The sequence below is a fragment of the Cannabis sativa genome, chromosome 6 (genome assembly GCF_029168945.1).
Source record: "Cannabis sativa cultivar Pink pepper isolate KNU-18-1 chromosome 6, ASM2916894v1, whole genome shotgun sequence".
NCBI classification, from domain to species: Eukaryota; Viridiplantae; Streptophyta; class Magnoliopsida; order Rosales; family Cannabaceae; genus Cannabis; species Cannabis sativa.
Genome location: NC_083606.1, coordinates 38,265,016 through 38,337,104, shown reverse-complemented (window position 1 = coordinate 38,337,104; position 72,089 = coordinate 38,265,016). Strand labels below are relative to the sequence as shown.

At 33.3% G+C, this 72,089-nt stretch overlaps 2 protein-coding genes across 3 annotated transcripts; both read left to right on the top strand.

The window, feature by feature from the left end:
- Positions 1-57,860: 57,860 nt before the first annotated feature.
- Positions 57,861-60,744, top strand: LOC133038842 (uncharacterized). The gene is made up of 3 exons (XM_061117239.1): positions 57,861-58,121; positions 58,324-58,403; positions 60,127-60,744. Exons 1-3 carry the CDS (start codon positions 58,013-58,015, stop codon positions 60,460-60,462), a joined length of 525 nt encoding a protein of 174 aa, XP_060973222.1. The 5' UTR covers positions 57,861-58,012; the 3' UTR covers positions 60,463-60,744.
- Positions 60,745-62,882: 2,138 nt separating this feature from the next.
- Positions 62,883-65,838, top strand: LOC115724434 (uncharacterized). 2 transcript variants are annotated; one of them, XM_030653719.2, is made up of 5 exons: positions 62,883-63,525; positions 64,126-64,756; positions 64,851-65,307; positions 65,482-65,544; positions 65,618-65,838. In XM_030653719.2, exons 1-5 carry the CDS (start codon positions 63,192-63,194, stop codon positions 65,678-65,680), a joined length of 1,548 nt encoding a protein of 515 aa, XP_030509579.1. In that variant the 5' UTR covers positions 62,883-63,191; the 3' UTR covers positions 65,681-65,838. The 2 variants fall into 2 exon arrangements, with proteins under 2 accessions (XP_030509579.1, XP_030509580.1); XM_030653720.2 differs by having other exon boundaries at positions 63,010-63,525; positions 64,129-64,756.
- The last annotated feature ends 6,251 nt before the right edge of the window (positions 65,839-72,089 follow it).

Below are 72,089 nucleotides of genomic sequence, written 5' to 3'. Positions count from 1 at the left end.
AAATTTAAATTTAATTAAATATCAAAAATTAAGTTGTAACCACTTAATTTGAAAATATTCCATTTTAAGTTAATATTCGAAAAGATATTAACTTAAAAAATATCTAAAGAATCTTAATAACCAATGCCTAAAATTCCTCAACTTAATTTTGAAATTTGAAATTCAAAAGATATTCAGATTTAAGTTGGTTAGTTGTAGATAACTAAATATCAACTTAAATAAGAATATTTAATGAAAAATTTAAATTAAGTTCCAGAAAGAATCTAGATGGTTATAATTCTATATTTAATTAAATACAAGAAAATACATATAGTTTAGCTTAGAATAAAGAATTCTTTAAACTATAATTTTCTTAAATTAATTTCAAAATAAATGAAATTAATTATGTTGCTAATCAATTTTATTAGGTTAAACTAGTGTAATTAACCTAGTACAGTTGTTCAAATCAGGCAAATGGGCCTTCACAATTGGGGTGGTTCATGTGAGGGGGTGCTGGGTTCAGTATGTCGTACCCAATTCTATGGCTCCCAACTCTCACACAAGGCCCAAAAGAGAGGAATTTAACCTTAATAAGAACAACTGTTATTAATTGAATAAGCCCAATAACTAAATGGGCCTAAATAAATTCTATCAAGAACTATGATAATTTATTTTAGCAACAACAACCTATATGTATCTATAATCAAATTAAACACATAGGCTCACACAGGCACACTTTGGATGGGTCCTATCATGTTGCTAGGTCATACATAGATGAAAGAAGATTGTAAATATACCTATTACAAATTATTAACTTGACCAAGGGAGCCATCAGATCATTAGATCTGGCAAAAAGTAACCATGGCTATTTGCAATCAAGTAATAATAGGTTTTGAAAACTTACAAACAAGCTAAAACACATACTCCTGCAACAAGGTTAGCTGGATAGTTGGATGTAGGATTTATTTAATTTTAAATTAAATAATTAATTTCGAAATAATTAATTAATTAAAAAATAATTTTTCGAAAATTTTAAAAAAATTTGAATCATTCAAAATTTTAAAAAAAAAATTAAATTTAAAATTAAACCTACAATTTTGAAAAATTAGGTTTCAACCAACCTAAATATCATTTCAAAATTTGCTAACTACTTTTAAAATTTAAATGTTATTTTATAAATAAAAATTAAATAAAAATTAGAAAAGATAAGTTAAATATCTTTTTCAGATTTTAAATTTAATTTAAATAAATAAAATAACAAAATTTAAAAGTTAACAAAATATCTTATATCTATTTAAAATTACATGATTATAATTATCTTATTTTAAATTTAAATAAGGTCAAAATATCTAAAAAAGATTTAATTTAAAAAATATATATAAAATCTGACCTTAAATTTAAAATTAAGATAAGATATAATCAAATTTAAAAATAAGATAGATTTTTAAGCAAGAAGATAGATACTAATTCTATTCAAATTCAAATTACACTAATATCTTAAATTAAATTTAAAAAATATTAAATTAATTCAAAATGATAATTAGAATTGAGTTAGGAATAGTAATAGTATAAATACAAAACTATACAAAAATCGGAAGTTAATTCCATGAAAAAGCATGAAAAATCGAAGAAAAACGAAAAAATTGTGAGCTGTACGGACAGTTTTCGCGATCGCAGGAAAATTTCAGCACAGCTCCCATTTTTCCAAATCTTCAAAAATTCATAACTAATTCAAATAAAATCGAAATTGAGTTCTGTAAAAGGCTAACTTGCTTAATTTTTTCCATACTATCCAATAAAAATAATTCCAGAAACAGAATCGCAATTATTTTTCACAAAAATTTACAAACATCAATCAATCATCAAATAACACTCAATACAACATGATACCATCCAAAAACATACAAACAATCGTTTTAAAGTCCAAATTTCTTGCAAGTAAATCAATTACCATGGCTCTAAGGCCAGTTGTTGGAAATTATTTTACCAGGATCTTAGATCTACTCACAAGTATGTTTATTAACATCCTAAATAAGAACTTTCTAAAACGATAAAATAAACACATATAAAGTTTAAGAAACCTTACATTGGGTGCAGCGGAATAATATGACTCCTTCCGTTCAGATATCTAGCCCTTGATTCCTTTCTATAGCAGAGCATTATCAATATCTGAACCTGGATCTCTTTCTGTGAATCTTTGATGCTGAAACTCCTTTGCTGATGATCTTTCTTCACGATCTTCCTCACTATGATTGAGGTATCACTTGATGTGTGTGGGCACTACTCAGACACTAAGGTAGTTCGAAATTCAAAGGAAGAGAAAGAAGAAGTGGCAGCTAAAGATAGGGAGAGAGAAAGACTCAGGTTTTTCTCTGAAGGAAAAATAGAAAATTTAAGTGTAATTTTCCTGAAGCCTTCACTATCTATTTATAGCATTCCACTAGGGTTAAGTTTGAATTATTTGGCATTAAAATAATAAAAAAATCAGTTTAAATTCCTACAAAAGTGGCTGGCCCTATACAAGTGGATTTGGGCCTCACTTTTTGCAATTTTGCAGTTTTATCTTTTCTGCATCTGATTTTCTCAAAAACGCCAATTTTCTAATTCAACCATTTAAATGCCAATTCTAACTATTTAATAACTATAAATAATTATTAAATAATATTGTCATTTATCATATTTATTAATTTAACCATACAAAGTATCATAATTAACAAATATGCCCCTATAAACTCTTTCTTTACAATTTCGCCCTTACTTAGTGAAAAATTCACAAATAGACATAGTCTAATTTGAGAATTATAATTGATTAACATATATTCCGCTGCAATCACTGTAAGATTTCTGATACTCTTATGTGTTTAATTTCATATCGTTTTAGAAGTTCATATTTAGGTTGTTAAATCAACATACTTGTGAGTAGATCTAAGATCCTGGTAAAATAACTTCCAACAGGTATTATCAAATTCTTCTATCCTTAAGAGGCTTAAAGGAATGCTTCTTGGTCCTGCTAAAGCATTGGAGACCAAGATACTTTTCCAGGGAATTAGTGGAGGGGATGTACATATAATATGAAATGAGAGCTTGGTATGTAAGAGAAGTGTTTGGGGAAAAGAAAATGGAAGATTCTCGAAATTGACAAGCTGGCCAGAAACTTTCTCATATTATAATATAAAAGTGTTTCCTTGACGACGTTGCAAGCTTGAATGTTAGATTTGTAGAAGAGAATACTATCATCCACAAATAAAAGATGAGAGAGTTTGGGAGTAGATCTAGTGAGTTTGTAATGACCACATGATTAAAATATGGATTAGTAGAATAATAAATATAATTATATTTATTTTATAACTAAATACGAATAATTATATTATGGGCTCTAATTTCAGAAATAAATATTAGATTTATAATTTTTTAATTTTGAAGATTTTATTAAATTCTAAGTGTATTATTCTTGATATGTGTGCAATTGATAATTTTTATAATTTTTGCTCGGTGACGACGGAAAATGCGATGGATGGTCATTAGAGTCACATGTGATAGTTTAAAACCTTTTATTTAGGGGGACAATCGTACGTTGTTATTAGAATATCAAGTTTAGGCTAGACTATGGTGTTAGACAATTTTATCCCTAAGTCATTTTATTATTTAAGCACTAAAGTTAGGTTAAATTGGTATTTTTATCTTAGTAGCAAGTGGATTATTCCACTAATCCTACAGCTAGCCATTTCTTGGTGAGAAGATAAACTTAATGTTATCTTTAATCACCAAAATCAACTAAGTAAATAGAAAACCCTAGCATGAGACAAAAAGAAAACTTTTCTAGCCCTTTCTCTCTTTCTTTCCTACAACTGAAGCAAACTAGGGGAGAATCAAAGATTTTGATCATTCAATCTCAGAGGTTTAGCAGGTTTTAGGGGGAATTGGAAGCTAGAAACCAAAGGTAAGCTTTATTACTCTCTTTGTTTGAGTTTTGAAAGTTTTGGTTAGGTTTGATCATGCATATATGGAATTTAGTTTTTGTCTAATCTAGGCCTTGTTCTGGTTTGATTTCTGAGTTATATTTAAGATGAATTTAGTTTATTTGGGTGAGTTTTGCTGGTTTGTGGAGTGGTTGAGCAAGTTCAAGTTTGAAAACTTGGCTCAACAATGGTGTTTTGAGTTTATGTAAAAAATTGCTACTGCTTTTGCTTGAAATCTATTCTAGGATGGTATTACAGGTGTTCTGGAAAATTTGGTTGAGTTTTGGATTGATTTGAGTGAGATTTGGGATTTTTAGGGTTTTCTGCAGAGAATCGATTAACAAGTTCTGTAGAACAAGTTAACTAGTTCTCCAGGCAGGACCCTAAAAACTGGTTTGCCGTTTGGGAATCTGGTTTAACTATTTAGGCAATTTCTTGAGCCTTAGTTTTGATATTTAGGGTATTGGCATGCTATTTATCGATAGGAAAACTTATAGTTTTGAATTTAGGTCCCCAAAAATGGTTTTAGCAATTTTTTTACCCATTTTTGTGATTGTGACAAGGGGGTCCGTTCAACTTGTGATTTTCCATTCAAGTCAACCGACACACTTAAATTTGAAAATAAGGTAAGATTAGCATAGAATATATATATGTATATGTGTATGTGAATTATATGCATATTTTTATGTGATTCATATAATACTAACACTAGTACGGTAATGGTACTGAGTGCATTGGTACAGTATACGATGTTTAAAGGGTACGATCTGGTGTTGCCAACTCTAGTACGGTTAAGTACATAGTATAGGGATTTTATCTCCTAAATAAAACCCATTTCAATGTAATCTGATTTGTTATCTCAAGAAATATTATCTCAACTAGTGGGAGAACCATGGGTCTATATAACCGAGCTTCCAATAAGTAGATCAAGAATTTAGCACTAAAATTCACTAACTTATTAATTCTTTGTTGAATCCACGCATAGAACTTAGAATTGCACTCTCAGTATATAGAATGCTCTATATGTTCCACCATATAGACACATCATTAGTTATCCATTGTTATAATCCTAATGTGATCAATTATCCTCTATATGAATGATCTACACAGTAAAGGGATTAGATTACCGTAACACCCTACTATGTATTTTATCCTTAAAACACTTGACCCCGTATAAATGATATTTCAGCTTATGTGAAATGAGATGTCCACCATTTATTTTCGTTTGGTCAAGCTCGAAGGAGATCATCCTTTGCTTACTATTCGCCAGATAGAAGCTATAGATTCCATGTTTATGCTAGCGCTCCCACTCAATTGCACTACCGTGTTCCCAAAATGTACATATCACCCTGACCTAAAAGTAGACTTTACTAGCAAATCAAAGAACACGAATAGCCTTTCAAGATTGAGCCTAATCATAACAGGATTAAGAACATTTGATCTAGGATCAACTAGGCGATATTGACTTGAATAGATTTTACGGTAAGTTTAATAAATCTAAGTCAAAGTTCAATATCGGTCCCTTCCGATGCATACTCCATGCATCCAACCTGAGCTTTACTTTAACTAATGCTCTGGAAAGAACATAGCACTTCTCCAAATGCAAGTAAACTCTGTTGTAGATTATCATATCAGTAAAACCCTATGTCTGATAAATCTAGGAAACTTTATTCACATAGTCATGTTTACTTTCCAATGTGTTGACGGCACAATAAACAGGATCAAGTATGTGAAAAGGGTTTCAGATGAATCTATACATTATGTACATATAATCATGAAATAAATCATGTGAACCATGCAACATTAGATGTTATTTCTGATCTATATTAATAAGTAAATCTGATTATATTGAAATAAGTTTTATTTAGGGCATAAAACCCAACATTAATTTCATTATTTTAGAATTCATATTAGGTTGTTAATCCAACATACATGATAGTAAAAAGATCCTGGTAAAATAATTTCTAACAGATACGTACATTTTGGGAACACGGTACTGCAATTGAGTGGGAGCGCTAACATAAATATAGAATCTATAGCTTCTATTTGGCAAATAGAAAGTAAAGGATGATTTCCTTCGAGCTTAACCAAGCGAAGATAAATGGTGGAGTACTCATTTCACTTAGCTAAAATATCATTTATACAGGGTTAATTGTTTTAAGGATAAAATACATTGTAGGGTGTTATGGTAATTTAATCCGTTTACAGTGTAAATCATCTATATAGAGGATCATTGATCACATTAGGATTATAACATTGGATAACTAATCACATGTCTATATCATGGAACATATAGAGCGTTCTATATGACTGAGAGTGCAATTCGAAGTTCTAAGAGTGGATTCAATAAGGAATTAATAAGTTAGGGAATTTACTTAGTAAATTCGGTTCAACTTATTGGAAGCTCGGTTATATAGACCCATGGTCCCCATACTAGTTGAGACCATACTGCTTGTAAGACTCAGTTAATTGATTTTAATTAATCAATTATAATTCTAAAAGTTAGACTATGTCTACTTTATGAATTTTCACTAAGCAAGGCTGAAATTGTAAAGAAAAGAGATTCTGGGTTTATTAAGATACTTTATATGTCTAAATTAATAAATATATTAAATGGAAATATTATTTTATTAATTATGATTAAGTTATTAAATAATTAGAATTGGCATTTGAATGGTTAAATTGGAAAATTGGCATTTTTGAGAAAATGGGAATGAAAAATAACAAAATGGGAAAGTTGCAAAGTGAGGCCCAATTTCCTTATATGGGCCTCCCACTATGCAAGAGGTTTACCATTTTATTTTTTCCATTATTTTAATGCCACACAATTCTAACCTAAACCTAGAGGGCATTCTATAAATAGAAAGTGTTGGCTTCAGGAACTCATAAATTTGCACATTGTTTCCTTCAGAGAAAAGCCAAGCCACCCCCTCTCTCTCTTTTCCTCTCTAAACTTTCGAAATTCCCTTGAGTGAATGAGTAGTGCCCACACACATCAAGTGGTACCTCAATCATAGTATGTAAGACTATGGAAAATCAACTATCAAAGAAGGAGAGAAAGAGATCCAGATTCAGATCTTGATAATGCTCTGCTACAGAAAGGAATCAAGGGCAAGAGATCTGAATGGAAGGAGTCATAATATTCCGCGGCACCCACTGTAAGGTTTCTTAAACTCTTATGTGTTTATTTCATAGTTTTAGAATTCATATTAGGATGTTGATCAAACATATTTGTTAGTAAATCTAGATCCTAGTAAAATATTTCCAACAACTGGCACCAGAGCCATGGTAATGATTTACTTTCATGTAATTGAATTAAAACGATGTTTTATATGTTTTGTGTTGATTTGGATGGTTTCATGTTGGTTTATGTGCTTATGTGATGAATATATGTGTTGTACGAAATTTTTCCATAAAAAATAATTTTCTATTTTTGAAAATATTTTATTTGGATTCCTTGTGAAAAATTAAGCAATTTTTTGTTTTTACGGAACTCGATTCCGATAAAAATTGAAAGAGTTGTGATTTTTGGAAAATCGGGGTTCAATGGTGTCCCCCACAAATTGCGATTTTTTTTGTGGTTTTTCCTCAAAAATCCAATTTTTCATGGGATTGTTTCCCAAAATTCATTTTTCCAATTTTAAATATTTCTAATTTTAAAATATTTTCAATTTGGAATTTTTCCAATTTTAAATATTTCCATTTTGGAATATTTCCAAGTTTAAATGTTTCCTATTATGGTCAGATTTAAAAATTTGTTAACTTCTTTTAATATTTATATATTATCTAATTATAAGATTAGATATGTTGATATTTAACATATTTTAAATTAAAAGATAACTTTGTCTTTTTCTTTAAAATATTACATTAAAATTATCTTATATGACAATTAAATAATTAATAAATTTGAAACTAACATAGATATTTTATAGATATACTTACCATAATATTTTCAAATTCAAAATTTATTATTTTGTTAAATATTTAATTATTTATAAATTATAAGCTTAAAAAATGATATTTTTCTATATATATATATCATTTTTTTCCTTATTGGAAATTTTTAAATCATATCTTAAATATTTAAGTAACTTAGATATTTTGTAGAAATTTGAATATTGCTTAATTTTAGATATTTTGGCATATGATTATGGTAATTATTATTTATTTATTATTTTATTCCTAAAATAATAATTATCTAACCAAATCTATTTTAAAATTGGTTTATTTTATTACTTTATTTTATTAAATTATAAGATTTGAAAGTGATATTGAAGATTCTTTCTATCAAATCATTGATCTTATTAGATATTTAATTTGATTCAAATAAACCTAGATATTTTAAAATTAGTTTCTTTATTATGAGATTTTAGAGTTTGTTTTAACAACCCTAAACTTTCAAAATCTAGTTGGTTAGTTCAAGAATAATAATTTAATTATATTAATATCTTATTTCAAATCTGTTACATGGACAATGTTTGTTTATTTATTTATATTGTTTATTCAAATTTTTTTTAAACAAACCTATTATTCATTTGATCTAAATTGCTATGATTAACTTGTTGACAGATCCAATGATCTGATTTTAATCATAGTCCAATTGTCAATAGATCTTATGAATAATTTGTAATAGGTAATTTTTGTACTTCTTTCATCTGTGTAAACCTAGTAACATGATAGGGCTCATTTAAATCATTTGACCTGTGTGAGCCTATATGTTTGTTATTGGGCTTAGATGCATATAGGAAGCCCATTTAAGTTTTACTAAGTAAATGGACTAGGTTGCTAAAATAAAATTTGACATAAGTAATTTTATTTAGGCCCAATTAGATTTGGGCTTATTCAATGAATAACAATTGTTTATTTAAAGGTTAAATTCCTCTCTTTTGGGCCTTATGTGAGAGTTGGGGGCCATTAGAAGTGGGTACGACATACTGAACCCAGCTCCCCCTCACATGAACTACCCCAATTGTGAAGGCCGATTTGCCTTATTTAAATAATTGTATTAGGTTAATTATATTAGTCTAACCTAATTAAAATTGAATTAGCAACATAATTAAATTTTAAAATAGATGAAATTTATTTTTCATTTTAATATTTAAAGTTAATTTTAGAAAAACACTTAGTTAATGATATATATTCTAGATAGTTATTTCTAGTACTAATTATTATTTCTAATATTAAATAGGAAAATATCATTGATTGTGAAATTAATTGTTTAATAATTAATTTTGGTACAATCTAAGTTTAATATATTTTCCTAGTATTAAGCTAGAATTAATAATTAAGTTTCCTCTATACTCAATTATTTATTTCTTGAATGTAATACATTTAATTAAATTGAAAATTTCAATATCTAAGTTGATTTTCATCATGATATTTAAATATTGTTATTTTCATGTTATTTAATTAAAGTGGAAAATTCTTTTAAGTTTGGAATTTTATCTCAAAATAACTTAAATCTGAATAATTTTCAAAATATATTTTATTTTATTAATCTTTTTCCCACAATTTTGAAATTGCATTTATTTAATGCAGAAATTTCGAATTTTATTTGAAAAATAGATTAAAGTTGAAAATTATTTATTTTAATTTTAGACAAACTTAAATCAATGATTTTTTTCATTTAATGATTAATTAAAATAAATGAACTAAAATATATTATAATTAGAAATTGAATTAATTAGTCAAGATAGTCTAGATAGTTATTATCTGTTTTGCTTGAAGTATTTTTCTAGTGTATTGAATTAAATAGAAAATTAATATTTAAGTTGATATTCATCATGATACTTAAATATTTGAAATTTTTCTTAAATATTTAATTAAATACGAAAATTATATTTTGTTGTATATTAATTTTTATTAATTTTTGGGCCAACATAAAATTAAGATAATTTTTCGAGGATTTATTTTATTTTATTTTAAAGCATTTTCAAAAGTAGTATTCTTATACACTTCATTTTTTGAAATGCAATATATATTTATAGAAAATTAAATTTGAGTTGTAAATTAATTTAAATTAATTTTGAAACAACTTAAATTGAATAATTTTCTAAAAATTTATTGGAAATCATTACTAAGATGGAAATAACTCATGTATTTTTCATATCCATCTAAGTATAATTTATAAATATTAAATTAAAATTTATATTTAGAATTTTTATTCTAAATTTGAAATTTTAATTAAATAAATATATATATTTAAAATAAATAAATTAAAATAAATTTCAGAAGAAAATACAACTTTCATTAAATAATGAGCTTTATTATTAGGATATTCGATCTCCATTGTGTGTTTTACATAGCTATTGTTTTAGTGAGTAATCCTCCCTAATGGAGGAACGTTCATTAGCAAGTTAGCACCGTTTCCATTGTTTGTTTTACATATCTATTGTTTTAGTGAGTAATCCTCCCTAATGGAGGAACGTTCATTAGCAAGTTAGCACCGTTTAATCTCAAAAGATAAGTAATCTTGTAAGTTTTTTATATAGTATTGATCACCCTAATGGTGGAGACTGTATAAGACTTGCAAGAATATGAAACAATGGTGGAAGCTCATAAGATAGAATAGCCTTGACTCTCGCCTAAACGGGACAACGCCGATTCCAATCTTGATCGAATAAAAGGTTGCTAGAATGTTTATCATTTTAGATGAGCTGACAACTCTATTCAATGGATGGTAGCTTTGACTCTCGCCTAAACGAGACACTGATATCAGTTTGTTGAAGACCTTGGAAATTATTTAGGATTGTATGTTTTAGTATTTTCACTTGTCATTCCTACTTGCTATGTGATTAATAATTTCTGAATTATGTATGAATTTATATTGAAACTTGTTATGTTCTGTTATTAAATTGTAGTTTAATTTCGAATCTTCATTGTAGGTCTAACTTGGTTTGTTTTTCTATTGAGATAAATCCCTAATGGATCTTCACCATTAGACAAACATAATAGTGTTAGATCTCGAAAGATAAATATTGTATATGCAACATCTAGCTGTTCATCAATTGATGACACCTTAGACTACTATTTTACAATATGAAATAAGAAGATTGTATAAATAAGATTACTTTGACTCTCACTAATCGGAGCATCGTTGGATTCTTATTTAAAACAAAATTATCCTAATTCCTCTTAGCTTATTCATTTCGAATTAGCTCAATGACATATTATTGGATGAATGGTCTATAAATCATATAAATTCTAACTATATTTTCTCTTAAGAAATTAAATGACGAGTATGATTATATTCCTGAAATTCTATCCCGAAATGATATAAATCCTCAATCTTAGAAATCTCCTACTTGTATGGGCAAATCAACTTAGAGTTAAATTAGTAGTGGTGGTCCAAGACAGAATTACTCATCATACAGTTACACTTTCACAAGTGTTTAATAACCATTTTCTATCAATGGATTCAAACTGTATGAGTTGAGTATTTCGTGACCAGAATCCACTTGCACTATTCTAAGAACTCTTTGATGTAACTAAATCAAGTCATCAAGAGAAACAACCAAATAAATCTATGGCTTTTGTATCTTGTTCATAGTGGTTTGACAAGATCATTCTCTGCAAAGACTTAATATGCCTATATCCATTGAAAGTAAGTTCATCTCATTCGAAGATGGGTGGATATGAGTTTTCGTTGTATTCTTAAAAACGATCACTCTAGATCTTACCTTATGAAAAAGAAATTTGAAATGTTTGAAAAATTTCATGAATTTCTAGCAATGGTGATAAACCATTAAGGTAAGTGGTTAAAGATCTTGCGAACTGATAGGGGTGGAGAAAAAGTTAGTAGATATGCAGTTAAAAGATCATTAATTTGATTTTTGAATTATATCCAAACTTACCTCCCCAGAAATTCGATTTGCATATTGATAATTAGTTACTAGTTGTTGCCTAAATCCCTTTATGGTAATAATTTCAGAATGATGCAATGGTTGTATACTTAATGTAAATCATTGCTAGATTCATGGATGACCTAATCAAAATCTTAAGAAAAGCTAGAACTGCTAACCTTGGTTTGCATGTTTGTTAGCTATTTTAAGTGATTAGGCGTGGACCATCCCATAGTCGTTACATAAGAAAGTGTTTGTTTAAACAAATACTACTTTTCTAAGAAAATGTCTAAGTCTGAAAATAAAGTAGCAAATGAAGGAGATAATTTTATTTCTTGATTCCATTAGTGTTCTATCATCTTATTCGTTACAAGATGATCCCACTGCCTCTGTTGTCTTAACACAACCGAAGAGGTCAATACCATTTAGTTTTCTTAGACATAATTCACGGTACCTTGTCGTAGTGGGAGGGTTTCTAGGAATCCACCTTCTTATTACTTGGAAGACACTAGTGATTAAAATTCATTGTGAGTTTAAACAAGTAATGGATTGTCAAGATAAGAAACTAAGAAGAAAGCCAAGAGAACTATAGTTTAATCCATTCACATGGAGTAACCTAAAGTTTTCTATTACAAGGACATAAAAGGAAATTTTTCGTTAATAAGTCTATTCAATGGACTTAACAAAACTTCCTGTTTCTAGTATTATAGGTTTGAGTTTATCTAAACCTATGGCTTGTGGTATAACTGGTTAATTACTTACTCTAGTGCAAGCAGCTTACTTTAGTAAGATGCTGAAGCATTTTCTTTCCAATAGCAATCTATAGAAGCTTCACAACTTCTAGACATAGATTTTATTTATCTAAGGAAAAGTCTCAACTATTCCAGAAAAGATAAAGCCATGAAAGAATTTCTTAAATCAATAGTGAGAGGTCTAAGATATGCTTTTGTATGCCTTAGACCAGACACCTGCTGTTGAGTGGGAGTAATGAGTAGGTATCAGATTAATCTAGGAGAGGAACATTGGAAGACAATCAAGTAAATCTTAAGATTAAGAAGAGGAACTATATGTTAGTCAATAAGGGTGTGTTTAAAACTCTTAGACTACACCACATCAGATTTCAAGACTTGCCTTTGTGCTAGAAAGTCTGCTGATAAAATGGTGATTACTCTGGGGGTGGAATAGTGATTTTGGAGAAGTGTAACAACCTATCTGAAGTCTCTTAGTCTACTAGAAAGAGACTGAATGTTAAAGTTGTAGGAAAGGTACTTATTCAGTGTAAGGAAAGTTCTATACATTTGTGGCACCGTTTCAACTTGCCTTAACAACTAGTGTTACTTCCTGAATAACCAAGAAGTAGTTGCCAAAAGTAAAGAATCCAATATCACAAGAGAGTAGACATATAGAGAGGAATTTCATATTATCAAAGATTTTGTGATTAAAGGAAGAGTAATGGGGAGAAGAGGTTGTGTTTAATTCAACCTGTCAGATCCTATTAGGAGGAGTTTACTACTACTACACTTGATTTGTATATCAAGGTGTTAATGATTATTTGAAATGCACATTTTTTTTATATTAGTGCAAGTGGGAGTTTGTTGGGTTTTATGCCCTAAATAAAACTCATTTCATATAATCAGATTTACTTATTAATAAAGATCAGAAATAACATTTTATGTTGCATGGTTCACATGATTTATTTCATGATTATATATATAATGTAAGAATTCAATTTAAGTCCAGAACATATGAATTTGTTAATGATTATAGTGTTGTCAGCACAGTGGAATATAATCTTAATTATATGGTATAATCAGCGATAGGTATTCTTACACCTTGGAAAAGTGTTATGTCCTTTCCAGGACATTGGCAAAGTTTATCAGTATCGGATGTATGGAGTATACATCAGAAGGGACCGATATTGAACTTTGATTAGATATATTAGAATTTACCGTAATATCTATTCAATTCAATATCACCTGTTGATCCTAGATAAAATGATCTTAATCCTGATATGATTAGGTTCAATCTCAAGAGTATTATTCGTGTTCTTTGATTTGTTAGTTAAGCCTACTTTTGGGTCAGGGTTATACGTACATTTTGGGAGCACGGTAGTGCAATTGAGTGGGAGCACTAACATAAATATGGAATCTATAGCTTCTATTTGGCAAATAGAAAGTAAAGGATGATTTTCTTCGAGCTTAACCAAACAAAGATAAATGGTGGAGTACTCATTTCACTTAGCTGAAATATCATTTATACAGGGTTAAGTGTTTTAAGGATAAAATACATTATAGGGTGTTACGGTAATTTAATCCCTTTACAGTGTAAATCATCTTTATAGAGGATCATTGATCACATTAGGATTATAACAATGGATAACTAATGATGTGTCTCTATCGTGGAACATATAGAGCGTTCTATATGACTGAGAGTGCAATTCCAAGTTCTAAGAGTGGATTCAATAAGGAATCAATAAGTTAGGGAATTTACTTGGTAAATTCGGTTCGACTTATTGGAAGCTCGGTTATATAGACCCATGGTGTAACACCCTAACTAACTTAGGCGTATTACGTGATTTTTAAACGTATTGTGCAGCTCGTTGCTAATCAACGAGGTTTATGGAAAAACGTGATTAATTAAAATTTTGCTTTTTATTTAAACTTATAAAACAATATTGCAAAAGACTCGGGATCCCGATTATAAAATCATTTACAAAAGATTTAACTGTTTAACTGTTACATAAAATTAAAAGTCGTCTAACGACCAGTTACAAAATTTCAGCCTTGCTGTCCCGAGGATCGTACGCTCCAGGCCTAACCGCCCCGACATGTACAATCTCATAAGCTCGCTCACGGTCCATCAGCTATAGCCTTGCCTTTACCTACACATGAACATAAACTGTGAGTCGACAGACTCAGTAAGAAAAGCATAATAATATCATACATAATACTAACTGTCGTGTCCAACACGATACTGAGTCCCGCTACTGCCATGTCCAACATGGTACTGAGCCACTACTGCCATGTCCAACATGGTACTGAGTTCTGAACGTTCATAGGGACGGTACTATTGACACGTAACAACCTGATCGGTCGAACCGGTCATACTCCGGCTGCTGGTCATACTCCAGCCTGTACCGACGTGTTACTATATCCTCCTGATCGGTCGAACCGGTCATACTCCGGCTGCTGGTCATACTCCAGCCTGTACCACGGGATACGTCAATAGCACAGAACCACCAACCAAGTGTCAGCCTGATCGGTCAAACCGGTCATACTCCGGCTGCTGGTCATACTCCAGCCTGTACCGACGTGACAGGGTTGGATGGTTCGAAGCCAACATACAACTAATGTAATCTAATAGGCTTCCTACATGCTCGCTAAACATGTAATCTACATATGCATACTGTTATACTAATCTTACCTGGATTCCGATTTCAGGTGTGCGGTCAACTTTGTGCCGGAACTGAAGCTGAGCGGCGGATTACTGGCTCCTAAACCATAAAAATCACAACGCTATAAGTGACACGCTAAATCACTTCCCGGGGACTAAAACTAGGAACTAAAAGTTTCCCTATCGATAAAAAGCATGGCAATACCCCCTAAAACATAAAAACGAGGAAAACTAGGGTCCCTGAATTTTCCCCAACCGGTAGACCGGTTGCCCAACCGGAATTCCGGTTCTGGAAAATTCAGAACCCTCATCCGAAATTCCGAATGCACAACCGGAATTCCGGTTCCTCGCAGGCAGCAAACCAAATTTTTCATAACTCGACCAATTCAACCCCAAATGGTTCCAAACTTCCCAGACCTGTTCTATATCTTCCCTAGAACATTTCTAAGGCCTCAAAACCACCCAGAAAACACATAAACAAAAATCACCATTGGAGCTCAAGCTTTGAGTTCCAAACTCAAGCTTGAGCAAATCCACCTAAACATGCATTCCACTAGCTTAATTCTACTTAAACTAGCATAAAATCACCTCTGAAAACTATTAGAAACTACAGCAACAACACAGAAACAGAATCACTATAATTTCCTCCAAAAATCACATTTTTGCATAGAAAACTCAAACTTTAAACAATCTATCCAACATGCTTTCAACACAGCTCAATTAACATCAATTAACATGCTTTAAACCTCATAATTTAACAACCAAAACACAGCAGCAACAGCAACCAAAAATCATGCATGCATCACCATTTTCATCATTTTTTTCCAATAATTTAAAGAGAGAAGTTAGAGACCACATACCACAACAAGAGTTCACAATTATAAGTTGAATCAAGCTTGAATTTTGAAGAAAAACCCAGCCTTTGCACCCCAAGTTCCCAGCCGAAAAGAGAGAAAGCTTTGAGAGAGTTTTTTCTAAATTTTTCTAAGTGTTGGGTTTTGTTTTGTAAAATGAAGGAAATGGAGTAAAAGTCACTTAATACACATTTCATTTCAGCCAACAAATAAATAAGATAAACAATTAATTTTCAAATAAAAAGCCACTAAAAGACAAAACATTAATGGGGCAAAAAGACCATTTTGCCCCTCCACCATAAAATCACATAAATCATACTAAAGGGGTATTTTTGGGAAATTCTAAATTCCCGGCCATTCCTGACATTCCCAATGTCTAAAACCCGTCCCCAAACTACTAACATACTAAGTTGTGATTTCTACTGAGCCAAACGCCGAGTTCCAAAATACCGGGCACCGGAATTACGAAATATGCAAGCTACTGAATAACATAAATAACAGTATAATAAATTATTTAAATAGCTATAAATAATTTCATAATTAATCACAATTAACTGATAATTTCCAAATTAACTAAGCGGGCTTTACACATGGTCCCCATACTAGTTGAGACCATACTGCTTGTAAGACTCAGTTAATTGCTTTTAATTAATCAATTATAATTCTAAAAGTTAGACTATGTCTACTTTATGAATTTTCACTAAGCAAGGGCGAAATTGTAAAGAAAAGAGACTCTAGGTTTATTTATTAATTAAGATACTTTATATGTCTAAATAATAAATATATTAAATGGCCATATTATTTAATAATTATTTTTAAGTTATTAAATAATTAGAATTGGCATTTGAATGGTTAAATTGGAAAATTGGCATTTTTGAGAAAATGGGAATGAAAAATAACAAAATGGAAAAGTTGCAAAGTGATGCCCAATTTCCTTATATAAGAGGTTTACCATTTTATTTTTGCAATTATTTTAATGCCACAGAATTCTAACCTCAACCTAGAGGGCATTCTATAAATAGAAAGTGTTGGCTTCAGGAAACTCATAACTTTGCACATTGTTTCGTTCAGAGAAAAGCCAAGCCGCCCCCTCTCTCTCTTTTCCTCTCCAAACTTTCGAAACTCCCTTGAGTGAATGAGTAGTGCCCACACACATCAAGTGGTACCTCAATCATAGTATGTAAGACTATGGAAAATCAACCATCAAAGAAAGAGAGAAAGAGATCCAGATTCAGATCTTGATAATGCTCTACTACAAAAAGGAATCAAGGGCTAGAGATCTGAATGGAAGGAGTCATAATATTCCACTGCACCAACTGTAAGGTTTCTTAAACTCTTATGTGTTTATTTCATGGTTTTAGAATTCATATTAGGATGTTAATCAAACATACTTGTTAGTAAATCTAGATCCTAGTAAAATATTTCCAACAAGTACTCCATGGTGGATGGAATGGGCATCACTCGCACTTGGTTCCAGAAAATTCTGACATATCACCGTCCTCCCCTCAATCTTGCTCTTTGGGGTAGGGCCCAAAGGCTTGCTCGATTGCCGGGGGAAGACTAGAATATCATCCAGTTGACCTCCGAGGATAGCTTTGTGAAGTACCGGCTCTATTTAAAGGACTTCATTCCCAAACCAGTGAAAGGGGAGGAAGAGGAAATCTGATGCTCGACGGGTTGAACGAGCTCATCCAGAGAATGAGCTGATTCAACTTAAGTGTGAGGCTAAGTTGAAGGGAGGTTCAAGAGCCAAGCAATATGCTTAGGAGCCTTGAATCCTGAAGATGAGGCTGAGGAAGAGCAGGTGACTACGCTCAAGAGGAGGAAGAAACTTTCAGCCTCGCCCAGGCCTGTTGAACATGAAATTCGCGTAAGGGAGCCCATCTCACCTTCTCGGCCGTCCCCTCCCATGTTCGGAAAAGGGAAAGCCGTCATGTCTGAAATAAAAGCGATGTAAGGTGATGATGGACTTTTGATCCTTACTTGGGCAATCACCTTGCATAACAGTTCGTCTTGTTCTTAAGCTTTTTGACTATTTTGCCTCATGATTCTGATGTCTGTTTTCTCTAACCATGTTGTTTTTCGTTCCGTACGGATATGTCTCGGCAGATGCTTGACGCTCTGAAGAAGAGAATGGGTGGAAGCTCTAGTGCCTCTCCTCCAGCCAATAAGTCTAAAGGCGGTGAGGGGTCCTCTTCTAAGGAAAAGATGCCTGCTGGGGAGGTCATTGATCTTTCCAAGGAGTTAACAGCTACAAACCCCTCTACCCCAAAAGCTGCTAAGTCCAAGGAGTCTTGGGGAGGAAGCTCGGACAGGTCTTAACCACCGAAGGGTGGGTCTGAGCTAGTCAGAAGTGGACCCAAAACAGGTGCAGGCCCCTACTCAACCTTTCCCGGTGCTTCCACAGGCCAAGAAGGGCAAAGAGATGCTTGCACGCAATATGAACCAGCTAGTTCCTGAGGTTCGTGAGCAACTGGCTAGTGCTGACAATGACTCTTCTTTGGAGCTGCTGATGGGCGGAGTTTAGAAGGAATTCACTAGGGTAAGTCTTTCTTGAAACTTCCCTTTAATCTTCTGTACTTAGTTCAAATGCTAAAGTTTTTTCGTTGTGGAGGCTGGTCTGAAGTTGGCCTACACTTACTCCCGGGCTAAGTCTGACGCTTCTAGGAACACGGCTCTGTCCAACACCATGAGGGCGGAGGTGGACTTGGCCAAGAAGGATGCTGACAACGCCAGGGTAGAACTTGGAGCTGTTTGGATGGAGCTGGGTGAAGCCAACAAGAAGCTCTTTACCGCCAAGAAGAAGATAGCTGAGCTGACTAAGGATCTCGAGGTTTTTAACTGTCTTGAAGAGACCATCGAGACCTTATCTGTTGAAATGAATAGTCTTCAGGATGAGAGGACTTCACTTTGAGTGGTTCTTCGTCGGGTGGAGGAGGATAAGAAGTCTAAGGAGGAGGAGCTTTCAGCTGAGGTGGCAAGGCTGAAAGAGAAGGTTAATGCTCTAGAGACAGTCGGTCTTGAGCTCTTCTATGGCTTTTGGACGGCTAATCCTCAGGCCAACTTTGACTACTTGGGTGACGCAAAGGACATGTACCTTGAGTTTTGCGCTTCCCAAGTGGTTTATGGTGAAACCGAGGTGGCTGCTTCTACCTCCGCCCAAGCTGCTGATGTACCTTCCGTTCAAACAATAGATCCTCCAGCTCCTCTGGCCCAGAAGACCCGAACCAAGAGCCTAGGACTCTAGCTGTTTAAACACTTCTCCCTTTATCTTTTTATTTTTTATATATCTAATTCGGCCATAAGGCCTTTTCTAAGACATCATGACCGGCCAAGCAGTCTTTAAACTTGGAATTATTTTTCATTTTTCAGACAACAGGCTGACCCGACAGCTTTTAATCGCGGTATCATATGCTTTTGTTATCTTTAATGAATTTCATTCTCTATCTATAATTGTCGTGCAATTGTGATTGTTTTACCAAATGCTTTGTACAGGTATGGGTGCCCCCCAAGTGACCGAGCAAAAGTATTTGTTCGGTGTTTTGGGTTTGACCAAACCTTTTGTACGCACTGGATGGTAAATTAAAAACATGCTGATAATTTTGAGTCAATTTGAATTTTGAAATAACTATCTTTATTTATTTATTGATCGAAAAATGTATTTGTTACCGTAGTAATTTACATCAGTGCTATTTGATCCAATCTGATCTTTTAGCTTAACATGAGATAAAACAAATTGCAGAAATAAGAAATTGTACTTTAAATGGTGGTCACCTGACCTGAGTACTTTGTTTCTTTTATCGAAACCTTTGAGCGTTATCTGCCCAGCTTTCCATTCACTTAAAAGTAAATGTTCATTCAGTACTTAATGTGGTCATCTGACCTGGTACTTTATTGGTAGTATTTTCTTAAATGTACCCCATTCCAATACCGTGGTACTAGAACAAGTTGCATTTTTTTGTCATACTTACCTAATTTGTATGCTCCGGAGTCGAGAACTTCGATCACTTGATATGGTCCTTCCCAGTTAGGTCCAAGTACACCTGCGGTACTATCTTTGGTGTTTAGGAATACCCTTCTCAGGACCATATCTTTCACGAAGAATTTCTGAGCCTTCACTTGTTTATTGAAATATCGAGCTACTTTTTGTTGATGGGCCATCAACTTCAAGTTTGTAGTGGCTCGTTTCTCTTCGATTTCATTAAGTTATTCGGCTAGGAGTATGTGATCGGTATCTTAATTGTACATCAATTTTTTGTGGGAAGGTGGCTCGAGTTCTACGAGCAGCATAGCTTCATATCTGTACGCCATAACGCATGGTGTCTATCTGGTTGCCATTTTCTCAATTGTGCGATATGACCATAGAACTTCAGGAAGCTCTTCTGGCCAATTTCCTTTGGCATCTTCAAGTTTTTTCTTCAGTGTATCCTTCAAGGTCTTGTGGACTGCTTCAACTTGACCATTCGTTTGAGGATGCGCCACTGCGGAGAAACTTTTGATGATACCATGGTTCGCACAAAAATCAGTGAAGGATTGGCTGTCGAACTGCTTGCCATTATTTGAAACTATCTTGTACGACAGTCCGAACCGACATATTATGTTCTTCACAATGAAGTCTTGAACTTTCTTTAATGTAATGGTTGCGAGTGGTTCGACTTCCATCCACTTATTAAAGTAATCAACTGCTACCACTGCATACAGCACTTCTCCTTTACCTTTGGGTAAATGTCTGATCACGTCAATCCCCCAAATGGCGAAGGGCCACGAACTTTGCATCTGTGTTAACTCGTTAGGTGGAGCTCGAGGTATCTTTGAAAATCTCTGACATTTGTCACACTTCTTGACATAGGCTTTTGAATCTTGAATCATCGTTGGCCAGAAGTAACCTTGCCTTAGGAATTTTCTTAGATAAGCTTTGCCCGGCGGCATGATTTCCACAAAATATGTTGTGCACTTCAGATAGGAGCCGTGCAGCTTCTTCTTGAGTAACACATCTGAGCAATGGCATCGAGAATCCTCTTCTGTACATATTTCCCTCTACTATGACATACCGTGCAGCTTTTGTTGGGTTTTATGCCCTAAATAAAACTCATTTCAATATAATCAGATTTACTTATTAATATACATCAGAAACAACATTTAATGTTGCATGGTTCACATGATTTATTTCATGGTTATATACATATAATGTATGATTCTATTTAAGTCGAGAACATATGAATTTGTTAATGATTATAGTGTTGTCAACACAGTGGAATATAATCTTAATTATATGTTCAAAAGTTTATTCCCTGATTTGTCAGTTCACTGGATTTAGACTGACATGATAATCAGCGATAGGTATTCTTACACCTTGGATAAGTGTTATGTCCTTTCCAGGACATTGGCAAAGTTTACCAGCATCGGATGTATGGAGTATACATCGGAAGGGACCGATATTGAACTTTGATAAGATTTGTTAAAATTTACTGTAATATCTATTCAATTCAATATCACCTGTTGATCCTAGATCAAATGATCTTAATCCTGATATGTTTAGGTTCGATCTCAAGAGTATTATACATGTTCTTTGATTTGTCAGTTAAGCCTACTTTTGGGTTAGGGTGATACGTACATTTTGGGAACATGGTAGTATAATTGAGTGGGAGCGCTAACATAAATATGGAATCTATAATTTCTATAGGAATTTAGAAGTGAAACGATGATATCCTTCGAGCTTGGCTAAACAGAGATAAATGGTTGAGATCTCATTTCACTTCGCTGAAATATCATTTATACAGAGCTAAGTGTTTTAAGGATAAAATACATTGAAGGTGTAACGGTAACTTAGTGCCTATTCAATGTAGATCATCTATTATAGGATCATTGATCAAATTAGGATTATAACAATGGATAACTAATGACGTGTCTAAATCGTGGAACATATAGAGCGTTCTATATACTGAGAGTGCAATTCTAAGTTCTATGCGTGGATTCAACGAAGAATTAATAAGTCAGTTAATTTAAGATATAAATTCTTGATCTGCTTATTGGAAGCTCGGATATATAGACCAATGGTCCCCATACTAGTTGAGACCATACTGCTTGTAAGACTCAGTTAATTGATTTTGATTAATGAATTATAATTCTAATGTTAGACTATGTCTACTTTGTGAATTTTCACTAAGCAAGGGCGAAATGGAAAAGAAAAGAGATTCTAGGTTTATTTATTAATTAAGAGACTTTATATGTCTAATTAATAAATATATCAGAAACAAAAGCCAATTTTTGGTAGAATTTTGTGTAGAATCTGAATTTTCAATTAAAAATGTAATTTTCAAAATAAAATTAATTTTTTATTAATTTTTTAATTAATTAAAAATTAGTTTCTGATATTGGTAGGCTTTGAATTTTGAAAATTTGATTTCTCACAAAGGAGCCTTATGGTTAATTTTGGAATTTTAGATTATTTTATTTATTTTAATTATATGATCAGATATTTTTTTAAAATTTTAAACGATCTTACTTTGATATTAAAATATTATCTTTTAAAAAATAATCTTATACAAATTTCAAAGTTTGCTAATCGTATCATATCTTTTTCAAATTTGTTATTTTCAAAATATATTTTATTAATTAAAATTATAAGATTAGGAATATGTTAGGTTTAACATTTTATCTTATTAGACATTTTTTTTTTATTAAAATTATATTTTGGCAAAAAAAAAAATAACATGAAGATTTGAAAAATTGGTTAGTTTAGTTTGAATAGATATTTTAGGGTTTCAAACCATAAATTTTTCAAACTTATTATTTTATTATTTTTTTTAAAATATTCTAACCATATAAAATATCTTATCTTTCAATTAGTTTATTTATGTAATATTTAAATTTATTAAATTATAAGACTCATAATATAATAAAATATCTAAATTTAAAATTCAAGATATTATATTATATTATCTGTATTAGAAATTTTAAATAAATTTAAATTTTTTTGAATAAACTTGATCTTTGAAAAAATAGTTAGATATTTTTTTTAATTTTTTGTTAGAATTTAAGAAATTTAGGAGTTTGTTGAATTTTGAATTTTTCAAATATTCTCTAACAACCTAAATTTGAATTCTAGTTAAGATATTTATTTTAAAATTTAATTTTATTTTAAATTTTAAAATTGAGATATTTTAGCTTACTTTCTAGATATTCCAGATCAGTTATTATTGTTTGTGTATATATTAATATACAAATTTTTTTTAACAAACCTATTATTTATTTGATCTAAATTGCTATGATTAACTTGTTGACAGATCCAATGATCTGATTTTAATCATAGTCCAATTGTCAATAGATCTTATAAATAATATGTAACAAGTAAATTTTTGCAATTTCTTTCATCTGTGTAAACCTAGTAACATGATAGGGCCCATCCAAATCTTTTGTCATCAATTGATGAACAGCTAGATGTTGCATATACAATATTTATCATTCGAGATCTTACACTATTATGTATGTCTAATGGTAAAAATCCATTAGGGATTTATCTCATTAGAAAAACAAACATGTTAGACCAACAATGAAGATTCGAAATTAAACTACAACTTAATAACAGAAAATAACATGGTTCAATATAAATTCATACACAATTCAGAAATTATAAACATATAGCAAGTAGGAATGACTAGTGAAAATACTAAAACATACAATCCTAAATAATTTCCAAGGTTTTCAACAAACTGATACAGTGTCCCGGTAGGCAAGAGTCAAAGTATCATTTATTGAATAGAGTTGTCAGCTCATCTAAAATAGAAACCATTCTAGCAACCTTTTATTCGATCAAAATAAGAATCAAACGTTGTCCCGGTAGGCGAGAGTCAAGGTTATTCTCATTTTATGAGCTTCCACCATTGTTTCATGTTTCATAAGTTTATCTCTAAGTAGTCACCGTAGGGGAGAGTCTAAATAGAGACGAAAACTCACAAAACACTTATCAAATGAAATCTTACGGTGTTAAATGTGTTCAACGAATAACCATCCATAGGGGGACGAAGTCTAGCGTCTCGAGGTTATATTGAAAACATTTAACTGTTGTAAGACCAACAATGGAGATCGAATATCTTAATAATAATCAAGCTCATTATTTAAAGTGAGTTGTATTTTCTTTGATTCTCTTTATTTAATTTATTTATTTTAAATATATATTTATTTAAAATTTCCAATTTAGAATGAAAAATTCTAAATATAAATTTTAATTTAATATTTATAAATTTTACTTAGATGGATATGAAAATAACATGAATTATTTCCATCTTAGTAATAATTTCCAATAAATATTTAGAAAAATATTCAATTTAAGTTGTTACAAAATTAATTTAAATTAATTTACAACTCAAATTTTATTTTCTATAAATATATATTGTATTTCAAAAAATTAAAGTATTCTAGGACACAATTTTCGAAAATGCATGTTAAAATAAAAAATTAATCCTGGAAAAATTATTCTAATTTAATGTTGGCCCAAAATTAATTTATAAAATTAATTTACAACAAAAAATATAATTTTCCTATTTAATTAAATATATAAGAAAAATTTCAAATATTTAAGTATGATGATGAAAATCAACTTAAATATTAATTTTATATTTAATTAAATACACTAGAAAAATACTTCAAGCAAAAAATATCATCTATCTAGATTTTCCTTTGACTAATTAATTCAATTTCTAATAATATACTTTAATTCAATTTATTTTAATTAATCATTAAATGAAAAAATTATTGATTTAAGTTGGTCCAAAATTAAAATAAATAATTTACAACTTTAATCTATTTTTCAAATAAAATTCAAAATTCCAGCATTTAAGAAATGCAATTTCGAAAATTGATTAATAAAATAAAGAAAAATATATTTTACTTCATTTATTTTAATTAATCATTAAATGAAAAAATCATTGATTTAAGTTGGTCTAAAATTAAAATAAATAATTTACAACTTTAATCTATTTTTTAAATAAAATTTGAAATTCCAGCATTTAAGAAATGCAATTTCGAAATTTGATTAATAAAATAAAGAAAAAATATATATTTCGAAAATTATTTAAATTTAGTTGAAAAAATAAATTTCAGCTAAAAATAATATTTAATTAAGTGTCATGAAAAAGAAATATTTAAGTATCATGATGAAAACCAACTTAGATATTTAATTTTCAAATTAATTAAATGTATTAAATTCAAGAAATAAATAATTAAGTGTAGAGAAGGCTTAATTATTAATCTCTAGTTTAATACTAGGAAAAAATATACTTAAAATAAATTGTACCAAAATTAATTATTTAAATTGAAAAACCGTGTTTTTGCAAATGTCAGTTGTATATAAGAAAATATAAAAACTGTAAGCGTTTGCAGCAGCAGAAAGTAATTCTGCTACAGCAAAACTGAACAGGCAGAATATAAAATATTTGCAGAAAAATAAATAACTTGACACAAGAGATTTAAACGTGTTTTTGCAAATCTCAGTTGTATATAAGAAAATATAAAAACTGTAAGCGTTTGCGAGAGAAAGTAATTCGCTACAAAGAAAACCGAACGTAATATAAAATATTTGCAGAAAAATAAATAACTTGACACAAGAGATTTATACGTGGTATCAGTGTTCTCACGAACACTCCTAGTCCACGGGGCCACGCCCAGAGAATGAAATCAATTAATAAAGTATCAAAATTACAAAGACAATTGACTTAAACAAGTTTAGACTCCCTCTAAAGTATTGCCGCAATCCTTTGTAATCCACTTTATGAATCTGACTTCTTGAAACACCTTCAAGCCCGAACTCCCTTCGTCTTTGAAGTGTGAGTGCTTACTTCCTCCCGAAGTAAGGCTTCAACAAGTCTTCTCCCGAAGACCAAGTGCTTACTTCCTCCCGAAGTAAGGCTTTATCAAGTCTTCTCCCGAAGACCAATCTCTTGTTCAGTCAAGTAGTTCTTCACAACCTCTAGGATAGAGTAAGAACAGAAATAGAACAACTAGAACCTAGATGAACAACTAGGCTCTCACAAAGCAAAGAAAGACTCTCTTCTCTCAAAAGATAAATGTAGAAAATGAATAATGGAAGAGGTCATTCGAATGGTTGCTCTCTAGGCTCTATTTATAGACCATAGAAACCAAAGAGGCAACCACAAGTTCGAATTAGCAGCTGAACAAAAACTTTCCAAAAGAAACACGATCTGCTACATCAGATTCGGATGCTGACGCAGCAGATCTGCCCAGAAACGGGAAACTTACTAAAATCGGGTCCGATCTTCTTTCAATGCTTGATTCCTGCCAAAAACAGATTAGATATTCTAATTGTATCAAGATACAATCGAAATCAATAAGGAAAAGGCAATAAACAAAGTTTCCCTTAAAAAGACAACTTTCCAAAAGAGAATTCCTTCTCTTTTGAGAAGTTTTCAACAAAGGAAAGTTCAGCTGAAAGTGCAACTTTCCAAACAAGGAAAAGGGCAACTACAATCCGAATTTATAAGGTAAGAAATCGAATATGAATGCACAACAATCTTACCATAAATGGAAAAATTATTTTGTCAACTAACTTGCCAAAAAAAAGACTTTACAATCTCCCCCTTTGGCACTTTAGATGAACAAAATAATTTTTAACACAAAGTACCTGCAAGATAAAGTTAGCCATAACAAATAACTACTCCCCCTGAGTAACACAATCGAAAACCATCAATAACTAAAGAAACATGCTAACTTTTAAACCAAATAGTTCACAGGTACCAAACACAACTCCCCCTGGAAAAAGGGTCTAGAGAAGATAAAAACAAATTGAATGCTCAATAAAATGCACATTAATTAAGAAATATTTTGACAACTAAATTGCCAAAAAAGGACCTAACAATCTCCCCCTTTGGCACTTTAGATAATCAAAATATTATTAATTAACAAACACCTACAAAACAAAGTTAGCAAAATAAACATAAAAGCTCCCCCTGAGAAGCACAACATTAAACCAAAATAAACAGCTAACTTTGACCAAAGATGAACACAAACACAAACACAAACACAAACCTCAACTCCCCCTAGACAGTTGAGTATACAATTACTCCCCCTTTTTGTTTATCTATAAGGGCCAAAGACAAAAAGAAATGAAAATATAGAAATATGTCCAACAAAAAGAAAGAAAACTTATGCCCCATAAAGCTTGATCAATGAGGACAACTGCTTGGACATCTCTTGCTGAACCTCCTCCATGGCAGCAAGACGATTGAAGCACCAAGAAGAGCATTTGAGGGGGCTTGTTTAGATTCCACCATTTTCCTTTTTGGGATGCCCTAGGTTCTTTGTTCTCACCATTTTGATCTGAAAGAGACAATGAACAGCAAACAAGCAAGAGAGACAAAGAAATAGAATCGGGTAGGTGGTGAGAGTGAATGACAAAAATTGGTTGAAATAAACATGGGAGAGTTTAGCAAAAAGGAAACCAATTTCAACATATTTGAGAAACCACCAGCCCACGATTACAAAAGGAAACTGCCCACACTCCTTGCAACTTCTTTCCCTTTTTTTTTAAAAAAAAAAAATAAAATAAAATAAAAGGAAACTAGAATTACCAACAATATTTCCAAAAATAAGTCAATCTTTCAAGATTAAAGACACATTACCATATAAAAGATCAATCTTTAAATGGAAACATATCAAAAATAAATCAAAGGAGAATGAATGTTGATACTTACCATTTAAGCACAAGATTTCCTTAACCCATGAAGCAAGTCACACGCCTCCCTCTTTTTTTTTTTAAATTAAAACCGAAAATAAAGTATAATGTGTACAATAAGTATATGTGATTCGAATCAAGCAAAGAAATCAAATATCATTGACAATTGACAAAGTAGAATACATGTTATGCTTTTAAGGAAAATAACTAATTAGTATCTCATGAAATAATCATACTTAATTGATGTTGAGGAAAAAGATATGCATGTTACTAAAAATTGTGAACTAGGATTATCAATTTAATTTTAATAGAGGAGACTTACAGATTTGAACACACTTGTCAGACATAAGTGTGTGCAGTGAAAATAGGATCATTGTCCTTGGCAAGATTTTTCATTTTTCGCCTTTTTCAATTTGATCCCGCAACTGGATGCTTTGACACCATACTGAAGGTAGCCCTTTTCTATGGTAGTGCATCCTCATCATAGTTGCTAATTACAATGTTCCAGCTTACTCAACAGATGGCTTTCACACCTCAGTATGGGTAGCTCTATTCCAGCAAGGGGCCTGACAAGACTGAAACAAAAATTGCTCAACTCTGTATAAGTACATTATTTAATCCTAGACACAAATAAAGAGTAACATGAACCTTTTAACACAACATCACAAAGTATGATCAGAATGAGATCCTAACTGATTATAATCCAAAAGCATAAACATGATTTGTCAAAATACAATGATAGGAGATTAAAAGCTAGAGAATAATCACATAACACTATTGTACAAAAATTATGAACATGATAAAATTAAACAATGCAAACTCCCAAAGACTTTCTGAGGGAGTCAAAGCGACTTGCATCTAGGGCCTTTGTGAAAATATCAGCTAATTGTTTTTCAGTATCAACATATTCTAATTGCAATGATTTATTCTCAACAAGTTCCCTGATAAAGTGGTGTCTAATATCAATGTGCTTTGTTCTAGAGTGTTGAACAGGATTTTTGGACATATTTATGGCACTAGTATTGTCACAAAAAATAGTCAAAACACCCAATTCAAACCCATAATCAATCAACATTTGTTTTAACCACAATAGTTGAGTACAACAACTGCCAACAGCTATGTACTCAGCTTCGGCAGTGGACAAGGAGATGGAATTCTTTTTCTTGCTATGCCAAGATACTAGATTATTCCCAAGAAAGAAACACCCTCCAGTTGTGCTCTTTCGATCATCAGCATTGCCTGCCCAATCTGCATCACTAAAACAAGCAAGATTTGAATTAGTATCTTTTGAGTACCAAATTCCATAATCAGGGGTGCTATTAACATATCTAATAATCCTTTTTACAGCTGATACATGAGATTCCATAGGATTACTTTGATATCTAGCACACACTCCCACACTGTAACAGATATCAGGACGACTAGCAGTTAAATACAAAAGACTTCCAATCATGCTACGATAGAATGTAGTGTCTACCTTTACTCCATTCTCATCTTTTGTTAATTTCAGTGTGGTGCTCATTGGAGTACTTACCTGCTTAGCCGATTCAAGGCCGAATTTCTTGACAAGGTTCTTAGCATACTTACTTTGAGATACAAATGTACCTCCTTCCATTTGTCTCACTTGAAGACCCAGAAAGAAATTAAGCTCACCAACCATGCTCATTTCAAATTCACTTTTCATTTGATCAACAAATACCTGCACTTCATGGTTAGATGTAGAACCAAAAACTATATCATCAACAACCACATTAGCTGATTCCAAAACAGTTTGAGTTCTCATGTTATAAACACGATAAGCTCTACTGTTTAAGGAATATCCAATACACACACCAACATCACTTTTAGCATCAAATTTACCAATATGCTCACGATCTCTATAGACATAACACACACATCCAAAAATATGAAAATGACTTACATTGGGGCGCTTACTTTTCCAGATTTCATAAGATGTTTTTGAGGTACCTGGACGAATAAACAATCTGTTTATTATGTAGCAAGCTGTGTTAATAGCTTCAGCCCATAAGCGCTTTGTCAACTTCTTGCTATTTAACATCACTCTTGCCATTTCCTGCAATGTTCGATTCTTCCTCTCAACAACTCCATTTTGTTGAGGAGTTTTGGGAGCTGAAAATTCATGAGTTATACCTGTAGACTTGCAAAAATCATCATACAGAATTTTCAAACTCCTTACCATGATCACTTCGAATTCGAACAATTTTCCCAATATTACAACCTTTCTCAACTCTTAATCTCAGACAAAGAGTTTTAAAGGCATCAAAAGTGTCAGATTTTTCTCTTAAGAAATCTACCCAAGTAAAACAAGAGAAATCATCAACACACACAAAGATATATCGTTTACCATTCAAACTTTCAACTTGGATTGGACCCATGAGATCCATGTGAAGCAATTCCAATACTTTTGAGGTATTGATATCAGACACAGGCTTGTGAGTGATTTTTAATTGCTTCCCAAGTTGACACGGTTCACACTTACCTTCACTTTCCTTACCAAGCTTGGGAAGACCTCGAACAATACCTGCATTAGACAATTTTTTCAGGTTTTTAAAATTAATATGCCCAAGCTTGGCATGCCACAGATCTGTGGTGTTGTTGATAGCTGAGTGACAAGTAAACACAGGGGTTAGAGTGTAACAGTTATCATTGGATCGAAATTCTTGCAAGATACATTCATTGTCATCATTCAGAACATAACAATGATCACTATCAAAAGAAACAGTAAACCCTTGATCACAGATTTGACTGATGCTAAGTAAATTAGCCCTCAGTCCTTCAACTAACATCACATTTTTCAGTCTAGGTAACCCTTCAAAATTTAGAGTTCCCATACCAACAACTTTACCAGCTAAGCCATTACCAAACGTGACCTCACCACATTGCATTGGTTTGATATTCATTAAAAAATCCTTGTCACCTGTCATATGTCTAGAACAACCACTGTCAAAATACCACATTTGAGAAGCAGCACTTTTATCAGAAAAACCAACTAGACATTTTTCTTTTTCAACCCATTTTTGTTTCAAAGCACTATGTTTCTTTTGAAAAAAATTCAAATTACCAAAATAATTTGTTTTAAACAAATTTTTCAACGTGAAACATTTAGGTCTGATATGTCCTTTTCTACCACAAAAATGACAAGTAGGAACAAATATTTTTACCTGAGATCTTACTATTTTTGAAAATTCTGGAGATTTTGCGACATCAGAAACAGCTCTTGCTACAACAGTCTGTGAAACTGTGGCAGCAAACTTTGTAGCCTCAGAATGATTCGTTGGAACACTAGATTTTACAAACTTTGTGACTCCAGAATTTTCCATTCCATTTGATCCAATGCCTGCGAAACCTCTTTGACATGCATTCTGTGCTTTTTCAAAAATAGAAGACCCAGGGTTAAGCATTTGAATATTTTTCTTAAAATTTTCAAGTTCCTTCTTTAAGAGAGTGATTTTTTCATCTTTATCACAAACATTTGTCTCATACTCTTTTATTTTCAGTTCACACATTTCAATTTGATGAGACAATTTTTTATTCAATTTATTCAACTCTCTATTTTCAGAAGCAACCTGAATCCATTTTTCATACATGACTTTGTTCGGTGGTATTATTCAGATATACCAATCTAGCTTTCACCTGTGAATCACACAACACATTAGACATAACAGAGGTTAGGGCAACATTTTCAGAATTATCTTCATCACTTTCGGTTTCATCATCACTCCAAGTGATATTGAAACTTTTCTTATTCTTTTTCAAAGTGTTTGCACACTCAGCTTGAATATGCCCAAAACCTTCACATTCCCTGCACTGAATTCCCTTTTTGTTAGAAACAGATGGTTTAATAAAAGTATTACCTTTTGAACCTTTCGAAATATTCTTTATTTCCCATCTTTTTCATATATTTCTGAAAATTCTTAATTAATACAGCAATCTCATCATCACATTCACTATCAGAATTTTCATTATCAGCAACTTTCAAAGCAATACTTTTACCTTTATCAGCAATGGATTTGGGTTTGTCCTTTTGTTTAATCTGTTGATTTAATTCAAAAGTACGTAAGGAACCCATCAATTCTTCCACCTTCATAGTGCTAAAATCTTTAGCTTCCTCCATTGCCAAAAGTTTAGTATCAAACCTTTCTGGAAGTACTCTAACAATTTTTCTCACAAGAACAGAATCATCAAGCTTTTCTCCAAGAGCAAAATATTCATTAGCAATGTCAGATAATTTTTCATAAAATTCAGTTAAAGTTTCATTATCAGACATTCTAAGCTCATCAAATTTAGTTTGAAGCATGATAAATCTAGATCTTTTCACATCAGAAGTTCCTTCAAACTGAGTTTGAAGGATCTCCCAAGCTTCCTTAGCAGAAACACAAGATGATATAAGTTTAATGTAACCCTCACCTACACCATTAAAGATAGCATGCAAGGCTTTGCTATTGTAGGCAGAAAGTTTATCATCTTCAATAGACCATTCCAGTTCAGATTTTATAGTAGTATTACCTGAAGAATCTGTCTCAACTGGAAGAGACCAACCTGAAAGAACCATTCTCCAAGCTTTCTCATCTTGAGATTTGATGAAGGCCCTCATTCTAACTTTCCAATAAGGATAGTTAGAGTCATTAAGCAACGGTGGTCTAGAAATAGAACTTCCTTCTGCAAAAAATGACATTTTAACACAAAAACGTTATAGGACCACACTAAGAGTTTAGTGTCCCGCTCTGATACCAATTGAAAAACCGTGTTTTTGCAAATGTCAGTTGTATATAAGAAAATATAAAAACTGTAAGCGTTTGCGACGAAGAAAAGTAATTTCGCTAAAGAAAGCCGAACAGCGAGAATATAAAATATTTGCGTAAAAATAAATAACTTGACACAAGAGATTTATACGTGGTATCAGTGTTCTCACGAACACTCCTAGTCCACGGGGCCACGCCCAGAGAATGAAATCAATTAATAAAGTATCAAAATTACAAAGACAATTGACTTAAACAAGTTTAGACTCCCTCTAAAGTATTGCCGCAATCCTTTGTAATCCACTTTATGAATCTGACTTCTTGAAACACCTTCAAGCCCGAACTCCCTTCGTCTTTGAAGTGTGAGTGCTTACTTCCTCCCGAAGTAAGGCTTCAACAAGTCTTCTCCCGAAGACCAAGTGCTTACTTCCTCCCGAAGTAAGGCTTTATCAAGTTTTCTCCCGAAGACCAATCTCTTGTTCAATCAAGTAGTTCTTCACAACCTCTAGGATAGAGTAAGAACAGAAATAGAACAACTAGAACCTAGATGAACAACTAGGCTCTCACAAAACAAAGAAAGACTCTCTTCTCTCAAAAGATAAATGTAGAAAATGAATAATGGAAGAGGTCATTCGAATGGTTGCTCTCTAGGCTCTATTTATAGACCATAGAAACCAAAGAGGCAACCACAAGTTCGAATTAGCAGCTGAACAAAAACTTTCCAAAAGAAACACGATCTGCTACATCAGATTCGGATGCTGACGCAGCAGATCTGCCCAGAAACGGGAAACTTACTAAAATCGGGTCCGATCTTCTTTCAATGCTTGATTCCTGCCAAAAACAGATTAGATATTCTGATTGTATCAAGATACAATCGAAATCAATAAGGAAAAGGCAATAAACAAAGTTTCCCTTAAAAAGACAACTTTCCAAAGAGAATTCCTTCTCTTTTGAGAAGTTTTCAACAAAGGAAAGTTCAGCTGAAAGTGCAACTTTCCAAACAAGGAAAAGGGCAACTACAATCCGAATTTATAAGGTAAGAAATCGAATATGAATGCACAACAATCTTACCATAAATGGAAAAATTATTTTGTCAACTAACTTGCCAAAAAAAAGACTTTACATAAATAATTAATTTCACAATGTATAATATTTTCCTATTTAATATTAGAAATAATAAGTAGTCTAGAAATAACTATCTACAAAATATCTTATTTGACTAAGTATCTTTTCCACAAAATTTGAAAAAATATCTAATTTAAGTTGTATTAGAAAAAATCTAGAACTTAAATATTTTTCAAATTTAAATTTAATTAAATATCAAAAATTAAGTTGTAACAACTTAATTTGAAAATATTCCATTTTAAGTTAATATTCGAAAAGATATTAACTTAAAAAATATCTAAAATATTCTATTTTAAGTTAATATTCGAAAAGATATTAACTTAAAGAAATATCTAAAGAATCTTAATAACTAATACCTAAAATTCCTCAACTTAATTTTGAAATTTGAAATTCAAAAGATATTCAGATTTAAGTTGGTTAGTTGTAGATAACTAAATATCAACTTGAATAGGAATATTTAATGAAAAATTTAAATTAAGCTCCAGAAAGAATCTAGATGGTTATAATTCTATATTTAATTAAATACAAGAAAATACATATAGTTTAGCTTAGAATAAAAAATTCTTTAAACTATAATTTTCTTAAATTAATTTCAAAATAAATGAAATTAATTATGTTGCTAATCAATTTTATTAGGTTAAACTAGTTTAATTAACCTAGTACAGTTATTCAAATCAGGCAAATGGGCCTTCACAATTGGGGTGGTTCATGTGAGGGGGTGCTGGGTTCAGTATGTCGTACCCACTACTATGGCTCCCAACTCTCACACAAGGCCCAAAAGAGAGGAATTTAACCAATGAACAACTGTTATTAATTGACTAAGCCCAAAAACTAAATGGGCCTAAATAAAATCTATCAAGAACTATGACATTTTATTTAGCAACAACAACCTATATGCATCTATAATCAAATTAAACACATAGGCTCACACAGGCACACTTTGGATGGGTCCTATCATGTTGCTAGGTCATACACAGATGAAAGAAGATTGTAAATATACCTGTTACAAATTATTTACTTGACCAAGGGAGCCATCAGATCATTAGATCTGGCAAAAAGTAATCATGGCTATTTGCAATCAAGTAATAATAGGTTTTGAAAACTTACAAACAAGCTAAAACACATACTCCTGCAACAAGGTTAGCTGGATAGTTGGATGTAGGATTTATTTAATTTTAAATTAAATAATTAATTTCGAAATAATTAATTAAATAAAATAAAATATTTATTTTCGAAAAAATTAAAATAAAATAAAAAATTTCGAAAATTTTTTAAAAAAAAATTAAATTTAAAATTAAACCTACAATTTTGAAAAATTAGGTTTCAACCAACCTAAGTATCATTTCAAAATTTGCTAACTACTTTTAAAATTTAAATGTTATTTTATAAATAAAAATTAAATAAAAAATTAGAAAAGATAAAAGAATATCTTTTTCAGATTTTAAATGTAATTTAAATAAATAAAATAACAAAATTTAAAAGTTAGCAAAATATCTTATATCTATTTAAAATTACATGATTATAGTTATCTTATTTTAAATTTAAATAAGGTCAAATTATTTAAAAAAAAAAAATTAATTTAAAATATTTAAAATCTGACCTTAAATTTAAAAATAAGATAAGATATAATCAAATTTAAAAATAAGATAGATTATTAAGCAAATAAGATAGATACTAACTATTTTTAAATTCAAATTACACTAATATCTTGAATTAAATTTAAAAAATATTAAATTAATTCATAATGATAATCAGAATTGAATTAGAAATAGTAATAGTATAAATATAGAATACACAAAAAATCGGAAGTTAATTCCATGAAAAAGCATGAAAAATCGAAGAAAAACGAAAAAAAATTGCGAGCTGTACGGACAGTTTTCGCGATCGCAGGAAAATTTCAGCACAACTCCGATTTTTTTCGAATCTTCAAGAAATCATAACTAATTCAAATTAAATCGAAATTGAGATCTGTAAAAAAGTAACTTGCTTAATTTTTTCCATACTATCCAATAAAAATAATTCCAGAAATAGATATTCAATTATTTTTAACAAAAATTCACAAACACCAATCAATCATCAAATAACACTCAATACAACATGATACCATCCAAAAACAGACAAACAATCGTTTTAAAGTCCAAATTTCTTGCAAGTAAATTAATTACCATGGCTCTGAGGCCAGTTGTTGGAATTTATTTTACCAGGATCTTAGATTTACTCACAAGTATGTTGATTAACACCCTAAATATGAACTTTCTAAAACGATCAAATAAACACGTATAAAGTTAAAGAAACCTTACATTGGTTGCAGCGGAATAATATGACTCCTTCCGTTCAGATATCTAGCCCTTGATTCCTTTGTGTAGCAGAGCATTATCAATATCTGAACCTGGATCTCTTTCTCTGAATCTTTGATCCTGAAACTCCTTCTTGCTGAAAGTCTTTCTTCACGATCTTCCTCACTATGATTGAGGTATCACTTGGTGTGTGTGGGCACTACTCATACACTAAGGATTTTGAAATTTCAATGAAGAAGAGAGAGAGTGGGTTCGGCCAAAGATAGGGAGAGAGAGAGGCTCAGGTTTTTTTGAATCAGAAGTGTCAGAAGAAAAGTGTAATTTTCCTAAAGCCTTCACTATCTATTTATAGCATTCCACTAGGGTTAGGTTTGAATTATTTGGCATTAAAATAATGAAAATATCAGAGGGAAAAACCCTACAAAAGTGGCCGGCCCTACATAGTGGATTTGGGCCTCACTTTTTGCAATTTTGCAGTTTTATCTTTTCTGCATCTGATTTTCTCAAAAACGCCAATTTTCTAATTCAACCATTTAAATGCCAATTCTAACTATTTAATAACTATAAATAATTATTAAATAATATTGTCATTTATCATATTTATTAATTGAACCACACAAGTATCATAATTAACAAATATGCCCCTATTAACTCTTTCTTTACAATTTCGCCCTTACTTAGTGAAAAATTCACATATAGACATAGTCTAATTTGAGAATTATAATTGATTAATCAAAACCAATTATATGAGTCTTACAAGCAATATTATCTCAACTAGTGCGGGTACCATAGGTCTATATAACCGAGCTTCCAATAAGTAGATCAAGAATTTAGCACTAAAATTCACTAACTTATTAATTCTTCGTTGAATCCACACATAGAACTTAGAATTGCACTCTCAGTATATAGAATGCTCTATATGTTCCACCATGTAGATGCATCATTAGTTATCCATTGTTATAATCCTAATTTGATCACTGATCCTCTATCTGAATGATCTACACTGTAAAGGGATTAAATTACCGTTACACCCTACAATGTATTTATTCCTTAAAACACTTGACCCCGTATAAATGACATTTTAGCTTATGTGAAATGAGTACTCCACCATTTATGTTTGTTTGGTCAAGCTCGAAGGAGATCATCCTTTGCTTACTATTCGCCAAATAGAAGCTATAGATTCCATGTTTATGATAGCGCTCCCACTCAATTGCACTACCGTGTTCCCAAAATGTACGTATCACCCTGACCTAAAAGTAGGCTTAACTAACAAATCAAAGAACACGAATAGCCTTTCAAGATTGAGCCTTATCATATCAGGATTAAGATCATTTGATCTAGGATCAACTAGGCGATATTGACTTGAATAGATATTACGGTAAGTTTAATAAATCTAAGTCAAAGTTCAATATCGCTCCCTTCCGATGCATACTCCATGCATCCAACCTGAGCTTTACTTTAACCAATGTTCTGGAAAGAACATAGCACTTCTCCAAATGCAAGTAAACTCTGTTGTAGATTATCATATCAGCAAAACCCTATGTCGGATAAATCTAGGAAACTTTATTCACATAGTCATGTTTACTTTCCAATGTGTTGACGGCACAATAAACAGGATCAAGTATGTGAAAAGGGTTTCAGATGAATTCATACATTATGTACATATAATCATGAAATAAATCATGTGAACCATGCAACATTAAATGTTATTTCTGATCTATATTAATAAGTAAATCTGATTATATTGAAATGAGTTTTATTTAGGGCATAAAACCCAACAGATACGTACATTTTGGAAACATGATAGTGCAAATAAGTGGGAGCGCTAAACATAGATATGGAATCTATAGATTCTATCTGGACATAGAAGTGAAATGATGATTTCCTTCGAGCTTGGCTTAATAGAGATAAATGGAAGAGCTCTTATTTTAGTAATTATATTAGTTTACTAAAATATCATTTATAGGAAGCTAAGTGTTTTAAGGATAAAATGTTGATGGAATATTATTTTACCAGGATCTTAGATCTACTCACAAGTATGTTGTTTAAACACCCTAAATATGAACTTTCTAAAACGATAAATTAAACACATATAAAGTTAAGAAAACCTTACATTGATGCAGTGGAATTAATGTCTCCTTCCACTCAGATCTCTAACCCTTGAATCCTTTCTGTAGCAGAGTATAATCAAGATCTGAGCCCGAATGTCCTTCTTCTTCAAGTTTGATCCTTCACAGTCTTCCAATCTATGATTGAGTTACTGCTTGCTGTGTGTGGGCACTTACTCTTTCACTAGGTTGAAATTTATCAAGGAGAAAAGAGGAGTGAGGGTTTCGGCCAGGTATAGAAAGTGGGGAAGGCTCAGTTTTTCTGAAGAGAGAAATTTCTGTCAGAAAGATGATCTGAAAACTTGTGATTTGACTGAGCCATCACTTTCTATTTATAGGCAACTACTAGGTTTAGGTTAGGAATTATTTGGCATTTAAATAATGAAAATATTAATTTGAAATCCCACAATAAGTGGCCGGGCATGGTGTTGTATTGGGTCTCACTTGATTTTGCAGTTTTATCAAATTTTATCTCTATTTTCTCAAAAACGCCAATTTTCCAATTCTAACCTTTTAAATGCCAAAACTAATTATTTAATAACTAAAATACATTATTAAATAATATTGTCATTTAATTTAATTATTAATTAGACATATAAAGTCCATTAATAAATAAATAAACCTAGAAACTCTTTTCTTTACAATTTCACCCCTGCTTAGTGAAAATTCATAAAATTAGACATAGTCTAACTTTAGAATTATAATTGATCAATCACGAATCAATTAATGAGTCTTACAAGCAGAATGTTCTCAACTAGAATGGGGACCATGGATCTATATGCTGTGTAACACCCTAACTACCTTAGGCGTATTACGTGATTTTTAAACGTACTGTGCAGCTCGTTGCTAATCAACGAGGTTTATGGAAAAACGTGATTAATTAAAATTTTGCTTTTTGATTAAACTTGTAAAACATATTACAAAAGACTCGGGATCCCGATTATAAAAATATTTACAAAAAGTTTCACTGTTTAACTATTACATCAAAATAAAAGTCGTCTAACGACAGTTACAAAAATTCAGCCTTGCTGTCCCGAGGATCGTACGCTCCAGGCCTAACCGCCCCGACATGTACAATCTCATAAGCTCGCTCACGGTCCATCAGCTACAGCCTTGCCTTTACCTACACATGAACATAAACTGTGAGTCGACAGACTCAGTAAGAAAAGCATAATAATATCATACATAATACTAACTGCCGTGTCCAACACGATACTGAGTCCCGCTACTGCCATGTCCAACATGGTACTGAGCCACTACTGCCATGTCCAACATGGTACTGAGTTTTGAACGTTCATAGGGACGGTACTATTGACAAGTATCCTCCTGATCGGTCGAACCGGTCATACTCCGGCTGCTGGTCATACTCCAGCCTGTACCGACGGGATAGGTCAATAGTACTGAACCACCAACCAAATGTCAACCTGATCGGTCGAACCGGTCATACTCCGGCTGCTGGTCATACTCCAGCCTGTACCGACGTGACAGGGTTGGATGGTTCGAAGCCTATATACATAACTAATGTAAACTAGCAGGCTTCCTACATGCACGCTAAACATGTAATCTACATATGCATACTGTTATACTAATCTTACCTGGATTCCGATTTCAGGTGTGTCGGTCAACCTGACTGGAACTGAAGCTGAGCGGCGGACATCGGCTCCTAAACCATAAAAATCACAACGCTATAAGTGACACGCTAAATCACTTCCCGGGGACTAAAACTTGGAACTAAAAGTTTCCCTATCGATAAAAAGCATGGCAATACCCCTAAAAACCTAAAAACGAGGAAAACTAGGGTTCGGAAAAATTCCCCAACCAAGCATCGGTTGCCCAACCGAATTCGTTCTGGGAATTACTGAACCCTCATCCGGAATTCCGGATGCACAACCGGAATTCCGATTCCTCGCAGGCAGCCAACTAAAATTCTCATAACTTGACCAATTCAACCCCAATTGGTCCCAAACTTTCCAGACCTGTTCTAAACTATCCCTAGAACAAATCCAAGGCATCAAAACCACCCAGAAAACACATATACAAAAATCACCATTAAAGACCAAGCTTTGAGTTCCAAAACTCAAACTTGGTTAAATCCACTAACATGCATCCCAACCTAGTTAATTCTACTCAACTAAGCAAGAATAAGCTTCTGAAAACACACAAGAACATCCAGCAACTTCACAGAAACAAAATGAACAATTTCTTTCAAAAATTCATAACTTTTTCACATAAGCATTTAACCAACTAGAACAAGGATTCAAGCATGCTATACAATCTCATTAAACCTAATTATTTCAACATTTAAACAAAGAACAACAACAATAATAATCAGCAGCAACAACATCAAAGATTCAAGCATGCAACACCCATTTTCATCATAAATTTCAAGAAAACAAAGTAAGAAATTAAAGCCAAGAAATACCTCAATGAAAATTCACTTTGATCTAGCTAAACCACTTGAAATCACCAAGCAAAACCCAGCCCTTGCACAGCCAAGCCTTGGCCGAAAAGAGGGAGAGAGAGAGAGCTTGAGTGTTTTGAAAATTCCTTTTAAATTTGACTAAGTGTTGAATTTTAAGAAAAGAAGAATATAAATCACATTACTCATTTTATTTCAGCCATGTAATAATAAAATAAACATTTATTTTTCCATTTCATAAAGCCACAAAAGACAAAACACTAATGGGGCAAAAAGACCATTTTGCCCCTCCACCATAAAATCACATAAATCATACTAAAGGGGTATTTTTGGGAAATTCTAAATTCCCGGCCATTCCCGACATTCCCAATGTCTAAAACCCGTCCCCAAATTACTAACATACTAAGTTGTGATTTCTACTGAGCCAAACGCCGAGTTCCAAAATACCGGACACCGGAAATGCAAAATATGCAAGCTACTGAATAACATAAATAAAAGTATCATAAATTATTTAAATAGCTATAAATAATTTCATAATTAAACATAAACAACTGCTAATTTCCAAATTAACTAAGCGGGCTTTACAACTATTCCCCCCTTAAAAGGATTTTGTCCCCGAAATCTAACCTGAATAACTCTGGATATTGAGCTCTCATATCTGACTCTAGCTCCCAGGTGGCTTCTTCCACCTTACTGTTTCTCCAGAGAACCTTGACCAATGCTATGGTCTTATTCCGAAGGACTTTATCCTTTCTATCCAGGATCTGCACTGGCTGTTCCTCATATGACATGTCTGGCTGAAGCTGAAGACTCTCATAACTGAGTATATGAGAGGGGTCTGAAACGTATTTTCTCAACATTGAGACATGGAATACGTTGTGCACTGCTGATAAGGCTGGAGGCAATGCTAACCGATATGCCACTTGACCTATCTTCTCGAGAATCTCGAAAGGTCCTGTAAATCTAGGGCATAACTTGCCTCTTTTCCCGAAATGTTTAATCCCCTTCATCGGAGATACCCGTAAAAATACATGTTCCCCTACTTGGAACTCAACATCTCTGCGTTTCGGATCTGCGTAACTCTTCTGTCTGCTCTGTGAGGCAAGCATTCTAGCTTTTATCTTTTCTATTGCCTCATTGGTCCGCTGAACTGACTACGGACCTAGGTATTTCCTCTCCCCTGTCTCATCCCAGTGGATAGGGGATCTACATTTCCTACCGTACAACAGTTCATAGGGAGCCATCCCTATCGTACTCTGATAACTGTTGTTGTACGAAAATTCTATCAACGGTAGATATTTACTCCATGAGCCTTCAAAGTCCATAACACATGCTCTCAACATATCCTCCAATATCTGAATTGTCCTTTCGGACTGACCATCTGTCTGAGGATGGAATGCTGTACTGAATTTTAGCTTTGTACCCATTGCCCGTTGCAAACTTTGCCAAAATTTGGAGGTGAATTTCGGATCCCTGTCCGAAACTATAGACTTCGGTACCCCGTGAAGTCTCACTATCTCTCTGACGTACAGTTCTGCCAACTGATCCACTGTGAACGTTGTTCTAACCGGCAGAAAATGAGCAGATTTCGTAAATCGGTCCACCACTACCCAGATGGAATCATACATACCCGTGGTCCTAGGTAACCCGACCACAAAATCCATCGTAATATCCTCCCATTTCCATTCTGGTAGGGTTAGAGGCTGCAACAACCCTGCTGGTCTCTGATGTTCAGCCTTAATCTGCTGACAAGTGAGGCATCTCGATACGAATTCTACCAAATTCTTCTTCATACCGCTCCACCAGAAGTACGGTTTCAAATCTTGGTACATCTTAGTGGTGCCGGGATGCAGAGAATATGGAGTAGAATGAGCCTCCTCAAAGATCTCATTTCTAAGTTCCACACTGTTCGGAACACAAACCCTGGCTTTATACAAAAGCATCCCACTGTCTGACACTGAAAAGTCTTTGGCTTGACCAGCCAATACCTCATCTCGGATTTTCACTAACTCCGGATCTGTCATCTGAGCGACCTTTATTCTTTCCAACAGATCAGATTGCAGCGTTAAGTTGTGAAGCTGACCTACCACAAACTCAATGCTGGATCTAACCATATCCTCTGCTAGCTGAGGTGAGATCTGAACCATGCTAGCTACTTGCCCGGGACCCTTTCTGCTCAGGGCATCGGCCACTACATTGGCTTTTCCGGGATGATAGAGGATCTCACAATCGTAATCCTTCACTAATTCCAACCAACGCCTTTGTCTCATGTTCAAATCTTTTTGAGTAAAGAAATACTTGAGACTTTTATGGTCGGTAAAGATCTCACACTTCTCCCCATAAAGGTAATGCCGCCAAATCTTCAGTGCAAAAACCACTGCGGCCAATTCTAAATCATGAGTCGGGTATCGCTGTTCATAATCCTTTAACTGACGGGAGGCATAAGCGATGACCCGATCGGCTTGCATCAACACACACCCCAAACCCTGTTTGGATGCGTCACAGTAGACTACGAACTTCTCCTTGTCCGTAGGCAAAGCTAGTACCGGAGTAGTAATCAATCTCTGTTTCAGCTCCTGAAAACTAGCTTCGCATTTATCTGACCAGATAAATCGCTGATTCTTCTTTGTAAGCTCGGTTAGGGGCATTGAGATTTTGGAGAACCCCTCCACGAACCTACGGTAGTACCCAGCTAATCCCAAGAAGCTTCTGATCTCTGTCACTGTCTTCGGTCTCGGCCAATCCCTAACGGATTCAATCTTCCCGGGATCCACCTTGATCCCATCTTTACTCACAATGTGCCCTAGGAAGGACACCTGAGACAACCAGAACTCACATTTCTTGAACTTGGCGTAAAGTTTATGTTCTCGAAGTCGTTGCAGTACCATCTGAAGATGTAACTCATGCTCCTCTTCTGATTGAGAGTACACGAGGATGTCATCGATAAACACAATCACACAGATATCGAGGAAATCCTTGAATACTCTATTCATCAGGTCCATGAATGCTGCAGGAGCATTGGTTAGTCCGAATGACATAACCAGAAACTCGTAATGTCCATACCTAGTACGGAATGTCCTCCTCTCGGATTCTCAACTGATGATAACCCGAGCGGAGATCAATCTTAGAAAAGACCGTCTTCCCCTGAAGCTGATCGAACAAGTCATCGATCCTAGGTAATGGATATTTATTCTTCACCGTCAGCTTGTTCAACTCTCTGTAGTCGATGCACATCCTCATAGATTCATCCTTCTTCTTGACGAACAAAACCGGGGCTCCCCAGGGTGACACACTGGGCCGAATGAACCCTATGTCAAGCAACCCTTGGAGCTGAGTCTTTAATTCCTTAAGTTCAGCTGGAGCCATCCTATACGGGGCTTTGGAAACCGGATCCACCCCTGGTGCCAAGTCAATCACGAAATCAATCTCCCGCTGAGGTGGTAACCCTGGAAGTTCTTCGGGAAAAACGTCCAAAAATTCCCGAACCACTCTGATGTCCTCTGGCCGAATGGTGTCTGGCCGAGTGGTGTCCACCACCACGGCCAGAAACCCTAAGCACCCGCCGTGCAACAATTCTCTCGCTGACATAGCCGAGATCACCGGGATCCGAGATCCCTGAACTGAACCCACAAATACAAACGGTTCTTCACTTTCCAGTTGGAAGACCACCATCTTCCTTTTACAGTCAATGCTCGCCGAATATTTAGATAGGAAATCCATTCCTAAAATAATATCAAATTCGACTAAGCTCATCTCTATCAGATCAGCCCTTAACTCTCTACCATCTATCCTGATCGGCATAGACCTAATCCACCTATTGGAGATAACCAATTCTCCGCCAGGTAACAGGGTTCCAAACCCTGATTCATATCTATCAAAGGGTCTACCCAACTTACTAAAGACTCTGGCCGCCACATACGAATGTGTAGCCCCAGAATCAAACAGCACTGAATATAGTGAGTTGTTAACAGAAAGCTGACCTGTGACTACTGATGGGCTGGCATCTGCATCAGCCTGCGTGATAGCGAATACCCTGGCTGGAGTGGGTATCGCTGGAGCTCTCGGTGCCTCTGGTCGGAGCTGGGGACATTCCCTCTTGAAGTGTCCGGGCATGCCACAATGAAAGCATCCCTGACCTTTGCATTCACCCCGATGGTGCCTCTTGCAGATAGGGCACTCGGGATAGGAGAATCGGGTCTCAGTACCACCAGGACGACTCCCTCCGTTGCGGTTCCCCGGAACCTCTTGTTCGACTCGAGCCGCCGAAGCGGTGGGTGCCCTCTTCCTCCGATCAATGGCCGAACCACTACTCCCCTGCTATGCTTTGATGCAGGAGGGGTAGGAGCTCCGCCACTAACCGGAGTACTGGCTGATTCTGACATGCACCCCACTGCGCCCTCAGCTCGCAGTGCCTTCTCCACCATCTGAGCATAGGTGGTGCTGTCGTCTGTGGTGATCATCAGGTCATGCCTGATCTTGGGATTCAACCCGTCCAGATACTTCTCCTTCTTGCTGAAGTCGGTTGGCACAATTCCCGAGGCTAACCTCGCCAACCGGTCAAACTGAGTAGTATACTCAGTGACGCTCATGTTCTCCCGCTGGGTCAAGTGAACGAACTCTTTCCTCTTGGCGCTTCTGACCGCCTCATTATAGTACTTTGCGTTAAAGAGTTCCTGGAACCTTTCCCAGGTCATGGTGGTGACGTCATGAATCTGAGACACCATGTCCCACCATACCAGGGCGTCCTCCTGGAACTGAAACGTGGCGCACACCACTCTGTCATTACCGGTGACACCCATGAAGTTCAGGATTCTGGTAATCACCGTCAGCCACTGCTCGGCTTTCATTACATCCGGACCTCCCAGGAATACCGGAGGTGCTTGCTTCCGGAACCGCTCATACAATGGTTCCAATCTATGGGCCGCCACCACTATCTCGGCACAGGCGGCGGGGGGCGGTGCCACTGGAACTATGGGCACAGGAACTGCAGGAGCACCCTGCTGTCTCAACCTCTGAATCTCGAGGTCTTGCTCTTCGATCCGGGCTTGCATCTCCGCAAACCGCAACTCCCAATTCGGGGCTCCCTGATCGGCTGGGGGAGCCTGGGCAGCCTGTGGCGGGTTCTCATCACCCCGGCCACGAGCCCTGCCTCGGGGACCTCTACCTCGGCCCCTAGCAGGTGGGGGAAACTGAGCTCCCTGACCTTGATTCGACCCCACTGAGTTGCCCTGACTCCTAGTGGTCCGCCTGGCGTCCATCTGATTAGAACCGCCTGCGAAACCACGAGTTGGCATATCAGGTCGTATTCAAGGAGAGCTTACTAATGCCGCTTAATTTGGAAATTAAAAACGAAACATGCGCCTATTCTACTATCAGGCTACTAACATGCTTCCTAACAGGCTTTTCTTTTTTCATAACTGAATAAAATAAACTACTAAAGCAATAAAGGCTTACTGAACCGTGAACCGAGCTAACTGCTGATGATGATTGTACATGTCGTGACGATCTTCGGAAGACAACCTGGCGGCTCTGATACCAAATTGTAACACCCTAACTACCTTAGGCGTATTACGTGATTTTTAAACGTACTGTGCAGCTCGTTGCTAATCAACGAGGTTTATGGAAAAACGTGATTAATTAAAATTTTGCTTTTTGATTAAACTTGTAAAACATATTACAAAAGACTCGGGATCCCGATTATAAAAATATTTACAAAAAGTTTCACTGTTTAACTATTACATCAAAATAAAAGTCGTCTAACGACAGTTACAAAAATTCAGCCTTGTTGTCCCGAGGATCGTACGCTCCAGGCCTAACCGCCCCGACATGTACAATCTCATAAGCTCGCTCACGGTCCATCAGCTACAGCCTTGCCTTTACCTACACATGAACATAAACTGTGAGTCGACAGACTCAGTAAGAAAAGCATAATAATATCATACATAATACTAACTGCCGTGTCCAACACGATACTGAGTCCCGCTACTGCCATGTCCAACATGGTACTGAGCCACTACTGCCATGTCCAACATGGTACTGAGTTTTGAACGTTCATAGGGACGGTACTATTGACAAGTATCCTCCTGATCGGTCGAACCGGTCATACTCCGCCTTCGGTCATACTCCACTCGTACCGACGGGATAGGTCAATAGTGCGAACCACCAACCAAATGTCAACTTTGATCGGTCGAGCCGGTCATACTCATTCTTGGTCATACTCCGGCTGTACGGCGTGACGGGGGTTGGATGGTTCGAAGCCTATATACATAACTAATGTAAACTAGCGGGCTTCCTACATGCACGCTAAACATGTAATCTACATATGCATACCGTTATACTAATCTTACCCGGATTAGATTTCGTGTGTGCGGTCAACCCGACCGGAACCGAAGCCGAGCGGCGGATTACTGGCTCCTAAACCATAAAAATCACAACGCTATAAGTGACACGCTAAATCACTTCCCGGGGACTAAAACTTGGAACTAAAAGTTTCCCTATCGATAAAAAGCATGGCAATACCCCTAAAAACCTAAAAACGAGGAAAACTAGGGTTCGAAAAAATTCCCCAACCTAAGCAGACGGTTGCCCAACCGAATTCCGGTTACGGGAATTACCGAACCCTCATCCGACTCGGATGCACAACCGAATTCCGGTTCCTCGCAGCAGACCAACTAAAATTCTCATAACTTGACCAATTCAACCCCAATTGGTCCCAAACTTTCCGGACACTGTTCTAAACTATCCCTAGAACAAATCCAAGGCATCAAAACCACCCGGAAAAACACATATACAAAAATCACCATTAAAGACCAAGCTTTGAGTTCCAAAACTCAAACTTGGTTAAATCCACTAACATGCATCCCAACCTAGTTAATTCTACTCAACTAAGCAAGAATAAGCTTCTGAAAACACACAAGAACATCCAGCAACTTCACAGAAACAAAATGAACCATTTCTTTCAAAAATTCATAACTTTTTCACATAAGCATTTAACCAACTAGAACAAGGATTCAAGCATGCTATACAATCTCATTAAACCTAATTATTTCAACATTTAAACAAAGAACAACAACAATAATAATCAGCAGCAACAACATCAAAGATTCAAGCATGCAACACCCATTTTCATCATAAATTTCAAGAAAACAAAGTAAGAAATTAAAGCCAAGAAATACCTCAATGAAAATTCACTTTGATCTAGCTAAACCACTTGAAATCACCAAGCAAAACCCAGCCCTTGCACAGCCAAGCCTTGGCCGAAAAGAGGGAGAGAGAGAGAGCTTGAGTGTTTTGAAAATTCCTTTTAAATTTGACTAAGTGTTGAATTTTAAGAAAAGAAGAATATAAATCACATTACTCATTTTATTTCAGCCATGTAATAATAAAATAAACATTTATTTTTCCATTTCATAAAGCCACAAAAGACAAAACACTAATGGGGCAAAAAGACCATTTTGCCCCTCCACCATAAAATCACATAAATCATACTAAAGGGGTATTTTTGGGAAATTCTAAATTCCCGGCCATTCCCGACATTCCCAATGTCTAAAACCCGTCCCCAAATTACTAACATACTAAGTTGTGATTTCTACTGAGCCAAACGCCGAGTTCCAAAATACCGGACACCGGAAATGCAAAATATGCAAGCTACTGAATAACATAAATAACAGTATCATAAATTATTTAAATAGCTATAAATAATTTCATAATTAAACATAAACAACTGCTAATTTCCAAATTAACTAAGCGGGCTTTACATGCTGAGCTTCCAATAAGTGAACCAAATTTACCAAGTAAATTCCTACTTATTAATTCTTCGTTGAATCCACTCTTAGAACTTAGAATTGCACTCTCAGACTTATATAGAGCATATTGTATGTTCCACGATATCAATATGCTATCTCATTTAACCATTGTTATAATCTTATTGTGATTTAAAGATCCTCTATATAGATGATCTACATCGAGATGAGATTTCTTTACCGTTCTCACCCCTCAATGTATTTTGCCCCTTAAAACACTTAGCTACCTGTAAATGGTGTTTAGTGATCTAATAATTAGTCAGTTAAACAAAGAGCTCATCCATTTACTTCTATTTGCTAAGCTCGAAGGGAATCATCACTTGACTTCTATACACCAGTAGAAGCTATAGATTCCATATTTATGTTCAGCACTCCCACTCAATCATACTATCATGTTCCCAAAATATACGTATCACCCTGACCCAAAAGTAGGCTTAACTAATAAATCTAAGAACATGAATAGCACTCCTGAGTTGAGCCTAAGCATATCAGGATTTAGATTCTTTTAATCTTAAGATCAACTACTGATATTGACTTGGAAAGATATGTATAACGGTAAGTTTGTAATATCTTAACTTAGTTGCAATATCGGTCCAGTCCAATGTATACTCCATACATTCGAAACTAGTATACTTTACTAATGTCCTGGAAAGAACATAACACTTACTCCAAGTGTAAGTACACATTATCGCTGATTATCACATCAGTGTAAATCCAATAACACTGATGAAACAGGGACCAAGTCTTTTGATTCATATGATCACAATCACATTCCACTGTGTTGACGATACTGTAATTGTGAATAAACATATGATCTGGATTTAACTGATTTTGTGTGTATGAATGTAATAAACATATTAAACATATTAAACCATTAGCATGTAAAATTCATACAAACATCAATCACTTCAAATTTCTTATATTGATAACTAATCAGATTGTAAAGAGTTTTATTTAGGGCATAAAACCCAACAAACTCCCACTTGCACTAATATAAAACAAACTGTGCAAATAGGTCAATCTGATGTCTTGATTTTTAGATCAAGTGTAGTATATTTGAATCCACCCAAACATCTGGAAACTAGTTCATAAAAACTCTTATGAAACATCCTTTACTATATGCTTTACTTATCAAGGGATACTGAAATCTTTGCTGTTTTAAAAGTACATCTGAATTAACAGAAGACATCTCTCTCATATTTTAAAATATGTAATTGAGATAATACAGTGTAGACTTTTCTTCAGTGATATAACTTTCTTGGATTTCGAATACACAAAGTTATAATTCTTCTCTGGTAGAGCTTGAATTATTATACAATAATTCCTCCACCCCCAAAGTAAGCACCATCTTATAGAAATCGAAATTAGATGGTGAGATACAAGGATAACTGATACACAGTTCCTTAATATCTAACATATAGATCACTTTCATAAATCTTTCTTGAATATCTTCTAATGTTCCCTATTTGATTACATCTCAGATAGCTCCCACTCAATAGCAGATGTCTGGTTAAATGTTTAACCTCTGATTGTTTAGAGAGTTACCTAGTTGTGACTTTTGTATTAGTCTGAAACTTTAAGTTAAGACTAAGTCATCAACATAGCAGACTAGTATTTTGAAGTGAAAAATACATGCCAGAGATAAAGTAATCAAAATTAAGATACCATCAAATTTATGAGGATTAAGAATTCTAAGTTCAAGTCATTCGAATGGACTGAACTAGAGTTCTTTATCTTATTCTCATAATTCTGATAAGCTATTCCTATCCATGTGAATGGTTAGATTTGCTTTTCAGTAGTGTTCTTAAGTACCTATCACAAGTATCAACCTAATAAAGATGGGTATAGAACTTTAAAATTCTCCCACTCAATTAAGGTAGTGTGAAACTTTAACAAAGAACTTTCAAAGGTATCAAACTTTTACTTACAACAGTAAAATCGAAATGGAACATACAATCAAGATCAAGAATTTATATTGACAATAGCTGACTCATTATATTACTTCCATGTTTAAAGAAGATATGTGTTACATAGGGAATTGTGGAATAGACTCCACCCCTAAGAATATACATATAGGGTACTTGTGGATAACCTCCACCCCTAAGTATATAGAGATTATGATCCACCCCTAAAGGTAGTAAAGATCATGATTCTCTTAGTGTGATAGAGTTTATGTGGAGTTAAATACTATCCAGAGTTCATTAGATATAAAAGATCGTTGAACTGCATAGTTTTCTTAACTTTTCTCCACCCCTATCAGATCAAAAGATCCTTTTATTAAACAAATTCTTAATAATTGTATGAGAATTAACAATTATTAATAAACATAGAAATAGTTTCTAGTGTTTATTTAATATAACTCTATGAAGAGTTGTAAATATTATAGAATTTGCATCAATAATAAAAACACTTACACATACAAACATACAAATATAATGTGGTAATAATTGATGAAGATAAATTAAATGAAGCTCAATCTCATAATTTGCAATGGTGATTTCGAAAATAAAGAATACTTTATTAATAATAAAATAAAAAATGTATTGCAACAATATGAGAAAAAACAGGGATAAATATCCCTGACTAAAATTTGAAATCCAAATTGTCTTTAAACTAAAACAATTAATTCAAAAAAAATTGAAGAGCTTCATCTTCATCTGGACGATTTCACCCTTGGTCCAGCTTGCTGATCCAACTCATTTGAGTTCAAGTAGCTTGGCCTATAAGAAGAAGAAAACAAATAAACAAAGTTAGTCCAGAATCATAAATCCAATTGGATAATAATTCACTAAAACTCTTAAAGTTTATAAATGGAAATACCTTGTTTCTTTGCAAGAAGTTTAGGACACTGGGGTTTCCAATGACCTTTCCCGTTGCAGTAGAAACACTTTCCTTTAAGTGTAGCATCACCAAAAGGAGCAACCTTTTTATTCTTCATGGCTTTAGTTCGCTTCTTGGTGTTGTTCCACTTCCTCTTCGATTTGGGCTTTGAAGCAGAGGCAACATTTGCTTCGGGTTTGATCGTCCCATTACCATTTCCAGGATTATGAGGTTTGCTCCCTTTCTTTTTGGGTCCTCCAATCAAATTTTCATAAGTTTGAAGGTCATTGACTAATTCATGAAAGTCAATTTCCTTCTTATTCATGACATAATTTGATGTGTATGGTAGAAATGCTGGAGTCAGGCTATTCAAGATAAGACTTACTTGAGTAGCACTATCCATTTTAGCACCATGATCCTGGGCTTCTTGGAAATAACTTGACATTAGGAGAACATGGTCACGCACGTTCTGATGAGGTTCCATCCGTGCATTAATGTACTTCTTAGTCGCGTCAAAGCGTGACTGAAGTGATGCCTTACCGAATAGCTCATTTAACTTCGTCATAACTTCAGCAGCCTTCTCGGTTTTAGAAAACCGAGTTTTGAGGGTGTCAACCATGCTAGAAAGCATAAAGTATAGAGCTTTGTCATTTGCTTTTTGCCAACGCTCATACTTTTCTTTCACAACTTTGGAAGCATTGTCCCCAGGCACTTCAGGTGACGGCTCAGTTAAAACAAACAAGGCACTTTCTCCTATGAGAGCAATATTAATGTTCTCATTCCACTTATTAAAGTTAGATCCATTCAGCTTGTTTTCAGTCAACAGTGATAACATGGGATTCATTTTGATAATACAGGATACTACAAAATAATAGAAATCAACAAATAGAAATAAATAATGGTTTAACACAAAATCAATTCAGAAATTATAAGCACATAGCAAGTAGGAATGATATGAGAAAATACTTAAAAATTCAATCCTAAATAATTTCCAAGGTTTTTCAACAAACTGATATCAGTGTCCCGTTTAGGCGAGAGTCAAAGCTACCATCCATTGAATAGAGTTGTCAGCTCATCTAAAATGTTAAACATTCTAGCAACCTTTTATTCGATCAAGATTGGAATCCAGCGTTGTCCCGTTTAGGCGAGAGTCAAGGCTATTCTTTCTTATGAGCTTCTACCATTGTTTCGCAATTTGCAAGTCAAATATGGTCGCCACCATTAGGGTGATCTATACCATATAAAACACTTACAAACTACTTATCATGCGAGATTAAAACGGTGTGAAATTGCTAATGAGCGTTCCTCCATTAGGGAGGATTACTCACTAAAACAAACGCGGTGTAAAACCCACAATGGAGATCGAATATCTTAATAATAATAAAGCTCATTCTTTAAAATGTAATTTCTTTATTATTCTAATAAATAAATTCTCATTAAATTCGAAATTTAGAATTGATATTCAAAAATAAGAATTTAATATAATATTTATAAAATTATACTTAGATGGTGATTGAAATAAAATTAATTATTTCCATCTTAGTAATAATCTTAAATATAAATATTAAGGAAATTAATTTAAGTTGAATTAAATTAAATAATTAGCAACTTAAAAATTTCCTTTGAGAATATATTTATTGAGTTCGAAAATATAAAGTATAAAAACTATACAATTTTCGAAAATAATAAAAATAGAAAAGAAATACTTCATGCAAAAGTATCACCTATCTAGATTTTCTTTTGACTAGTTAATTCAATTTCTAATAATATATATATATATTTTAAATTCATTTATTTTAAATTAATCAATTAAATGAAAAAATCATTGATTGTAGTTGGTCCAAGAATTAATTAAAATAAATAATTAATTTAAAACTCAATCTATTTTTCAAGATTAAAATTCGAAAAAATTGCATAAATAAAATGCAATTTTCGAAATTGATTAATAAAATAAAGAAAAATATATATTTTGAAAATTATTTAAATTTAAGTTGAAAAAATTAAATTTAAACCTAAAAATAATTTTCTATTTAATTAAGTGTCATGAAAAATAAATAAATATTTAAGTATCATGATGAAAATCAACTTAGATATTTAAATTTTTCAAGTTAATTAACTGTATTAAATTCAAGAAATAATAATTAAGTGTAGAGAAGGCTTAATTATTAATTTCTAGTTTAATACTAGGAAAAATATACTTAATAAAATTGTACCAAAATTAATTATTTAAATAATTAATTTCACAAAGTATATTATTTTCCTATTTAAATATTAGAAATAATAAGTAGTCTAGAAATTACTATCTAGAAAATATCTTATTTGACTAAGTATCATTTCAAAAATTTGAAAAATATCTAATTTAAGTTATATAGAAAAAATCTAAAACTTAAATAATTTCAAATTTAGATTTAATTAAATATCAAAAATTAAGTTATAACCACTTAATTTGAAGATATCTTTTTAAGTTAATATTCGAAAAGATATTAACCTAAAAAATAAATAAAATATTCCATTTTAAGTTAATATTCGAAAAGATATTAACTTAAAAAAAATATCTTAAGAATCTTTAATAACTAATGCCTAGGATTCCTCAACTTAATTTAAATTTAAATAAAATATTCAAATTTAAGTTAGATAAGAAAAATCAGTTGATACAACTAATTTATAACTTAAATAGGAATATTTAATTAAATAAGCTCCAGAAAGAATCTTAGTTAGTTAAAATTCTATATTTAATTAAATACAAGAAAAATACAAATAGTTTGTCTAGAAATAATATCTAAAACTAAAAGTGTTTTTCTTAAAATTAACTTTAAAATATTAAAATGAAAATAAATTTCATATATTTTAAAAGTTAATTATGTTGCTAATTCAATTTTATTAGGTCAAACTAATATAATTAACCTAGTACAGTTATTCAAATCAGGCAAATGGGCCTTCACAATTGGGGTAGTTCATGTGAGGGGGTGCGGGGTTCAGTATGTCGTACCCACTTCTATGGCTCCCAACTCTCACACAAGGCCCAAAAGAGAGGAATTTAACCTTAAAATAAATAACTGTTATTAATTGAATAGGTCCAATAACTAAATGGACCTAAATAAAATCTATCATGGTGTGACATTTCATTTAGTAACAACCTATATGTATCTATATTAAAGCAAAATAAACATATAGGCTCACACAGGCACACTTTGGATGGATCCTATCATGTTGCTAGGTCATACACAGATGAAAGAAGATTGTAAAATTTACTTGTTACAAATTATTAACTTAACCAAGGGAGTCATCAGATCATTAGATCTGGCAAAAAGTAACCATGGCTATTTGCAATCAAGTAATAATAGGTTTTGAAAAACTTACACACAAGCTAAAACCACATACTCGTGTAACAAGGTTAGCTGGATAGTTGGAAGTAGGATTTATTTAATTTTAAATAAATAATTTTGAAAATAAATAATTAAATAAATCAAAATTTATTTTCGTAAAAAAAAATTTTAAAAATTTTTGAAATTTAAAATTAAACCTACAATTTTAAAAAATTAGGTTTCAACCAACCTAAATATCATTTCAAAATTTGCTAACTACTTTTAAAATTTAAATGTTATTTTATAAATAAAAATTAAATAAAAAAATTAAAAAAGATAAAGGAATATCTTTTTCAGATTTTAAATGTAATTTAAATAAATAAAATAACAAAATTTAAAAGTTAGCAAAATATCTTATATCTATTTAAAATTACATGATTATAGTTATCTTATTTTAAATTTGAATAAGGTCAAATTATTTAAAAAAAAAAAAGAAATTAATTTAAAATATTTAAAATCTGACCTTAAATTTAAAAATAAGATAAGATATAATCAAATTTAAAAATAAGATAGATTATTAAGCAAATAAGATAGATACTAACTATTTTTAAATTCAAATTACACTAATATCTTGAATTAAATTTAAAAAATATTAAATTAATTCATAATGATAATTAGAATTGAATTAGGAATAGTAATAGTATAAATATAGAACTACACAAAAAATCAGAAGTTAATTCCATGAAAAAGCATGAAAAATCGAAGAAAAACGAAAAAATTGCGAGCTGTACGGATAGTTTTCGCGATCGCAGGAAAATTTCAGCACAACTCCGATTTTTTTCGAATCTTCAAGAAATCATTACTAATTCAAATTAAATCGAAATTGAGATCTGTAAAAAAGTAACTTGCTTAATTTTTTCCATACTATCCAATAAAAATAATTCCAGAAACAGATATTCAATTATTTTAACGAAAATTCACAAACACCAATCAATCATCAAATAACACTCAATACAACATGATACCATCCAAAAACAAACAAACAATCGTTTTAAAGTCCAAATTTCTTGCAAGTAAATCAATTACCATGGCTCTGAGGCCAGTTGTTGGAATATTATTTTACCAGGATCTTAGATCTACTCACAAGTATGTTGTTTAAACACCCTAAATATGAACTTTCTAAAACGATAAATTAAACACATATAAAGTTAAGAAAACCTTACATTGATGCAGCGGAATTAATGTCTCCTTCCACTCAGATCTCTAACCCTTGAATCCTTTCTGTAGCAGAGTATAATCAAGATCTGAGCCCGGATGTCCTTCTTCTTCAAGTTTGATCCTTCACAGTCTTCCAATCTATGATTGAGTTACTGCTTGCTGTGTGTGGGCACTTACTCTTTCACTAGGGTCGAAATTTATCAAGGAGAAAAGAGGAGTGAGGGTTTCGGCCAGGTATAGAAAGTGGGGAAGGCTCAGTTTTTCTGAAGAGAGAAATTTCTGTCAGAAAGATGATTTGAAAACTTGTGATTTGACTGAGCCATCACTTTCTATTTATAGGCAACTACTAGGTTTAGGTTAGGAATTATTTGGCATTAAAATAATGAAAATATTAATTTGAAATCCCACAATAAGTGGCCGGCCATGGTGTTGTATTGGGCCTCACTTGATTTTGCAGTTTTATCAAATTTTATCTCTATTTTCTCAAAAACGCCAATTTTCCAATTCTAACCTTTTAAATGCCAAAACTAATTATTTAATAACTAAAATACATTATTAAATAATATTGTCATTTAATTTAATTATTAATTAGACATATAAAGTCCATTAATAAATAAATAAACCTAGAAACTCTTTTCTTTACAATTTCACCCCTGCTTAGTGAAATTTCATAAAATTAGACATAGTCTAACTTTAGAATTATAATTGATCAATCACAAATCAATTAATGAGTCTTACAAGCAGAATGTTCTCAACTAGAATGGGGACCATGAATCTATATGCTGAGCTTCCAATAAGTGAACCAAATTTACTAAGTAAATTCCTACTTATTAATTCTTCGTTGAATCCACTCTTAGAACTTAGAATTGCACTCTCAGACTTATATAGAGCATATTGTATGTTCCACGATATCAATATGCTATCTCATTTAACCATTGTTATAATCTTATTGTGATTTAAAGATCCTCTATATAGATGATCTACATCGAGATGGGATTTCTTTACCGTTCTCACCCCTCAATGTATTTTGCCCCTTAAAACACTTAGCTACCTGTAAATGGTGTTTAGTGATCTAATAATTAGTCAGTTAAACAAGAGCTCATCCATTTACTTTTATTTGCTAAGCTCGAAGGGAATCATCACTTGACTTCTATACACCAGTAGAAGCTATAGATTCCATATTTATGTTCAGCACTCCCACTCAATCATACTATCATGTTCCCAAAATATACGTATCACCCTGACCCAAAAGTAGGCTTAACTAATAAATCTAAGAACATGAATAGCACTCCTGAGTTGAGCCTAAGCATATCAGGATTTAGATTCTTTTAATCTTAAGATCAACTACTGATATTGACTTGGAAAGATATGTATAACGGTAAGTTTGTAATATCTTAACTTAGTTGCAATATCAGTCCAGTCCAATGTATACTCCATACATTCGAAACTAGTATACTTTACTAATGTCCTGGAAAGAACATAACACTTACTCCAAGTGTAAGTACACATCATCGTTGATTATCACATCAGTGTAAATCCAATAACACTGATGAAACAGGGACCAAGTCTTTTGATTCATATGATCACAATCACATTGCACTGTGTTGACGATACTGTAATTGTGAATAAACATATGATCTGGATTTAACTGATTTTGTGTGTATGAATGTAATAAACATATTAAACATAGTAAACCATTAGCATGTAAAATTCATGCAAACATCAATCACTTCAAATTTCTTATATTGATAACTAATCAGATTGTAAAGAGTTTTATTTAGGGCATAAAACTCAACATAAAATACATTGAGTGGTGAAACAGTAAATTTATCCCTAATCGGTGTAAATCATCTATAGAGGATCTTTGATTATAAGGATTAGAACGATGGTTAAATGTTTATAGCGTATCTATATCGTGGAACATATAAAGCGTTCTGTATAACTAAGAGTGCAATTTCAAGTTCTATGGTGGATGCAATAAGGAATTAATAAGTTAGGAAATTTACTTGGTAAATTCTAGTTCTGCTTATTGGAAGCTTGGTTGTATAGGCCCATGGTCCCCATACTAGTTGAGACAATACTGCTTGTAAGACTCAGTTAATTTATTTTAATTAAGCAATTATAATTCTAAAATTAGACTATGCCTAGTTTATGAATTTTCACTAAGCTAGGGCTTAATTGTGAAGAAAAGAGATTCTAGGGTTTATTTGTTAATTAAGAGACTTTATTAAGTCTAATTAATAAATATGTTAAATGAAAATTTTATTTAATAATTAATTGTAATTATTAAGGGTATGTTTGGTAACCATTTTAAAAATAGTTTTTTGTTTTTAAAATTGAAATTTTGAAAACACCAATAAAAATTGTGTTTGGTAACTTAGTTTTACTTTTTATTTTTAAAATTAAAAAACAGATTATATTGAATTTTAAAAACAGTTTTTACATGATTTTAAAAATTTTTAAAAACACTTTTATCTTGGTTTTCTCTCTCTCTCTCTCTCTCTCGTTACAGTCACGTTCATCAGGAGAGCTTCATTTCCATGGCTTCAAAGGTAAATCTCTTCCTCATTGTATATTTATTTGGTTCTATGTTCCTTTCTCTCTATAGATCTCGCCTCTCTCTCTCTCTCTCTCTCCTTATTTCTCAGATTTTTTTTTGTTATTCCTTCATTCTCAGATCCGAAAATGAAAAATGAGAAGAGAATGACAATGAAAGTTGTTTCTTAGAGAGAAATATTTTTTTTGCTATTATAGGCAGAAGATTGAAGTACCCACTTCAGGCACCTTGCTGGGTTCTTGGCACCTGCTTCATCTTCCTCCTCTTGGCATCACAGGTTTCTTCTCTCTCTCTCTCTCTCTCTCTGGTTCTCTGATCTTTGATTCTAGTAGACTCTTCGATTTATTTCTCTATGGTGCTTGTGTAACTTTACTTTAAATTTGTGATTCATCTCTAAGAAAGTTATCACAGATTGTTCAGTTTTGGGGAATTTTTCATTTGTGTGGGAATGGTTTGGGAAAAGAGGGTAAAGAAATAGTAATAGAGCTATGGAGATCTGATCCTGGTTTTCTCATTTTGGTTCCCCTCGCCTAGCCAAAAGAAATGAAAGAAGTTAACCTGGGATAGTTGTGTCTATTTTGCTTTATTGTAGTTGCTGCACTTTCTTAGCTTTCTTTTCTTCGCCAGACCCAGAGTTATTGCTTATAAAAGTATTTTTCTTGATGGGACAGAGGGTGAGATGATCACACGTAAAGCCACTATCACAAAAGTATTTTTCATATAGATTATAAAAGTGTTAGCTAGAAGGTAGTGTTCGAATGGAGTGTATCGTTTAAATTGATGATATCATAGGAATTGCCAGAACATTACTTTATTACTTGCATAAATATATAGATTTGGTATTTAGAAAAATTATAATCTATATGTTTTTGTATATATATTAATGGTTATGTGAAAATTAAAATGGAATTTAGAATTTAGAATTTTATTTGATCAGTTCTTATTTGTTTCTTCATATATTATTATATATCATATCCCAATACTAACATTGTCAAGGTAGGGGCCTGAGAGCAACATTATTATTCTTTCCCAGTTGTTTTTTTTTTTTGTATTTTTTTTCTAGGGTTCCTGTTTGATTTGATTTGTAGTTTTGTTCATTCTAAGCCTTATTCATATAAATAAAAATTTCATCATATTGTATAGTAGTTCTGTAGACTTTAGCATTGAATAATTCTGAGGATCCAATGGAACTTTTAGGCAGCAGTTGGGCTATAAAATAATGGCTCTTTTTATTATATGCAGGACCTACCATTGCCTTTTACTAATCCTCTTTTCTTTTTATTATGAATGATAATTGTGAATTTGGTTTTTGGTTTTGAACCTTTGTCTTAATAATCGTAAGAAAATATGACATAGCTTTGGGGGTTCCATTTCAGATTTGAAGATCCATTGATTGTTACATGTTGCGCTGTGATAGTAGAGTTGTTGTATGGCACAATTATTAGAGAAACACTTTTTCTTTTGAAGAAATTAGAGAAACACTTGGGACTATTGTACACAGATTTTTTCTTTGGAAAAATCATTTGCCCAGATAGTGATCCATTCTGTTACCTTTTCTGTATTTTATTCTATTTATATATATAGATATAGATAATGTGTATATATATCTATAGCAGCCAGCTTGCACCTTATGAGGATTAATGTCCACGCTAAAAGAGTCATATTGATTAAAGCAAAATGGTCCCAAAATGATCAGTAAGTATAGTCTCAAGTTTTTAGATCACTAGGGGTATGAATGTATGAAAAGTATCACACACTATTATATGTACTGGGAATTCGCATTATTATATTTTATTGTTACTTTGTTGGAATGATTTTGAATTGGATTAGTTTATGCTTGAATGTGTTAGTGAGCTTTATATATTGATATCCAACATTTGTTGCCAACACTTGATTATGCTTCATTAGTTTGCATTAGTTTGTAACTTTTTAAATTAATTTTATTGGTTTTCTTACATAAGTTTTAGAATTAGTTTTATAATTACATGTAGATTGAATAGATGACAGGAACAGATAGTGAGGTGGTTATCATTGATAATAGCGAAGCTTCTGTTTGGCCTGAAAAACATGAAGAAATTTTTATTGAACTTATGGAAGAAGAAGTTTTGAAGGGAAATAGAAATACTACAACCTTTACAAAGCAATCATGGAAGTGTATAAAGGAGGAGCTTTATGCACAAGCGAAGAGAAGTTACACTGATACACAATTAAGGAACAAATACAATCTGTTAAGACAAAAGCACAAGGATTTCAAGTCTTTACTGAAAGAGACTGGCATAGGATTTAGTGTAGTGACTGGACAAGTTACTGCGCCAGATGAAGTGTGTTATAGATAATGTGTTTTGTGATTTTAAATTACTTGAATTTTTTAAAATGTTAATGAGTATTTTTTATTTGATTTTTTTATAATTTTTATATATTTGTTTAAAAGTAAAAATAAATGATATTCATAATTTTTTATTTAAAAAAAAGAAAAAAAAATCAAAATTTATGTTTTTTGTTTTTAAAATTAAAAAATAAAAATGGTTACAAAACACATTTTTGTTTTCTGCTTTTAAAATTATAAAACAAAAGTGGTTACAAAACACACTTTTGTTTTCTGTTTTTAAAATTTAAAAACAAAAGTAGTTATAGAACACATTTTTGTTTTTTAAAAACAAAATTTTAAAAACAAAAAAACTACTTTTATTTTTCTGTTTTTAAAATTAAAAAACAAAAGTGTTACCAAACGCCACCTAAATAAATAGTTTTGGCATTTAAATGGTTGAAATGAAAAAATTGTATTTATGAGAAAATAAGATAAATAATTGAAAAAATGGCAAAATTGCAAAGTGGGGGCCCACATCCATGGCCGTCCACTTGTGGTGTATTTTACCATTCATTTTATTAATTTTTTAATGCCAAATAATTCAAACCTAAACCTAGTTGGATTCCTATAAATAGATAGTGATGACCTCAAATTAAAAGATGATGAACACACTTGCCTTCAATCAAAAATTTGAGCCATCTTCTCTATCTTATTCGAACCCTTCCTCTCTCTTTTCTCTCTTCAATATTCCGAACCCTATAGTGATAGAGTAAGTGCCCACACACATCAAGTGGTACTCAATCATAGTGTGTAAGACTGTGAAGAATCCAATTCAAGAGAAGGAGAATCGGGCTCAGATCTTGGTGATACTCTGCTACAGAAAAGATACAAGGGTTAGAGATTTGAGCGGAATGAGTCATTTAATTCCGCTGCACCCAATGTAAGGTTTCTCAAACTTTATATGTGTTTAAATTACATTGTTTTAGAAATTCATATTTAGGATGTTAAACAACATACATGGTAGTAAATCTAGATCCTGGTAAAACATAATCCAACACATTTACTCAATTAAGGCCACATCAGTTCCAACTAAGCTGGAAAGTCCCTATCTTCACAGATGTCCGCACAGGGACTTGGGGGGCAAATGTTATCCCAATTTTTGCCCACTTGATAGGGCATGTCTACATGGCCGCTATCAGTGCCACGTGGTAGTACAACTCACCAACAAGAAGGCCAAGTCATCTACTCAACACTTTAACTTATAGGGAGTCCTGACACTCAAACGGGATGACGAATGACGGACCAATCACGTTAAGGAGGTTGGCCTGCCCTATGGCCGGCCAGCTTCTGGACAACACAAGGCCGGCCAGCCTACATCTTGCAGGTGCATGGCCAGCCAGAACTTGGCCTGGCAGGACTTTGGTGTACAGCTTCATGCGTGGTCAACAAGCTAGATTACGAATTGGGCCTTAACAACTCACGAAAATATAGGGAAAATATCTATTTTTAAAGGGCATTTTAGTCATGTGTATTTTGCTAATTTAATATGTAAATATCTACTTATTTTATCTAAAACAAGGGTTTAAGCTCTCCTATATAAAGAGCCTTAACTAAACTCTAAAACGCTAAGTCTCAAACACTAAGCCTTATGCTTTAAGTCTGACAACTCATCTCATCTCTGTCTCTCACATGCCCATCATTGCTTCTCTCTAAGCTTGAGATTTGCCATCTTTGATTCCCACATTGTAACCCTAAGAGAGCTATCTCAGATCCCACCTATAGTGATCTAAATAGTATTATCTCTCGATATCAATACAACTAAAAGGAGAGTAGGTCATTACCCGCTAACTAAGGGGGCCGAACCTCTATAAAATTCTGTATTCTTTTACTTTCTATTCTTATTGTGTAACACGTGGCAAGCATTAGTATTAATACGACTCCGCTGTTGGTTGGCCAAATCTGAGATCTTTATTTCAAAAATTAATAAAAATTTTGATTCGATTAATCTCTATTATATCAAACCAAACATGACATACATATAATGTTAATCCTTTTATGTTGTTTAATTAGTAGATAGTGATGGAAAAAATTATATGGACTTACATATAAACAAACATATGATACAATTTAACTTTGGATACCAAGTTTAAGAAGGCAAGACCTCTCTGCTCTTTCTCGTCTTGTGTCTCGGATTCGTTTGCTCTTTTCCAATTTTCCTGAAGCATCTTTGCATTACTTGCCTCGTCAGTTCATCACGGACGCCCATGGTCTTGCAAAAGAAGCCATCAGGTCGAGGGAAGAAGCTTAGGAGGAATTTATCTAATTCCTTTTCTGCTGCTTGGTTTTTCGTTTGGTGTTTTTGCAGCTTGCTTTCTCTCAAAAAAAAAAAAAAAAAAAGAGAAAAAGAAAAAATTTAGCTTCAAGAAGCTAATTTGTATTACACTTTTCATATTTAAGAGTAATTAGTGAAAGTAACTTACAAATTTTAACGAAGGTTACTTTCAACTAATTATCACTGGTAGGCACGTTAGTTTATATATATTGTTCAATACGTTTTTTTTTTTTTTTTTTTGGAAGGAAATGGTTTAAATTTGTAGTTGAATACGAACCCGCCATTTTTGTTTTTCGAATTGTCTAAAATTACCGAAACAGGAAATTTATTTTTGATTCCCTCCAAATTTCCAATATTCAAATTAGGCACTATAAGTAGCAGTCGCATTTTATTATGGTCGCTCTGTCAGGGTAATTTTTATTTTCATGGCGGACTGCGAACCTCCCTCGTTCTCTCTGGGCTTTGATTTTGGTTTCGAATCGGAGCCCCGTATACCTGATCATCAGGAACACTCCAATCCCCCTCAAAAACCAGCTCCAGATCCTTCTGCTATTGAGCCAAGTACGCCTCTCGATGACGACGAAGACGAATTCGGACCTGAAGTCGCGGACTCGGATATCGACACCCGACCATACCCGCCTCGGGTTTTCAAACGGCTCAGGCGAGGAAAACCCCAGTTGGCCATAATGCCGCTGCCGCTTTGTGGCGATGGAGAGGAAGATATCGAGGATTTCTCCTCACAAGAAGATATCTTACGAGGTATATATCTATACATTCAATGCTTGTACGTTTAGGGTTTGTTTTTTTTTTTTTACTATTATTCCTGATAAATTTGGAGGTATTGTATATGCGAATCTTTACGCTGTTGTTCTTTTTAATATTCTCAAGTTTAAGAACATAAGGAATAACTGTGTCAGAAGAAACTTCATAATATGTGGCTCAAGATTGATTTTCTGCGATGTAATTTAGTGTTGAATGGTATGGCAGAACTTTGACTCTTCTTTTTTTCTTTTCCTTTTCTTGGATTTATGCTAATGAATTTCGTTGAAATGGTATCAGGGACACTGAGAATTTGAGCATTTTTTTTGAAAAGATCAAATGATTTGAGAGCATTGTTGCTCTTAATAGAAAGTTCTTTGAATGTGAAATTGTTATCTCTAGTTGTGAATTCTTGGTAGAATATTATATAATCGAAGTTCGGAAGTTCATGTCTTGTAACGTTAGGTATGAATCGGGTCTTTTTGTTTCTCAATTTGACTCTCCTCCACGATACCTGAATTATGTATTGCCTGTGTGTTTGTATTTTAAGTTTTATTTTTTATTTTTTTTTTATTAAATGTTTAGCAAAAATGTGTGCAGCAGAAGTAAATCCATCAGCACCACATCATGGCATGTGTAGTAGTTCAAAGATCCCTTTACATGGACAGTGGAAAACAATAAAAAACAAGCCAGTTTCAACTGTAACAGCTTCTGCAAGCGTGGAATCAGGTCACAATGAAAAATTGTTTTGGGATGTAACTGTTAGTCCTCTTCGAAAGTTCCAGTTAATTGATTCTGATTCAGACGATACTTCCACAAGTGAAGAAGTTATAATCAGGGAAAATCACAAACAAAACACTAGCCATCCTACCACTACAGGGGAACAAATAAGAAAAGCTTCAGGTTTAATGCCCCAGGGACTGGACTTATGGAAAGATTTCTGTCCAGTTAAGAGTGTTTGTACACCTGTTTTAGATGAGTTATGTGAAGAATACTTCCGCTCTTTGCATGATAAGAAATCATGTAAAAAAATGGGAAAGACTGCAAATGGACAAATCATTGAACAGTCCTTAAATGTGGTTAATCCCCTTCTGCCTGCACATCGTTATTTTCTCCATCATGATCCTAGGGTTCGGAAGTTAGTTCGCAATCGCTTATTTAATTTCTCCCCATTAGGTATTGATGAGGACAGTGAAAATCAACAGAGTCGATCGTCATTTATTGATTACATGTAAATACTTCTACCTGTGTTGCTGCTTGTGTTCTCTTAGGAAATTTATCATGTGAACTATGTTGTTATAACTTGTGCTTGGTTACCTGTTCAGGGGACAATTTGGTAGCAGACAAGCTCCCGAACGACAAGCAACTCAACATGCTAATCTTGGGAGTTCAAAGAGAGGAAGAAACAAAGTGAATGAAGTCTTCCTTGGCTCTCGAGGCTCTATTAACCTACCTAAAGGAAACACAACACAAAGTAGTACTGCTAAGAAGGGTTCAAATAAGCAAAATGGTAAGTCTGTAAAACAAAGTGCTGGGAAAGTTTTTGATGCTTCTCAAAACTGGGTAGATCCAAATGAAGGGAGCACATCACGAAAAACTAGTGTTAAGAGAAGCTCAAAGAGAGGACGAAGTAGAGCACAATCATCCAACCCTGGAGAAGGCCTCCATAACTGGGTGGATCCTAGAAGCAGTGCTGGCACTAGAGAGGATTCTGGCAAAAGGGGTGTTCAACCAGTTGGTCAATCTGTTGGTCATTGGTTTACAGGCTCAGATGGACGAAAGGTATGTTAAGCTAAGCATATTGTTTGCTTGATTTTGTTAGGTGGTGAATTCATTCTTCTGTCTAATAATTTACATATCGTTTTACATGCTGCTATGTGATTATGTACTTGGCCTATATTCGTCTTTGCCTTAGTAAATTTAGTTTGAATCTAATGCTGGAATGTTTATCATCAGGTTTATGTCAATAAAAATGGGCAAGAGCTGACAGGTCAAATTGCTTACAGGCAATACAAGAAGGTAGTTTTTCAAATGCACTAGTATTATTTTGGTGTTTATCTCATTTTAGTTTTCTCTTTATATGTTTCTGCAGGATAGAGGAGCAGGCTCGAATAAATCCAAAAGGAAAACAAGTTCTAGAAGGAAAAAAGCTTGACAGTGTAAAAAAACCTGTTGGTCCCTAATCATCAATTGTCTTTTTTGCCTTTCCCTTGTTTGTGGTGGGTTTTTGTCCAAAATTTAAATACTTGATTCTAACCTTTGATAATTGTAGAGAGTTGATGAATAAATCACGATTTTGCCTTTTTTGGTGAAGCATCGGAGAACCTAACTTGTGTTTTTATTATCGGCACTATTTGGTTATTATTGTTGAGAATCATGGGGTTCCATCTCAAAACCAATTGGCAATGAGTGGAGTAGCCCATGTACTTATATATGACTCAATATTTTTACATTTAATCCATGTGGGATAATGTTCTCCAATATCCCCTCAAAATGGTGGCTATTTTTGCTCACCAATCTTGAATCACCTTATCACAGGCCCTGTCATTTGCTCGCCTAATCTTAGGTGTTTTTTCACCATTTGGATCTCGTGTGGCTGGCTAACCATCTAGATAGGTGTGGATCGAAAGCCCGCTAGGGATATGGCTTTGATACCATGTTGAGAATCATGGGGTTTCATTTCAAAACCAATTGGCAATGAGTGGAGTAGCTCATATTTTTATATATGGCTCAATACTTTTACATTTAATCCATGTGAGACAATGATCTTCAATAATTATGCCCATAATCCAAATGGCTGAACGCTACTGAACAATGAAATGTTTAGAAGTGATTTTGAAGACCAAAGATCATTAATTCAGTATCTTAAATGAGTGGTCATATTGTGTAATATTTTGAGTCCAAATATTAATACTTGAAATATTTCCAATGCATTTCAATAAGGTTGCACGTTAGGCAGGTTTTTTGGGAAATTTTTACACTAGATGCCAAATTTGGCATTTTTTTTAGGAAAATTTGCGGCATAAATACTCAAATTGTTGAGTTTGTTGCATATAAGTACTGAAATTTTAAAAGTTGCGGCAAAAATGCTCAATTTATCAATTTGTGTGATTCCATCCATACCTCTTTTAACAATTTAGTTAAGTGTTGATTACAATAACACATCAATACTCTATTAGTCCAACTCATAATTTTCTTAAAAAAATATTTAAATTAATTTAAAATTATGAAAAATATTACTATATAGATTTTTAAAATAAAAATTATTAAAATATTAAATTAAAAAACTTTATCGAACCTAAATAATTTCTACAAAGAAAAATCTAAATTAATGACTATCGATTTTCTCTTCTAAAATTTTCTACTTCCTATTTTATCATCTGTTAATGCAAAAAATGGATATTAACTTAAATTCTCAACAAATCAAGATAAAAAAAAATAAAATAAAACCACCCAGATCAAATCAAAAGTTCAAAACCAGTTTCTTGAACCCATAACCAGTTTCTTGAACCGAAACCTAGAAATAGAAAAGCCAAAATCGATCCCTCCATCCTAGCCAAATCTTAGTTTGTCTCCCTCGTCGCTGCAACAAGCCCATCGAAACCCGCCGCTGGAGCAACAAGATTGTCGAAGTTGTGGTCCAGATCTGTCTCGGCCATGCCAACGACCATTGTTCCTTTCTTTTTCTTCATCTTCAGATCAAGTCGACCATGGAGGAGAGATAAGGTTGGAAAACTGTAAAACATGGGGAAGTGGAACCATGGGAACTCGTCGGAGTAGGGGTGACTGGGATTTAGGGTGGTTGCCGGATGTGAGGATAATGGTGGATATTAGGGGTGTTCAACAAAATTTACAAACCGCCCAACCCAAATAAACCGCCCAAACCAAACCGAATAAATCGACAAAAAATACAACCTGAAATAATACAATGAAAATCCAAACCGCCCAATGAATATATTGGGTGGTTTACAAATTATTATAAACCGCCCAATTAACCCGAATAAACCGAATTAAACCGATTTATATATTTTTATAGAAGTGTATATATTATATCACATAAATTACATTTATTAGTTAAACTGTTTTGTATTTAAAGTTTAGATATTTTAGTGTTTAACTTAAAACTTAGATTTTATAGTTAATAATTTTTATTGTATTTGGATATTGAAGTTAAAGTTTAAAATCTCTACCATATTTTATTACTTTTTTTTTTAATTATTTTATGTTTACTCAATTATATTTATCTTATATTAAGGTTCTTAAAATTAATTTAAACTATAGTATTTTTTAACTTGAAATATAAATAATATATTTTTATTTTTTTTTTAAAATCTAATTATTTGAATAGTAAAAACTAACAATAATAATTATGAAAAAAAAGTGAAGAACGGTTTGGACGGGTTAACCCGACCAAACCGACGAAATTATTGGGCGGGTTGAATTTTCTCTAATTTTTGATTGGGCAAGTTACGATTAAATATTTGTAACCCAATATTTATATTGGGTTGATAAAAATATACTATAACCCGACTAAACCGACCGACGTACACCCCTAGTGGATATGGGTATTTGAAATCTTTTTTAGTTTATAATTTGGATTTTTCTTTTCTTTTGTATGATTGAGTAAATATTATATGGATTTTAAATTTGTTTATGCCATTAGAGTTTTGGATTTTTAGTGAAACACTAATATTCATATCTGGGAATACATTATCTGGAATTGGGGAGTGTTCTTAATTATATGGGCATCATGTTATTGAACATTTGGTGTGATTTGTGTATAGCTAAAGTATATGGAGATGTTCTTGATCAATGTAGAAAATAATGAATCAAATTGTGTGTATATTTATAGAATAGTACATATTTATATACAAAGCTAGGAGACTAAAAGATAGGAAACTACCAACAAAATAGGAAACTATTAAATACAAGTTACCCTAATTCTTTAACACCTAATATACAACTAATATTCTAACACTCCCCCTCAAGCTGGAGCATAGATGTTAATCATGCCCAGCTTGTTACAAAGATAGTCAACCCGCACCCCATTCTAAGCTTTTGTAAAAATATCTCCTAGTTGTTCTCCGGTTTTCACATATCCTGTAGAGATCAGATCTTGTTGAATTTTCTTACGAACAAAATGATAATCAATCTCAATATGCTTAGTTCGCTCGTGGAATACGGGATTTGAGGCAATATGAAAAGCAGCTTGATTATCACACCACAATTTTACTGGAATAGAAGTCTTAAACCCGAATTCAGTCAAAAGCTGATAAATCCATATTACCTCACACACAGACTGTGCCATAGCTCTATATTCTGATTCAGCACTGGATCTAGATACAACATTTTGTTTCTTACTTTTCCAAGAGACCAGATTGCCCCCAACAAATACACAATATCCTAAAGTGGATCGTCTATCTACCTTGGAGCCTGCCCAATCTGCATCAGAAAAACACTGAATCTGGGTATGTCGATGATCCTTGTAAACTATACCTCGTCCCGGTGCTCCTTTCAAGTAACATAAAATTTGCTCTAATGCTGCCAATGATCAATTGTTGGAGAAGACATGAACTGACTAATGACACTAACCGGGAATGCAATATCTGGATGAGTCACAGTTAGATAATTCAACTTTCCAACTAACATGCGATATTTCTCATGATCTTTAAATGGTTTCCCATCACGTGTAAGATGCACAGCTGGATTCATTGGAGCATTACAAGGTTTTGCTCCCAATTTTCCTGTCTCAGTTAACAAATCAAGTACATACTTTTTTTGAGACAGAAAAATACCTTGTTTACTCCGAGTAACTTCAATACCTAAGAAATACTTGAGCTCCCATAAATCTTTCGTGTTAAACTGGGTGTGAATGAAAGACTTAAGGGATGAGATGCCTTCAGTATCATTTCCAGTAATAACGATGTCATCAACATACACCACTAACAAAATGATATCAGCAGTTGATCTTTTATAAAACACAAAATGATCTGACTTACTTTTCAACAAACCAAATTTCTCAACAGCCTGACTAAATTTACCAAACCAAGCACGAGGGCTTTGTTTCAATCCATATAAAGATTTGCGAAAATGACAAACTCGCCCTAACTCCCCCTGAGCAACAAACCCAGGAGGTTGCTCCATATATACTTCTTCCTCAAGATCTCCATGAAGAAAAGCATTTTTAATATCAAGTTGATGCAAAGGCCAATGATGAGTAGCTGCCATGGAAATGAACAGTCGAACAGATGTGAGTTTAGCAACAAGAGAAAAAGTATCACAATATTCCACTCCATAGGTTTGAGCATAACCCTTGGCAACAAGACGGGCCTTTAAGCGAGCAATTGTTCCATCTTGATTGAATTTAATCGTAAACATCCATTTGCACCCTATGGCCTGTTTTCCTGAAGGTAAGTTAACCAAGACCCAAGTACCATTTGCAACTAAAGCATTCATCTCTTCTATCATTGCAGCAAGCCAACCAGGATGAGACATTGCTTCACGAACAGTTTTAGAAATAGTGACAGAATAAAGAGAAGCAATAAAAGAGCAAGAAGAAGAGGAGAGATGATTACAAGAAACAAAAGAAGAAATAGGAAAAGTACATTGGCGTTTACCTTTACGTAGTGCAATGGGAAGATCATCTTTGATTTCCAGATCTGATGACAAAGAGGCAGGTGCAGGACATGAAATGGGAGGTGGAGGAGCACGCCTGGTGTACACTATAGGAGGCCTAGGAAGTGGTGGAGGTGGTGGAGGTGTAGGCATTGTGGGAGCTATGACCGAGGCAGGTGAAGGAACAAGAGACTTGTCATAACATTGATCAGGTGTAGAGGATGTGACAGAATATACCAACAAATCATCATCCTCCCCCTGACAAGTAGGAGTGGGCGAAGACAAAAAATAAGGTGTACTTTCTACAAAAGTAACATCGATAGAAGCAAGATATTTGTTAAGATCGGCACAATAACACCTATTCCCTTTCTGAAGACGAGAATAACCAAGAAATACACATTTCAATGACTTGTGATCTAATTTAGTCACCTGTGGACGAACATCACGAACAAAGCAAGTGCTACCAAAAATTCTTGGCTCAATAGGAAATAATGGCTTATTAGGAAAAAGAATTTTGTAAGGGATTTCACCATGAAGAATAGAAGATGGCATGTGATTAATCAAAAAACATGCAGTAGAAACGGCATCGGCCCAAAATGGTTTAGGAACATTCATTTGAAATAAGAGAGATCTAGCTGTTTCTGTTGGAAATATTTTACCAGGATCTTAGATCTACTCACAAGTATGTTTGATAACATCCTAAATAAGAACTTTCTTAAAAGATAAATTAAACACATATAAAGTTTAAGAAACCTTACATTGGGTGCAGCGGAATTAAATGACTCCTTCCGTTCAGATCTCTAACCCTTGTATCCTTTCTGTAGCAGAGTATTATCAAGATCTGAACCTGGATCTCTTTCTCTGAATCCTTGATGCTGAATCTCCTTTGCTGATGATCTTTCTTCACGATCTTCCTCACTACGATTGACGTATTGCTTGCTGTGTGTGGGCACTACTCTAATCACTAGGGTAAGTTCGAAATTCTAAGGAAGAAGAGAGAGAGTGAGTGGCGGCTAGGGAAGAGAGATAGGAGGCTTAGGTTTTTCTGATTCAGAAAGTGTAATTTTCCTGAAGCCTTCACTATCTATTTATAGCATTCCACTAGGGTTAGGTTTGAATTATTTGGCATTAAAATAATGAAAATATCAACTTAAAAAGCCTACAAAGGTAGCCGACCATGGCTTAGTGGATTGGGCCTTGCTTTTTGCAATTTTGTAATTTTAACACCTTTTGTATCTGATTTTCTCAAAAATACCAATTTCCTAATTCAACCATTTAAATGCCAATTCTAACTATTTAATAACTATAAATAATTATTAAATAATATTGTCATTTATCATATTTATTAATTGAACCATACAAAGTATCATAATTAACAAATACGCCCCTATTAACCCTTTCTTTACAATTTCGCCCTTACTTAGTGAAAATTTCACAAATAGACATAGTCTAATTTGTGAATTATAATTGATTAATCAAAACCAATTACATGAGTCTTACAAACAATATTATCTCAACTAGTGGGGGGACCATGGGTCTATATAACCGAGCTTCCAATAAGTAGATCAAGAATTTAGCACTAAAATTCACTAACTTATTAATTCTTCGTTGAATCCACGCATAGAACTTAGAATTGCACTCTTAGTATATAGAATGCTCTATATGTTCCACCATATAGACACATCATTAGTTATCCATTGTTATAATCCTAAGTTGATCAATGATCCTCTATATGAATGATCTACAAAGTAGAGGGATTAGATTACCGTAACACCCTACTATGTATTTTATCCTTAAAACACTTGACCCCGTATAAATGATATTTCAGCTTATGTGAAATGAGATCTCCACCATTTGTTTTCGTTTGGTCAAGCTCGAAGGAGATCATCCTTTGCTTACTATTCGCCAGGTAGAAGCTATAGATTCCATGTTTATGCTAGCGCTCCCAC

Bases quoted from the DNA above. Each gene is read 5' to 3' on its own strand.
- LOC133038842 (XM_061117239.1), top strand. From the start codon at position 58,013: ATGATTTTAAAAATTTTTAAAAACACTTTTATCTTGGTTTTCTCTCTC. The intron at 58,122-58,323 runs GTAAATCTCTTC...TTGCTATTATAG, and splicing joins TCATTTCCATGGCTTCAAAG to GCAGAAGATTGAAGTACCCA. The intron at 58,404-60,126 runs GTTTCTTCTCTC...TAGATTGAATAG, and splicing joins TCCTCCTCTTGGCATCACAG to ATGACAGGAACAGATAGTGA.
- LOC115724434 (XM_030653719.2), top strand. From the start codon at position 63,192: ATGGCGGACTGCGAACCTCCCTCGTTCTCTCTGGGCTTTGATTTTGGT. The intron at 64,757-64,850 runs GTAAATACTTCT...TTACCTGTTCAG, and splicing joins TCGTCATTTATTGATTACAT to GGGACAATTTGGTAGCAGAC. The intron at 65,545-65,617 runs GTAGTTTTTCAA...ATGTTTCTGCAG, and splicing joins CTTACAGGCAATACAAGAAG to GATAGAGGAGCAGGCTCGAA.